General features: G+C 41.7%; 1 protein-coding gene across 2 annotated transcripts; it reads left to right on the plus strand.

Annotated features, from left to right (window-relative positions):
- The first annotated feature begins 6,332 nt into the window (after positions 1–6,332).
- On the plus strand, positions 6,333–50,965 carry MAPKAPK3 (MAPK activated protein kinase 3). 2 transcript variants are annotated; one of them, XM_054387303.1, is made up of 11 exons: positions 6,333–6,557; positions 37,710–37,849; positions 38,669–38,733; positions 40,814–40,893; positions 42,581–42,707; positions 44,198–44,273; positions 44,454–44,578; positions 46,465–46,550; positions 49,246–49,326; positions 49,816–49,930; positions 50,800–50,858. In XM_054387303.1, the coding sequence occupies exons 1-11, from the start codon at positions 6,333–6,335 to the stop codon at positions 50,841–50,843; spliced, it is 1,164 nt and encodes a 387-aa protein (XP_054243278.1). In that variant the 3' UTR covers positions 50,844–50,858. The 2 variants fall into 2 exon arrangements, with proteins under 2 accessions (XP_054243278.1, XP_054243277.1); XM_054387302.1 differs by lacking the exon at positions 49,816–49,930 and having other exon boundaries at positions 50,800–50,965.
- The last annotated feature ends 20,659 nt before the right edge of the window (positions 50,966–71,624 follow it).

The raw sequence follows: 71,624 nt of genomic DNA on the forward strand, positions 1-71,624 counted from the left end.
CGCGGCACCTGTTTTTTCTTCAACACAACAGCGCCATCTTGTGAGGGCCTAGAGAACAAGTGGTATGAGAAGCCCAATCAGGCAAAGCTGTGTCCTCTCTTCAACCTGACAGCGCAGAGGCTTTTCTTTTTGCTGACATCTATGTAATGCATCCCAGGAGGTGGATTTTTTAAAAAGCCAGGAAAAGTACACGGCTGTCACTCAGGGGATGCAGTGTTTCAGAAAAACAAGTCACTGTGTTTTTAGCTGCTGGTGATCGTTTCTTTTTTGCAGCTGGTATGGATTTCTATGAGATGCTGCTATCAAAGCAGTGACTTCCATACATAGAGTTTTTGTATATCAGAGTCATAGGGCTTGGAAGGGGCATCTAGAGCCATCCAGTCAAATCCCCCTTCCAAAAAGGATCACCTAGGGCAGGTCACATGGCAATGCATCCAGGCGCAGCTTTGCTGGACAGCCTGTTCCGTGCTCCATCGCCCTAGTAGTAAAGAAGTCTCTCCTTACGTTGAGGTGGATCTTCCTGTGTTCAAGCTTATACTCATTATTTCTTGTCCTATTACACCACCAAAAAGAGGCTGGCACCTTCATCTTGACACCCACCCCTCAGATTTTTATAGACATGAATAAGATCTCCTCTCAGCCTTCTCAAGACTAAATAGCCCCAGGTCTCTCAGTGTTTCTTCATAGCAGAGATGTTCAAGATGTTTATTTATATAAATAAACTCAGGTAGCTGTAGCATTCACTTCACCAAAATATACCATTCCTCAGAGAACAATTAATAACATCATCTTTCCAAGTTCTCCAGATGTGAGCAATCTCAAGACATTTCACTTGTTAGGGAATGAGATATTTGAAAGTCTGAAATGCCTTTGATCCCAGATATCACTGTTACTGAATTGCTAATGGTGTGGCAAAAAGGCAGTGAAAATATGCAGTAGAAAAGCCAAAATCCACCTTCTGTATTGCCCCCACCCTGGAAGCATTCTAGACCAGGCTGGATAAGGCCTTTAGCAACCTGGTCTAGTGGAAGGTGTCCCCTGCCCACAGCAGGGGGTTGGAACTGGATGATCTTTAAGGTCCCTTCCACCCCAAACCATTATATGATTCTATGAAACAGCTATGTTCTCCATGTAAACCAGGTGTCTGTGGTATCTAAGCCATGATAAAATCAGGATCCAAACTGTGTGCTGGCTAAAACAGGAATTCTCACAGAGTTAACAGCCTAGCTTAGAGAAACAGGGCTGCTGCTCCAGAGCTTATTGCAAGATTAGGGCTTTATTGTTTGATTATTTTCTCCTATAGCTGAGCTACTAAATTCTCTCTTGAAATAAGTTGGTTTGTGTTGTTTTAGTAAAAACAGCATTAATATGTAATTTACAGCTTTAGGGATTTTTGTGAAGATTAAAGAACTTTTGCCACAGTGGGCTCTTACCCTGTAAGGGTAATGTGTTGTTTTTTTTAACAAACAAACAAACCAACTAACTTCAAAAAGCAAACATCAATCACTAAATAAAAATGTTCTTTTCAATGAAAAATGTCCCACAGCTCAATAAGCTGTAGTGGGCCTGTCAGCATGTCCTCCATCTGTGTCTCCAAAGGATGCTAACATGGCTCAACCTGCTATAAGCACAAAGAGAAGCTGCAGGATCTGCAGTCTAAGTTTTTGATCATGTGAGATGTAATTCCCATGGATATCTAAAACTGGCATTTGTTGTGGGAAATGCCCCTAGCAGCAGCCAAGGTGACTACACTGGCACTTTGCTTGCTTGCTTGCCTTTAGGATGTTAGAGGTGTTTGGGTTAAATGGTTAACCCTGTTAACTCCAGGATGTGTGCCTGGATCCAGCATGCCTGTACCTCCCCCAGAGCTTGTCAGAGAAATTATAAAACCTTAAGCAGCTTAAGAGAAGGATATTGCAAAAATGAACGTTCTAGGCTCTGTGTAAACTGTGTGTGGATTGCAGAGGCTGGGATTTGCACATGTTGGAACTCCTGAGTGGGTACTCAACACAGCTCTGCAGGTACACAAGCCACAGGAGACACTCCACCAGTCACCAGGGTCATTCCACTAGGGCAGCACCCAAGCCAGACTGCTCTGGGGCTGCCCAGCATGGTCAGTATTACACTGAATAAAAACTACTGGGTAAGATAAATCAGGAGAGATGGCTGGTGGAAGAGATTTAGAAGTTTAGTACAAGAGCATGGGATACTCTTGGCTGTTGCTTACAGTATCAGATTGCCACCTCATTACTTGTGAATGTACTCTTGTACTCTGAATTACACTCTGTTGCAAAGATTTTTAGATATTGAGAAATGATGTCTTTGTTGCTGGTTTGAAAGATTTTCTACACAAGGTATTTGTGTTTTGCCTGGTATCTAAGAGAAAAAATGCACATAAAAACCAAGGGAATATATTTGCATTTTGTTCCTCAGCTGTGGTCATCCTTATACACAGTGAGGTTATTTGATACTTGAGCTGGTGGTGGAAAGACTTTATCAGCGTTTATAGTGGGTGAAATTAGAAGAGGGTTGGTGTAAGTTCTTATTAACCATGAGTCACACTGGATTTTTAAGGTCTTTGCCCTCTTTAAACCTATTACTGGTTGCTGGTAAAATGGTGAACTTTGCTAGGAGCACAGACAATATCAAGTAGTTAACACAGAGAAGCAAAGCTTTTAGCAAGATATCGCTTCAAGCAGTGACTTGAAAAACGTGGTTTCTATTCTGTCAGTTGAATTCTTCTTAGTGGGAGACTGAGACATGCAGAACCAACTAACTTCAGACAGAAGAATCCTGTCTGATTCCCTCATCTGTCCTCCTTTCTATGCAAAGCTTTTTTTGTAGAAACTCATTCTTGTGATAGTTAAGAGTCATAATTTCTTAATGAAATTCCTTGCTTCTGACACACTCTGTAAAAAATAGCAACCCCTCCAGTAGACATGTGTTTGGGATTCTTGCAATGTTTAGTATTTCCTAGAATACGGCCATAAAAGTGCCTTCTGCTAGCTTTAATGTGCTAGCTGTTGTTAACTTCTGCTTGCTGTGGTCAGCCATAGAGTTGGGTAAGAGTTACATAGAAAGATCAGAAATGGGGCTGGGAATGGGAGCTACAAATCTGCATGAGTGAGTGTATTTCTCAAATTCTAAAATACAGAAGAGAGCTGAGAGATGTAGAAATTTTCTGAAGGATCTGAGCCCCAGTGACTGTGAGCTGGGAAGAGGACCATGGTTGCCAGTTGTAAAGGGAAGAGATTACCATCCAGGACATATAGAACAGCAATTACAGGCAGAAGCCATGGGAATGAAAATAAGAGCAAGCTGCTGACTACAGAACAGTGTTATTGAAGGTTTGCATCTTGGGAGCTTACAGTCAAGTATTCTTGTCCCTTAGATTGCCACAGTGGGTGGTAGCGCAAAGCCTAAGAAGGCTGGAAGCCAAACCTGAGAAGGAAAGGTTGGAAATAGCTGTGTTCCACTGGGATTTGATTAGCCCAGAATAGGTGAACTGAATCAAGGCCCTTCAGTAGCTGAACTGCTGAAAGCCTGGGAGGGAAACCTGAGGCAAAATAGCTGCAGCGTCACATCAGATGGTGATACACTGCAGATCTGCATCATGCTAACTTAACTACTTTTTATCCCTTGGAGAAAGGACTCATTAGCCCTTTTAATTATTTTCCTACACACTAGAACTCCAGATGCTATTCTGTTATGTAAAATGACAAATCTATTTTTAACTTGTAAAGCATGTGAACTTTAAGCTCTTTCCAGTGATACAAGCTCCGTTTCAATGCATGACTCATCTTCACATGTAGGAAAAACTCAGCATTTCACATCCCTATAACCACACTGTGCACCAGCAATGAGCGACAGTTACTGTGGGAACCATCACTTTTAATATCTTGACTGTGCATAGCAAAGTTCAAAGAAATACTGACTGCTTATTTGGCAGAAAAGGTGGCTGTTAATAACAGCACCCACTATTTTGGTAGGCACAGCATCTGAAGGATCACAGTCTGCCCAGTACAGAGTCACAGAATCATAGAATTGTTAGGTTGGAAAAGATATTTAAGATCATGAAGTCCAATCATTAACCCAGCACTGCTAGGTCACCACTAAACCTTGTCCCTCAGCACCACATGTACATGGTTTTTAAATCCCTTCAGGGATGGGGACTCCACTGCTTCCCTGGTCAGCCTGTTCCAGGCCTTGACAACCCTTTTGGGGAAGAAATTTCCCCTAATACCAAACCTAAACCTTCCCTGGCACAACTTGAGGCCACTTCCTCTTGTCCTGTCAAGTCTTTTGGGCAATCTTGGGTGTCCACTTCTGTGGCTCACATCAGGCAGGGCAGGGCAGTGCAGTGTGATGGGTCAGAAAAAGCAAAGTGTCAGGTGGGGATGACTCTGATGACCTGCCACAGCCTCTTGTTAGTAAGTGGAGCTGCTCTTGGCAATTAACCAAGAAAGGAGAGATTGTAATCCAAGTATGACCCTCAGCCTACCCCCAAACTACTCTTAGGGCAATGTTGTCTCCAAAGCTTCTAAGTTTCACCATAATTTGGGATGGCTGCAGTGATTTCCAGCTCTCCAGCCTATACCAAGCAAGGATGCTGTTGCCTCTCGTGCAGTAATGCAGACTGCCACAGAAATCGCAGTCAGATTTCTGGTCTCATTGCTTGGCTCCGTAGCAATAGCCTTACTGTACAAAACAGGGCTTAGAGGGAGCCTGTCGATCCTTTTACCCTTCCTAAAACGAGCGGTCGGCGGTAAGGGGCCGAGCCGGGTCGCGCCGTGCCGTGCCTCGCCTCCCGTTCCTGCTACCGCGCGGGCGCGCTGCGGCACAAGCCCAGAACCGACGGCGCAGCTCTCCTTCCGGCGGGGCCGTTTACCCCAATAAATTAATAACGTGATCGGTGCCTTAATAACACCCGCCCTAAATAGGGGAACCCTTCCCCGGGGAACCCGCTGCCGGCTACCCTACTCCTTGAGGCAGCTCCAGCCCGGAGCCTCCCGCTCCCGCTCCTCTCCCCACCTCAACCCATGCGGCCCCCGGCCCGGCCCGGCCCGGCCCGGCCCGACCCGACCCCACCCGACGGAATCGTGAGGTTCCCCAGGGGTCCAGTCGGTCAGGGCCCCGGTCAGGGCTCCCTCTCAGCGCTGAGAGGGTGGAGGCGGCGCGCACCTGCCCAGGGCGCCGGGGCGGGCCGGGGCGGGCCCAGGCAGACCCCGCCTTCCGGGACTCCGCACCGGGAAGCCTCGGCTGGGGCCGCGCCGTCACAGGCAGGTAACCGTCTTCCGGCGGGGTTCGGCGCTAGAGCCCCTTCACTACCACCCCCGTGTTTTTCCGCTGCCGTCACTGCTGTCCGGCCTGTCTCGCCTCACTTAACCTCAGCGTTTTCCCGCCTCGAGGCTTTCCCGCCCTCCTCCGCCTCGCAGTGCCGGGGGCTGAGGGAGCCGCCTCGCCGCCGGTCCTCATGGAGCTAGCGGGCAGGCCTAAGGCCCGGCAGCTCTGCCCCGGCGCTCAGCCTTCCCGCGGCGTTTCTCCTGCTCGTGGCTCTGCCGTGTTAACGGGTCTCGGAGGCCTTGGCACCGGTATCTCCTCCGGGGCTGAGCTCTTGAGAGGCCTGAGGCGCCCTGGTCCCCAGGGGAGTCAGGCATCTCCTCGGCTTTGGGAGCCATGCTGTTGCATCTCCACGTACCTGAGCTGTTCGGTGGTTTGGTGGTCCCCAGTGCTGCACCTACCCCTTGCTCCGCGGGCCGGGGGGATTTAATAAGCGTTAGCCCAGCATCGGTCAGATCCCTGCCCAGGCAGTGCCCCTCTCGGATTTAATCCAGATATTTGTAGTTCTCTTGTGTTACCTGGAGCGTCAAGATGAGGCAGGGGACCATTGAGGACTTTTACGCATAAAAAAGGTTGAGGCAACAAGTTGTTGATGCAGGTTTATAAGCTCCTTGAAGCAGAGACTCAGTTCTGTTGTAGAGAGCTTAGTTGAGTGAGGCTTTAGTCTAAGACTCGGCACAGGCACTTGTTGCAGCAATGTGCAACTGCAGACTGATAGCTGTGTGTATTGGAACTGGGGTGACTGGTCTGTAAAGCTAAACCCAGGAGCCTCTGGCACCTGGTCATCTTAAAAAGAGAGAAGTGTGATTAGATGGGAAAATGGTTAGTTCACATCAGTTACTAATACTTGTTTACATTTTTACTTAGGACTCATGGCAAGCAGATGGATTGTTTGAAACACTGGGTTTGATCACCTAAGTGGAGGAGCTCTGCTGAGGATACCCCACAGGGCATCTGTTGGGTATCTCTGTCGTCTCCAACGCGTCCTTGATATGGAACAAAGTGAAGGTGAACAGGAATCCCAGCCAGAGAGTCACGTGGATAGCAAGAGCAGTGTGAAATCTTTGCCTGGGGGAGAGGCCCACGTCAAGCTAGAGATAAAAAAACATGCAGTTACTGATGACTACAAACTCTCCAAACGGGTGCTAGGGTTAGGAATCAATGGCAAAGTACTGGAGTGTTTCAACAAGGAGACAGGCCAGAAATGTGCTTTGAAGGTACGTAGGCTTTTAGTTTTTCTTTTCCTTATTTATGATTTGAAGGCCAGAGTTCGCTTCCAAAGCCCTGTAAAAGCTACTAGTTCTGTTGCTTACATTTCACAGAGTGCTGTGTGAAGTTTGAGTATGTGCAGAGATTTGCTATGACTTACAACATCATAGCCCAAACTTGATTCTTTTCTAGCATATTCTGTGTGAGAATATCAGAAGAGTATCAGCTGCAAAATTCTCATATTCATATTTAAGACAAAAAAGCGGGGGAGGGAACAGTGTCTTAGTGTCTTCTGTGAGAAAGTTTGATAGATTTTTTCAATGAACGTATTATGCAATACTTGGGAAGGAAACTATTTTGGATCTTGTGCAATGAAATAGGCCTACACTGGGAAGTATTGAAATGTTCATTGGTCTTCAGGCTTTCCTCCCTTTGAAGACTTTTCTTAAGGGGCATTTCTAGTTGTTTACTCACTTATTCTTCTCTTTACTTTTGTGATCTGTTTACACGGGAAGCACTGATAACACCAGTATGGCAAGTAAGCTTAGTAGATATTTATGGTGAAAAGTACCACTAAAATAAATGGAGCAATATCAATTCATTAGAGAACATAAAGCTTACTTGCCTTTTGCTCAAGAGCTTTTAAACTTGAAGATTTCCCAAATGCTTTTAAAACACATTGTTAGAATAAAGCAGCTCAAATGAGACCCGGATGGTTCTGCATTGTAAGACTGAAAACCAGCTGGAGTCATTGTCATGAGAATTGCTTTAAGAACGTTAACAAACCCTTACTGATGTTTACCTGATTAGTTGGGATATCTAGAAGGGTTTCAGGTATTCTTCCTGTTCTTAAACCTCATACTCCATGTTGCTGATGACAATAGGACAAATCTGCTACTGGTCAGCTGGAAGGTCTGCCAAGGTCTGGACATGGTCTAACCTTTACCAAGCTAGAACTGCTATCCCCAGCAAAGCCTTTGCACTGTGACAGAGCTGACCAGAAATATCTGGTAGCTTTGTGTATTGAAAAGATTTTTAATAGGGGAGCTAGAAAAGCTTGTAATACAATAATGTGATGATTAATTTACCTGTTTCTAACTCTCATTTTCTTTACCACACTGTGTTTTGTATTAGTTTGCTGTAGCTGACTTGAAGTTTATTGTGGGGAAACTGAAGTTTTGGTAAACAGACTGGAAGTACTGGGGGTTTGTGTCTGCACAGGGGAGTGTCAGGTTTTTACAGTTCTGAGGTGATCCATTAATCAGATCCTTCTGAAGTCCTAGCAACATTAATTTCCGTACTTAGCATATTGTGATGAAGGATAATAGCTAATACTAAGGCTGTTGTGCTGTTTCTGGAAAGTTACGTGGCTTTGCCTATTATAGGCCATTCATACTTCCAAGCTTTTGCAGTCATAAGGGCTAGAAGCATCTTTAAATGAAGTTTTCTATTTCAGAGTACAATGCAGTGGCAACAAGTGTGTTCCAGAGCAAATTCTGTAGGAATTCCCATGGATACTAGAATCTGTAAAATACTTGTCTTAATTCAGCATTCAGAGATGGGGAGCAGGAGATGAGAAGTAAAGTTGCCATGTTCTCTGCCTGATTGGGTTGGAGGAACCCAAAGTAGATCCTTTAATACCAGTTTCTGTTTAGCAGCTGATCTTTTTTTTTTTTTTTTTTCTTCCATAACTTTCAAAATATATGAAGGACCAAAGAACACCGCCCCCCCCTACTTCCTAAGCTGGAATTTTGTCAGAAATGGCTAATATATCACTGAAATTATATATGTTTGTCATCCTTCCCCAGCTTTGGAATGTGTGTGCTTTTCTTCTGAAAGGGACACAAATATTAAGATGTTTATGAGCTCTTTAGGGAGTTAAGTGGTAGATAATACTTCACTGCTTGCACGTATGCATTTCTCATCATTATGAGTTTAAGTGCTGAATAAAAAGTTAAATATGCAATTAAGTAAAACTGCCAGCAGCCCAGAGAGAATCCACTCTTCTCTCCAAAGGTGGTCTAATGAGAAGATTGCCCAACAAGGAAGGATAAAAACTGTGCTTGGTTAATTGGCAAGGATCTTTTCCTAGCCCTCAAGATACTTGCAAGGATGAAAATATTCACAGGAATTTTTTTTCATTGTTTCTTGTGAAACCTGAATTAGGCCACATATGTGTTCCAAACCTGCTCTGGATGGAACTTAGAGCAAACCATCCAATCAAAACGGTTATGGAAAAAGGATAAAAAACTTGGGGAAAATATTCAGAACAGCTTCAGTGCAGAATTCTCTGTGCCAGGACAATAGGGCCTTGGCGTTTTGACTTCGCCACTGCTCTTGCTTCTGAGGCATGATGGCATGGTTACACTCTTACAGGAATAGAAAGTGGAGGCTGATGAAGCTGTCACAGAAAAAAACCCAACTGGTCTGACAGATAAAGAGAAATGTAAAGACTGAGTTGCAAGCTGAACAGGAAAAGAGGGATACTGGGTGGAATGGAGGTTGCTTGGGCAGTATCTATTGAGATCTGTGTATATTTGTAGACGAATACTTAAGGCATGAGTGTGCTCACTATAACCTGCTCATGGGAAAGGAAGAACATCACTCCTGCTGCTGGAGATAAAGCCTAATAGTCTGTTCCCTTTCACACCAAACGTGCCCATTAAAACAGCTTCTGTCTTGGCAGATGGCATTGCTTTCTGCCTGCAGGTTTTCTTTTATATGGGTACAAAGCCAGCGCAGCCAGGATCTGGATAGAAGTTACTCAATGGAAGGAATTTTAACTGAGGTACTCAAGAGGAAAGGGCTCTAACAGGCAGAAACATTCATCCCCAGAGCCATGTGTCAGTCAAGTACTACGTACTGTAATTGGGAGGTCCCTGTTGTCTTCTCGTTAGTCAGTGTCTGTAATTGGAACTCGTTAGAATTTCATTAATCATTTTAGACTGGGAAAACACAAGACATTCTCTTGGATATACTGCAGGCCTTTGGTTATTTTCCTAAAGTATTATGGGGCATAGTTTGCTTGGCATTGTGATTTGCTACACACTTTCACAACATGCTGTCAGCTCTGTTAGATAGAATGCCACATGCATTGCTGTCCTGCTCCAGGAAGTCTCATCTGGTTACTCACTTAGACCCATACTGACATTTTGGCTGAACAATACTGTTTCCAAATAGTGAGAACTCAGGAATTTAGAAAAGCAAAAGCATAAACAAAACTGCTGTGCAGGACTGGGGCCTTCCAGAAGGCCACTTGTGTTTTGGTCTCTCCCTTATGAATAAAAAAAACCTTCTCACATCTCTTTCCATAGTTGATCTAGAAATAGCGGTCAAGTGAACTCCAGTCACTTTCTATTTTTATCTCTTCCATGCCAACCTGCCCCCTTCTGTTCACTTTACCTTTTGGGGCTAAAATTTAACCTCTGCTTCTTTAACACTTTTGTCCACCTGAGTTTCTCTGTTGGTTTTCATTCTCCTCCCTGGCATTAGGGAGAGGAGACCAAAACAGCTGACTACCTGTGAGGATAAATGGGAGGTCCTGGAACTTGCCTCCCATTAAGAAACCCCAGCCTATAGTTTCTTGTTCTTTCTTTTTTCTTCAATTACTTTTCTATTTTTTTTTTCCCCTCAACACAGATTCTTTCTAAGTGATGTCAAAATAATATATCAATGCATTGATGACCTACTTTATTTTTGTGAAAGATGGTAGAAAGTGCTCAGGCAGAGAGAGGTGGAGACTGTGCTCTGGGGTACTGAAACTTCTCTGAATCTGTAGCTTCAGGGTCTTGGTGGACGTTTCAGGAGGTGCAAAACCGTTGTTATGTATTATTGACATACTCTTCTCCTTCTGTAAGCAGATGTTGCTTCTTTCCAGGAGAAGAAAAGGAAGAACAGTTCAGGTGTAGCAGCAAAACGAAGACCCATGGAACTTCAGGAAAACAAAATGCATTGCTATGAGTGTATAGCAGCTGTAAAGTGTTTCTCCTCTATGCACTGTGCGTATGTGCCATATGGCTGTCCTCCAGTCATCTAAGACTTCTAGGTTAAGATGGAACGTATGTGAATAATGGGCATGCTAGTTCATAGAATCATTTAGGATGGAAAAGAGCTTTAAAATCCTGGAATTACAGAATCATAGAATTGTCAGGGTTGGAAGGGACCCCAACGATCATCTAGTTCCAACTCCCCTGCCATGGGCAGGGACACCTCACACTAGATCAGGCTGCCCAGAGCCACATCCAGCCTGGCCTTAAAAACTTCCAGGGATGAGGCTTCTACCACCTCCCTGGGCAACCTGTGCCAGTGTCTCACCACCCTTGTGGTGAAGAACTTCTTCCTAACATCCAATCTGAATCTACCCACTTCTAGTTTTGCTCCATTCCCCCTGGTCCTATCACTATCTGACATCCTAGAAAGTCCCTCCACAGCTTTCTCGTAGGCCCCCTTCAGATACTGGAAAGCCACAATAAGATCTCCTTGGAGCTTTCTCCTCTCCAGACTGAATAGCCCCAACTCTCTCAGTCTGTCTCCAGTACAAAATTAAGTCCAACTGTTAACCCAGCACTGCCAAGTCCACCACTGAACTATGTCCCTAAGTGCCAAATCTACACACAGGTCTTATCGGAATAACTAGTGAGTTAAGCCACGACTTGCCCCATGGAAAATGTCCTGTGCTGTCAAGTGCCAATAATACAGTGTATGTGACTTGCCAATTTGGTGACAAATAGGTGAAGCCTGAAAGTTAAATAAAGCCAAACCAAGCAAAAATGATCAGGCTCCTTGCCTTTTAGATGTAAGGAACTTTTGGTGAATGGTATAAATAATAATCATAGAGTAGGAGGCTCTACTGTTACCCGTAAGAACATTAGCATAACTGTGCTCTGAAGGAACAAAAGTCACTAATGGAGGAAAAAAATCTGCAAAAAAGTCATTCCCAAAATGGTTCTTGGAAACCACACATAGGACTGTATAGAGTGTTGTTCTGCTTTCCTAAGTGGAGTTGCTCTGGAGAAAGACTTTCTCTGCATCATCTTCACTTCATTTAGTCTTGAGCTATGTTTGTGCCTTTCACTGTTTCTGATTGTTACATAACACTACGTCATGTCAGCTAATTGCTGGGTAGTCTCTTTTCAGTTAGCATACTCTGAAGCTGGGCCGTGGTTGCTCACAAACAGGAGACTGTACAGTCCAAAGTATCTGAAGAGCTGGTACTTTCAAAATACCCAGATTATTGCCTGCAATAAGGTGATCAAGACAAAGAATGCAGCAATGGAGAAAGCAGTGAGTACAGTGGAAGTGAAGGTTATTTTAAGCTGGTGATTGATTGTAGACTAGGAAATGTTCACAATCTTCTTAGATGTTATAGATTGCCTTTTTAGAAGAGAAGAAAATTACACAAGATTAGGAATGAAACATTTCAACAGTTTTAGCATGAAGAAGAATAATGTTGTATTGAGCTAGAACTGTGGTGAAACTTGGGGAAGCCAAGTGTAATTGTTGGCTAGGTTTTTGCAGGATGAAGGAGCTCTTGTTTTACTGGAGTGATTGTATGTTTCAGGAGGAAAATAGCACTTTCTAGTGAAGTATTCTGTAGTTCCCTCTTACCGACCATGTTTCCTGCAGCCTATTTATACCAGTTTATCTCACACAGCCAAGCATGAGTAATAAACACCAGGAGCTATGCATTGTAGATCAAAGCCAGATACAGTGTAGAATGAATATGAGTTCAGAAAAGTTCTAGTTAAATGGCAGCCCCCAGTGTATGGAGGAGTACCTGAAATATGGATAGCTTCAGACTGGTCCTTGAATTTTATCCTTCAGTGCCAATCTTGGTGAGTATTACGTAAATATGCATTAAAAATCTAAAATAACATTCAGTCGATTAAAAAGTGGGTCGTTTCTACTGCTACAAGAATTGTTTTTAAACTGGTGAGTCATTCAAGACCTTAGTCTCTGAGCACTTTGTACGTATTTGGGCCAGAATGGCTCCTTCCATAGTGCCAGTTGGACTACTTAATTTACAAAAAGGTAGACTTTATCACTTCACTTTGAAGATCTGACAGTTTTGACTGGTCTTTTCCTAATTTGACGCACAGAAAAAAAAAAAAATCAACCCAAGAAAAAACAACCAAGCAAAAAAAGCTAGCTCAAAATGCAAACAAAAACCACCACCATCAAAAACCAAACCAGAACAACAAACCCCCCCCACAATAACAACAAAAAACCCCACAGAAAAACCTCCCCAAAAATCAACCAACCAACGAAAAAAAAAAATAATAACCAAGAGAAGATGGTCTTATCCTGAAATAATGAAACCATTTCTACTAAATTCTTACTGGGTTCATAGCAGTTACTTAGGCCCAAAAAGTGCAAACAGAAAGGCAAATGCTATCAGCCATTAAGTAATCCTGGAAAAAAACAGAACTATGTTGATGCAGCTTCGTACTTTCTGTGTTCTATTCCAGTCTGCCAGCAAGCTGGCACAAGATATATCCTGACTTGTGTTGCGGCAAAGCTTGGGAAGGACAAGGTGTGTTCCCATGCCTTCACCCAGGTCCCAAGTTGTGAGAAGGTGTTACAGAATATGTCCCATTTCAGGTGCTTGGAGGGAGAGCCCACACGTGTCAGTCAGACATGGCTAACTGCGGGGGCCCTTTGGACTAGCAGACATTGCCCTTTAGAGTTTAAATCTTCCTATTCCACTTAAGTCAAGTGAAACCTTGCTGATTCATGCTGGTTGGGAGTCTCATTATAGATAACTGGATTTTACAGATCAGCTTTAGTGCAAGGGAACAATAAACAGGAATTCTAAAGTCATTTACAAGACAAGTATGCTCCAGCCTCATTTACTTATGGTAATACCATCTAGGGAGATGCCCAGACTGGAAAAACCTGATAATATCTTTTATAATTCAGGAAGAATCAGGGCCATACCTTAATGTCACAGCTTACACAAATCGTTTTCTCCTAAGTATATTTCTCCTTGTCTGTAGTAGCACTCTGTAATAGCAGCCTGGTGTTAGAATAAGTGACTCCCAGTGATAGCTTGCTGCCAGTTAAGTCTCAAGAGCGAAGAGAGATATCTTCATGCTGTGATAAATTCATGGGAGGCATAGAGAAGGAAGATGTCACTGTTATTAGGAGCAAGAGCTAGTATGAATTTGAGGAAGTCAGTAGGTGAATCTTTTGCTTAAAATGACTGTTAGGGGTTAATCTCTTAACTGTATACAGTGATTTTTTTTTTCTTACTAAAAAAATACCTCTTTACCTAATCATATGTAGCATTTTGCATCCCTAAATAGTTGTTGGGGTTTTTTTTGTTACCTATATGCTTGCCCCTGAAAAAGTTCCCATTTCTCATATGATGTGCATGTTTTCCTGTTCTGGAATTTTTCCATCTTAAATATGCCTTTGGAATGCCAGACTTTAGGATCTTGTGCGATATTCAAATAACAGCTCTGCATAGCAGTCCTCAGTTCTTTTAGTGCAGTGGAGCTGTTGGAGCTCTTTGTGCTGTGACTCTTGCGCTGTGAGAAGAAGCGACGACACCCATGAAGAGGAAAGTGGCAGAGATGTGGCCAGTGTTGGACCTGTTTACTTAACTGGAAAACTGTGAGAATTTCTTTCCATCATCACCAGTGAAAGCTGGTGGTGCAGTCTGTCTGGAGTGTATAAACTGTGGATTGTGGTATTTTACACAGACTTCCTAAGTACTTAAGATGATTCAAAGCTCCGTAAATGAGATTAAGCTATAAGGCTCCAGCATTTTAATACCTTGGGAGTGAAGGGGAGAGAATTCTTGCTCAGCATGTAAGTCACGTGTGGCCTCCTAGTTCCTGAATCTTTTTAACTTGTGGCATTTTGCATTGAACCTTTTGTGGTCTGTTTTAAGAGAAGCAGCAATTATTGAATATGGATAAGATTAATTTTTACTCCAGAAAAGTTGGCTTGCTTAAAAAAGCTAAATCAAGCTGCCCTGAAGGTGCCACCTTTATGAGCAGTTTCAGATGTTCTGGCTAGGGAGCCAATCTTACTGAAGTTGCGCTGTTCGCAGATCTCAAGTCTTGCCAGTCCAGGCTCTGGCTCTTCTCCATGGGCTTTTTCTCAGGATTACTGTTTTTTTAGCTTGAATACTCTCTTAAGTATGCTGGTGTTCCAAGTGACAGGCCCTAAGGCACCTCCTGGGATCTGAGTCACTGAGGGCTGAGGACAGATTTATGAAGCCCTTTTTAAGGGGAGAGCACAGGAAATATTTTATTTGTTTTGGTTGGACAGTACTTGTAAAATACATAAACTGTTTGGAAACTGTTTGAGGGTGTGGAGTGACTCATGTTCTTCATCCACTGAACTTTCCTGTGTGGTGAAATTTTTGCTGCAGCAAGTAGTTTGCTAAGGTGTGAATCAGTTGTAAGCCTTATGAAAGCACCTGAGCAGTGATTTGTAACTGTGTCTAGTTTCTGCTACACCATCAGGTGGATTTAGGTTTTATTTCTGTTTTCAAAGGAGAGCGGTTTAAAACTGGTTGGGGAGCAGCCACCTTGCACTGGGATTCCTTAGCATCAAATCTGCCACATATTTCAGGGAGGAAGAGGCCTTAAAATTTCATTTTGAGTGCCACAAGGCCTGGTGTTCAGTATTGCCATAGCTGACAGTATTCTCTTTGCCTGGAGTTCTAATAGGAGAAATACTATCCTTTACTTGCTTCATTTTTAACCAAAAAGCTATTTATCTATTTGTCTTGTAAAGGATTAATTTCTCTCAGGGCCCTATTGCATTTTCCCACATGTTGCTTTTAGTCAATGTGGCTTTGTCAGAAGCAGTCTGGTTTCCACAGCGACAGAGTTGTTAACACCAAAGATGTCAGTGCTCCAAGGTAGGGAGAGGAGGGGGCTGCATTTTCTGGCTCAGCTGCCTCAACACGGTAGAGGCCCTTGCTGCAGCCACACTACAGTACAACGTCTCCATTGTCTTTGTGAAGAGTTAAAGCCTTTCATTTTGTTCTACTCTTCCCTTTCCAATCAATTTACAGTCAAAATTTGACACTCGGGAGGGTGACAGGGCTTGGTGGTTCCTCCATGCTTGGAAGCTTCCTGTTCTTTCAAGCTCTCACTTGTGAAGGGTGCTGCTCTGTTGTCTGATTTTTTTTCTGTGAACAAAGTAGTACTTGCATATATGCAAAGCCTGTGGCAGTGAGTTTGTGAAAGAATAGAGCACTATTCTTTCTGACCCATGGTCAATGTCTGCTTATGAATGATAACATGAAAAATGATCAGTCCTTTTATCTTGCCTAGTGATGTGAAACCTGCTTCAATTAAACCTGCTCAGATGGCACCCATCCTCTTAGGGAAAGAAACCTCACTCCTATTGAACTTGGAAAATGACATTGTTTAAAAGTGATTTCTAGTACATGTTAACCTGTGAAATTCATTGCCTCAGGACCTGAGTGGTTGCAATGCTGTGAAGATCTTGAGAGGAAAAAGTAGTTGTCTGAGTATTGCAAGTGTGATGGAAAACCTGAAGTGTCAATATGCTGTACAAATTTGGCTCTGGTCTTCTCAGTCCTGTTGTTACAACTTACATTCATTACAGACCTGTCAGGGTATGTAATGAAACTTTGAGCTTCAGAGGCATCTTACTGCTTGTCTTGTGTTAGATGTGTTGCTGCTGCAGGTGTAAAATACCCACCTGTCCAAGGAGAGGGAGGTGGAGCTTTGGTCTCAGCTTTGCCGATGGCTGAGCTCTGGGTAATGCTCATTACTTGCATAATAGTTTCGTGTCAGGGTGTGTCTTCCTGGGCAAGTTGTTCTTGTCTAAACCAGGGTGTAAACATAAAATGAAAGAGCTTTTTCACAATGGCTATTCATACTTAAATCTTTTTTATTTTTTCCCTCCTGTGAAGGGCAGGGCAGGAAAGCATGTTTATCAGATTAGGGCTATGGAAATGCAAACAGCATCATGTTGAAACTTCTTTTCAGGCACTTTCTGCTGCTTTTTTGCATCTTTAGTAGAAATGATGGTAAAAAGCAACTGCTGAAGATGATTGAAACCAGAAGCTGAAGTTTCAGAGAAATAGGAAGTTAATGCTTAGTTTAAATTGGCTTAAAGATATGATGAAATCATGTACCCAAATACAGATATGACTTTAATTGTATTTTTGATACCTATTAATGACTTCTAAAGACTAAGCTTTGTATCTGCAATTGGAATAGAATCACAACCACTTTCAGTAGCTAGTTGTAGTCTTACTGTTTATTCCTGTTCACTTTTTTTTCACAGGCATCTGGCTCTGCATTGGAGTTCATGGTACGCCAGTCAAAGGGCAAAATCTCTGGTTAACTGTCTTGTCTGCTGGAATTAGGTGTTTTGCCTGGTTTAGCACATTTGGTTGGGTGGTTTTTTAGTCCTTTTTTTATGTTTGGAAACCTATGAAGTAGCATCTTACAGGACTTCCAGCACCAGAGTGCAGGGAAGCAGACTGACAGAGAGAGAGTAGTGGATGAGGAAAGGTCAATTAATTTAGAAACAGCCTCAGTTCTGGTGGATTGGTATCAAGTGGAATTTTCCTCTAGTCTCTCAGCTCTGTAATAGCTTTTTCCTGTTGCTGAGGCGTTGTGATTAAAGGTCTCTTGAAGGCAGAGGGAGTGTGAGAGTGACTTTCAATTCCAGTTGCATTTCAGAAACCCTGATTGCCTGGCACGCTTCTGTTTTGGCAGGTGAGTGTGACTGCCTTGGCTTGGGCTGGGCCTATGTGCCTGTTACCATTGAAAAATGGGACATGACACTCAAGATCGACAAAAACTAACTTCTTAGTAGGGAGGAGGATAAAACAGCAATATATATTATTGATAAAAGACCTGATATAAGAACAATTATTTCTGAGTCTTTCCCACCTCTCTGCTGTCTGTATCACCATTGTGGAGGTGTGAGGGAGGGTGAATGACTGCAGTGTCATGTGTTTGTGCACAAAAGCCAAGTCTCACTGGGGAAATATGGAGAAAGTTCTCATGAGTCTTGGTTCAATAAAACATCCAACACAGAAATAATGATTTTTTTGTTAAAATAGCCTAAGCTGGTTCTTGGTGTCTGTGACAGTCTTGATTTTTTGGCAATGCGATCTAATAACTGTGTGGGACTGCTTCATTTAAAAACTAAAGCGGGAGTTTGCCTGCATCCTACTGGCAAAGGAGCATGATTCACAGGAGGGCAGTTTTGGAGAAGAATGGTCTGAGCTTGGAGCCTGCCTAGAGTCACTGTGAGAAAAGGCTGTCTGGCAGTCCTCTAAGAATAGGATGGGGAAGCACCTGTAATACTGCTGAATGTGGAGTTTCTCACATGTCACTGTGCCCAGCTATCCCAAACATCAAAGGTCACAAGGAGATTGGTGTTCTCTGGTTTTGTTTATGTAAACCTTCTAAATTGTGACATCTGAGCTGTGACTAAATTGCAACATCTGTGCTATGACTCACTATTGTGTGCTGGACAAATGTTTTCCAACACAAGTCATGCGTGTTCCAGTTATGATTTCTTTATCTCCATTTCTTGAGGATGCTCTGACTCAGCAGACCAAGTTGGTCCTTTTTGTAACTTAAAATTGTTTTCCTGACCTGCACTGAAGCAAGTTAAAATAGAGGTGACTTGGTAGGGGATGGTATTGCCAACATCATCACTGGTCACCAACTTCTCATGTGCACAACACACCAGCTACAACAATGAGGATTGTTGCACTGCTTTATATTAAAAATCTTCACTTGAGTTCCTGCTGTGTAGGGGATTACCAGTAGACAACTGCACGTCATTACTCCTTCATGTGCACCAGAGCATTAAATGCTCTCTGGTTGAGATTAGCACTGTTAATGTATTATTGAAATGCGATCATAACATGAATCAAGGTTCCTTCTTATTACCCAAAGGCTCCTCACCTTCTCTGAAGGACAATCTCTTCCAAAGCTCCTTTGAACATCATTTTTTTTATAAAAGAGCTCACCAGAGAGGAGCTCCCTTGATTTCAACTATTTAGCTTGAACTGATTCAAAGGAGGAATGGCTTTTCTGATATGGTGAACATACTGAGAAATCAGACTGCATTGAGTTGCCTTAAGCTGTCTGTTCAAGCCTTCAAATAATATTTAAACTTTAATTAGAAAATAAATTAACTTTATTAAAGATAATTTACACTTTCAAATTCACATTTAGTCTAAATCTGCAAGTTATTAATCAAAACTCTTTATACCTTTGGACTGTAGTTAGTCTTTAGATTCCAATCCACATTTTGTTGCATGATCATACAGAAATCTTGGCTACTGTCTGGCACTTCAGCTTGCATCTACATAGAGTGATTGATGACCTTACTACAAAATTCGTGGGGAATTTCTTCTTTTCCATTTTCTTTTAAAATATGGCTTAATTAAATTTATAACACATTTTCCAAAATAAACAACTAACAAAAATCCTATGCAGATTCTGAGCTGTCTGGTAGTGTGTATTGGCCACTATTTACTGCCACTGAGACATTAGGAACAATGACCTCTTTACCAGTTCAGTATGACTGATTACCATTAATAGTTTGTAGCTGCTTCTTTTGCAGGGGATATTTCTAGAGAGCCTAAAATCAGTATTCCTGGGACCTCTGACAGCCTCCTCCATGCTTGGGAGAACTTCATCTGCACATACTCATGGGTTGGTGCTTTCATTCAGTTTATTACACGCTTTTTAACTTTTTTCTTCTGCGTAATCAGGGCAGAAATTGATTCCCTTCTCTTCCACCCCCACCTTTTTCTGCTAATCATTCTCTGGAGGGAATACATTTTTACTGCTAAATGTCAGTAAATGTTATTTTTTTTCTTCTACCTCAAAACTTCCGTTTTATTATTAAAAATCATATGAGGGGAAATCACTCTTCACAATTTTCCCCTTTGCCTTCTCTCAGATCCATTTATTGTTCAATAAATAGAAACCGTCCTTCTGACATAAGATTAAATTTGCTGTTAATGTTTTCCCCAACCTCTTGTTTAGCTCAAAATAAAATGCATAGTTTTGCCCTTTTTGTATGTTTGTATAAATCTTTGTGTGAGAACACCACAGCCAAAATTTATAGTATTTAGAAAAAGGGGAACCAATAAACATTAATTACTGGGAACTGTAGCCTGCTAGAGGCTTGTTAGTAACCACAAATACATAGCAAAATCAAACTTGTAGGATGACTAACTAAACCAAAAATGTTAGATTCCTTTCTGCTTTTTTTTTTTTTTGCTTTTTAAAAGTCTGTTGGAGTTTGGCTTGAATTAGGAATTCAGTTTTGGCTTTATATTTGTTTTCTCACTGGCTGTGAAAATACAAGTTAGGAAGCATTGCTGTTTTCAGGAAGTGCTCAGACTTCCATGAATGATATAAGTCAAGGATGTAGGAAAAAGTAGTTCCAAAATACATGGCATGGTACTTCTACAGTTCAACATTTCTGCTTCTGAGGGCCCTACAGCAACCCAGGTGCCTGTGATTAACACCGGGCCCAGGAGGCCTATGTTCCAATTTCAACATTTACATTTTGCTGTATATCCAGACAGGATTATAATTTACATCTTAAAATCTGCCAAATGTGTGAGCAGGAAAATTTTATGCATGCAGAATATACCAAATTGTACCTAGTTGTTTGCTTTGATTTGAGTGCTCTTATGGGAGTCTTGGACAAGCTGTGAGGCATCTTTACCCAGTACTTCTGCTGTCTAGCCAAAGTAGCTTTGTACACTCAATTGTCCCTTTCATGTGCAACTTTCAAAGGAACTGGGGGAGTGTCTTCTGTGCCCAGTCCCCACTAGGCTGTGTTGTGAGTACAAGTGTTGGGCTGTGCGGCATGGCAGCCTACCTATAGAGCTGCTCTGGGGGAAAGGGTGCAAGAACAGCACCTGTGAAGGACAGGCTTTGGTGACACAACAAGAAGGGGAGGACTCTGGGATGTGTCTGTTCTTCCAGAGCACGTGCTTTCCACTATTCTGTGTTTTCCTTAATACATAGTCAGGTAAGTCTCATAGGACAGCATCTCCCCAACCATCTCCCAAATGGCTTCTTTGGTGAAGTGACCCAGGTGCAAGGGCAGGAGAAGGTAAGTTGATAAGATGATACGGGACGATGGTCCCACAGATGAATAAAGATATGCCCAGCTCAAGCTCTTACCATGAGAGCAGTAACCTGAAGCTGAATACAGGTACCAAACACTGTAGTCTCCTGTAACCTGAAGTTACAGCATCTCATTCTGTGCTAGGAGTAACAATTTATATAGTGTCTGTAGCTAGCTGGTGGAAAACAGAGCCAACTGTTAGTGCTGCCTTCCAGGAAGCTTGGCTGCTCCAAGAACTGCTTCTACATATTCTACCTCAGCCTGCTTCTCTGTTCTTGCTGCTGTTGTTGAATCAGGGTCTCTGCTGGAGCAAGAGACATTAAGTGTTATAAAAATCCTACTGTAGAATTGGCCAAATACTCTCAGACTTCTTCAGCTTGACTACATTTATTTAAAATACTCTTCTTAAACTGTAATTTAATTGCCCCAATAGCAGGCAAGTGTGAAATAAATAGATCTTCTAACTTCACCCATTTTATTGCTAGTTTCAAATGGGAGAATAAGGAGGTAGCAAATTACTTACCTGTAGACTCTGTATGACAAAAAAATAAGGCATGCAAATGATCTAGTGTTGCCCCAAAGAACTGAGGAAAATAAAACCAACTAATAAGTCTCATGGGATTGGAAGACACAAAGATAATGACCATTGCTGAAAGAGGAGAGCAATTGGATAAATGAGTCTAAGAATTACTGATTTTATGATTTTAATTAAAATAAACCAAAATCAGAGTAGTAGAAAATTGTGTATTTTTTCAAAGCAATGCACTGGCACAATTTTGTGTAATATAACAACAAAATAAAGATTATGCCTGGTTTTGATTATGGAATTGAGCAAGTGTTAATAAAGTTAGCAAGTCTTTTATTCAAGTCTTTGGGTTCTTTACTACAGTCAATCTGCCAAAAAAAAAAAAAAAGAGGCTAACTTTGAACAAAGCAAATAAAGAAGTTACAGCAAAAGATGCTGAGGTTTGATTTAAGTTGTTTATTTTCAAGCAGAAGTAAAAGATACAGAATACAAAGTAATCAATATGGTGTTACAAAATCAAAGTGGAAGTGAAGCTCTCCAGGATCTGGGAGAAATAGGCAGAGGTAACAGAGAATGATGCAGACTGATACTCCAGTTCAAGTTTATTTCTTCTGGGGATTAATTAAGGGCATCACAGCAGCATTAAAAAAGTTTAAGAGCTTTCTATGCAGCTTTACTTGGAGACCCTTGATAATGATTGGTGCATCAGGGACCTTCTGATTTGCTACTGTAGTGCTGGTGTTGGAGCTACTTAATGTATGGATGGAAGTACCATGTGCACCGTTCAAATCTTAGCATCAGTGACAGATACTGCCTTGAAAGAAAGATGGGGAAACATCTACCATCTCAATCGTCTGGATAATGTGTGCTTGCATAGATGGGCACTGATGAAAGCTAAACATACATGGTTTGAAGACAGCATCAGGAAAAGGCATCTCAGATAAAGTACTATTTACTTTTCTGCTGTAATTAGCTTATAGGCAGTATCAGAATTAACAAAACAAAAATAGCCACCAAAGTCATTGTCCTTGCTCAGGCATAGTATCTGTTAAGAGAGTAGTTTACCTTGGTGAAGCCATCAGAGCTGTGACTAACGTGATAAACTTCTTGTAATTTTTTTTTTTTAAAGAATAAAAGACAAAAGAAAGGTAGACAAGGAGAATTGATGGTATTGTGAGGTCAGTGTTTCAGTGCTCTTACCAGAGAACTCTACTATGCCTCTGGAATGACATGGAATTGGGCTGGACAAAACACTTGCCTCTAGGCAGGGCTCACAGCTTAGGCTCCTGGTGGGACTGCCACATGGCCTCTCATCTTAATATTCTACAGCCTTGAAGGATGATATTTCCTGTATCACACAGAAGTGGTTTTGTGAGAGTTGCTTTGGTGGAGATTTTTTAACTGTTTCCAATAATGAGACAAGGAAAAAAATGGTTTGCCTACCAAAGATACAAACTAAGTTTCTAGTGAGTTTTTTGCTGCTTGAATTTGAAGTTCATTGAGGGGTGAGTTTTGTTCTAGGAGTGTCTTGCTGTGTCACCCTTAAGACCGTTCCAAGTTCAGCCAAATTCTAAGTCTTTAATGGTCAGTGGAGATATGTACAGCTTTAATAGTTAGCTTTCCAAAAGTCCATCTGCTCTGGGCATGACACAGACTACAGTGGAGCAGGTGTTTTCCAGGGATTGACTTCTGCTGCTCTTGAAATCTGTTTTGCCTCTGGACACAGCTACTGAGAGAAGCAATCTCTAGTCCAGCCTTTGACTCTCCCACCCCAGAAGTATGGTGGAACATGGAATGGAGGTCTGCTGGGTACCAGCAGAGAGAATGGGGAGCAGAGAAATGGAGACCTGGAGGTAGAGAATGAGATACTGCTGAGGGAGCAGCCAGGACACAGAGATAAAGGCAATAAGGTGGTGGATGGGGAGCAGAGGATCAAGGCTGTATTGGATAAGAAGCCCTGACAGGCAGAAACGGGGCTGAGGACAACAGGGAGGGGGGAGAAATGTAGCTGGGATTAGGAGGCAAAGAAACAGACCACAGGAACCAAGCCTCTAGTACTGGTTTCAAGCGGTGGGAATAGAACTTGTTGGGTTATGGGCTTGGTAGGAGAAGATGTTGAGATTAAAGCAGGGGGTCAGAGGTGCAGATAGGACCAGCAGGAAGGTTGGGTTTGGGTTGTTTTTGCAGAAGATAGAACCTTGCATAGTTCTGTCCAGGCAGGAGTCCATCCCAGAATCTCCTGGTTTCCTGCTTTCTCTCCAGGCACCAAGCAGCTGTTAAACTCATTGGTATAAGATGTTTTACACCCTCTCATTTCTCCACAGTTATATTGTATTAACTACTTTTTGAGCTAACTGGCAGAAGTCGGTGCAGTAGATGCATGAGCTTTAGCTCTGCAGATAAGTCACTATGAAGATGCGTAAGGGGATTTCTTATTTTCAGGGTTGTTTTGCTGTTGCTAAGTAAAAAAACAACCCAAACCGTGAAAAATAGACATACTCTTTCCATGCACAAATCTCCAAAAACTAGACACGCTCTTTCTCACATACACAAAACTCCTTCCTAAAAGTAGCGGTTTTGGGTTGGGAAACTGAGCATTCAGATGTAGTAAATGTCAAGATCCATGCTATGTATATACTTGTCTGTCTTGCACTGTATATTTCTACCATGCTTCAGCCTTTTTCTGTGTAGAGGCAAAATTATTAGATTGTCAAATGATTGGTTTCAATAGCTGCTTTCATTGTTGTTGTTCAGCAGGTGAACAAGGTTTCTTTACTTCAGAAAGTTCTAGACTTGCTCTAAAACCAGATTATTTCCTTTCCTGCTGATTGTGCCTTGTGTTGTTTTGACTGCAGGGCCAGGATCACTGTTATTTTTATAACACTGTGTTATGTGAAATATGGCCAATGTAAGATTTTCTTATGGGAAGAGAAGCGTAGGATAGACTTCTAAGAGTAAATGTATCCACTGAATTTTGGGAGCTCCATTTGAAATATCTTGGATAAGGATGGTTTGTTTCTTGGATCCCCTTCCTCTGTACTGAGTAGCAGGTTGCACTTTAGCTCAAGCCAAGCTTTTTAGACTCAAGCTCTGTCCCAGCTGTAACAGAGCTTCTGAGTTGAGGCTTCTGAGAAATGAGGTATGGGCAATGAGTGACTACCTGTTGGGCTCAGTTCATTTCCTGAGCATTGTAGGAGGCATCAGAAAGGAACAAGAGGAGAATCCATATTTTTGAGAGTAGCACTCAGCTACCTTTCCTACATTACACTTTCTGTGTAAAATGAAGAGGAGGTGGGAGAGGCTACAGATAGCAGTTCCTGCCACTGCATCCACACTTGCATCCCAATCAGGTTCAGGTTGTACTGTGATTGTTGGAAGGATGAAGTTGAAGAGGGATGAGGAGTGTGTAATAATACTGTGTTTAATGCATACATAAAAAGGGAGAAATACTCAGATAACTCAAGCACCTTAATCCCAGAGTTCACCAAGGTTTGAAGGTCTAGAAGGGCAATTTAAATGACATTATGAAATCTGTGGGGTTTTTTGTTAATTATCAGAGGCCTGTTGATAGCAAAGAACATGATAGAATAATTATTTTATTTTTTTTCATCTGCAACATTTGTTACATATTTCTTGAGGGAATATTGAATGTTTCAGGGAAAATCTAGAAGAACAACAAAATGATGTAATAGCTGAGGTATGCTGTCTGCATAGAATTTATGCTGTCAGGATTTATTGCAGCCTCTGTCATCTCCGTATTGGAGATTCTCAAAAAGTTTGTGCCAAAAGCCTCCATCGCAGGGGGAATGTGCCCCAAAATAACTCTGTGGCCTAGAAAAGGATCTGAAATTTCCCGAGTCCAATCTCTTAATGGCAAGAGCATAGACTCTTAACCATGCCATAGCAGTTCACATGGGCAACGTGCCTGTAAATTACTGTCAGAGGAACCCAAGGTATGCTCTTGCAGGCACTTCCCAGGCAGGCCCTGCGGCAAGCGCAGACCTTGTCGCACAACAGCTTTCAATACACACTTCCCAGAAACTCAGCTGCTGCTAAGGTTATTTTTACTTTACTATCAATCACTTCCAGTGAAGTGTCACTGTTCTTCCTCTCCTTCAGCAAAGTCTTTTTTAGTGAAAACAACAGCCTGGGTCTTGCCTGCTTTACTGCTAATTTATTTTTAATTGGTCAGGAATATGCAAAGAAGAGGATTCAGCTTTCATTTCTCCACTTTGTTTTACAAAAGTTGCCCCATTTGCTTAGGCTGGATCAGAACCTCATGTTTTTGAGCTGCCATGCAGTTGCTTTTCCAGGTGCTTCTCTGTGTGTGTAGTGGTTACAGCAAACACTGCAAATGGTCCTGGTGGGAAAATAAGCTATACAGGCTGTATTTGCCCTTTAATTTTTAGTGGCATGGGTTGGATAGTTTGGCTGTGTAAAACAATTTTAAGGTATCTGAAAAATCCAAACATCACTTTGAGTTTTTAACTCCAACACCCTGCGTGTTCTGAGCAGTAAAAAGATTCCATAGCAGGGTACTGTGGGAGGCTCTCCAGGGTTAGGACAGAGGCAGGGGAGACATGGGATTGTGCATGCGATGACTGCTTTCTTTCATGTGTTACACTGGTAGGACTACCACAGTGAGCTTCTGGGCTAACTTCACCCAGGTAAAAACTTGGAGACAGGGTATCTGAGCTAAAAGTGCAATAAATAACAGACACAGTGAACACAATGCATTTTTACTGATCATAGTAAAGAAATCAATGGCAACAGTATCCACAGACTAACAGCAAAGAGAGGAAGAATGTGACTATGGAATTTGGTGTCCTGAATTTTGGGACAGGCACAACAAATGTTGTTTGGAAGGTTTGTGTATTCAAAGGAGATGATGCTATCAAATGTGGCCTAGATGAAATGTGGACTGAGGAGTACTGCAAGACTCTGCAGCACTGTATTTATAGTCTATCAATCTGTAAATTTGATAGTGTCTCTGAAGATTGGAGTCTTTAAAGTTCATCTCTGAAGTACCAGAGCACTGCTGGATCCCAGGATTTAAATATCTTTGGCTCCTGCCAGATAGTTGTTGGTTTCTGCACCTTCTGCAAGGTATGTGAGACAGCTGGGTGGCTGCCTCTAGGAGAGAACAAAGCTATTGTATGTATTGCAGAACAGCAGGGGACTCATGGCCAAAGCCTGCAGAGTTGTCCAAGGGAAGAAAGCTCAAAGGGGCACATCTTTTATAGACAAGTTTCCAAAGACATAAAGGCTGTGCTGCTTTACAAGTTGCAGTCAGACTTTTTTTGTGCAAACCAAGAGGTGGGATTATGGGCTGTAGGTAAATGTCGCAGTTCAAGTTTCCACGTGGGTCTGAAGGAGGATGATGAGCTCTGTTGCTCACTTCATTTGATGCACTTTCTTGGATTGGTTGTTGTTTAATTTAGCTTCCCTAAATATTTGCTTAATTGAAATCTGAAGCTTTATAACCTTGCCTTTTTCCCCCCTTTTTTTAGGTGCTATTGTGGTGTACCCAGAATGTGGGTCATGAAAAATATGCACTTAGTCGTTTGACTTCAATCGTGTTTTTGCAGCCAAACCTTATTCCATCTTTCTGAAAAGGCAAGAGAATTTTTCTTTCTGATACAGAGGCTGCAATACCCTTTAGTAGAAATTGCCTTCATAAGCATGTTGCAGAGCTGTGAAAAGGCTTCACTTTCATATTCCAAGTCACAAGTTCTTAAGGTCTTTTGCCTAAGACTCACAGGGATAGATGTGCAAAGCAGGCATAGGTATAGGTATTTGTGTAACGGTTCTTCCAGAAGTGAGCAATCTTTTTTTTCCCAGTAGCGCTTGCTGTGTCAGTGTATGTGCTAGAAACTAAGTGCAGCTATCACATGGCATCCGCCAGAGACCCTGTGAGAGTTGTGCTGTGCAGGTCTCCAGTTCTGACAGCATTCATGAACCTGGTTTTAGGAATGTCTTGTTTTCTCAGGCTCTTTTCTTAATCCCCTTCATGCTGCATGTGATGAGGGCATGTACCCTTGAGCTTGCTAAAGCTCACCTTTTATTTTCTTTTGTGATAATTGCTTTGAGAGATACCTTCCTTAAAACGAATCAGCAAATGGTATTTTGACCACATAAAAACTTTATCAAATACAAAAATCTATATCTCCCACAATGAGAAACACACAGAAACTTTTAAAACTCCTCATGAGAAATGAGAATAGCCATACCCATCCCAAAACAGACAGTGGTTCCCACTGAGCTGGGGTCTGAGAAATGTAGGGCTAAGTCCCTGCTTTGCTTTCAGTAGTGGAAACTGGGAGACAGCACACTGCAGATGGACAAAGAATAATCTGTAAGAGCTGTAAGGACTCAAGTAGTGAAATTGAAGAATCTGGTTTAATTCAGGCAGAGCAAGGATGTAGAAGTGGGTTTCTGCACCCAGATTTCATAGGCAAATCAGCTGTTGGGGCTCTTGGTGGTTTTGGATGGCAGTTCTGCCCAGGACCTAGGAATGCTTTTCTACCAATACGTTGTATATTCTCACATGGAAACTTTTAGTTTTCATTGAAACAGTTCTAATCTTGCAGCTGGAGATAGAGCTAGTGATGGATAATTATGAATTCTGCCAGAAGGCACACACACAGCCCCATTCAAAATATCCCAGCTTCTTAGTTTATAATTGTCAGCTGCTAAGAAGAAATTGAGCCCTCAGGAGCTTTAACATTTAATGCATTAAGGTTTGAAAAATGTCTCCATATTCTGCGATAGTTGGTATCATTATTTAGTATTAAGAAGAGTTTTGAAAGTGATTACATTTGACCTGGTTGAGCTTGTACTGCATAGTTGAAAGGTGAGAACGATATATTGATGTTCTTGATGTTCTTTCACTGGACCTTCAGGGGTTCTCCTCCTTCACCCAAAACAGACATAAGCTTGTGGTGGTGTGCTTCTCAGAGCTCTCTATCTTCCTGGTTGTGTGCAGCCCTATTAACTTCCTTTAGTAACTCATTTTGGACACTATTAGTGGCTAGTTTGGAAGAATAACCCTTTCCTCCTTCGTTTTATGACAGATGGAAACCGAGAGATGGTTTCTACAAGTTTTCAAAGTGGCCACTGCTTGGGAAAGTGTGATTTGGCCATATATAAATAAATGTGAAAATTGAAACTGCTACCAACTGACAGATCTTGGACAAACCCCTGCCTGTTAAGCAGGTATCATGCAGGTCTCTGCATAATGTTCCAAATATCCACATTTCCCTTGCCCTTCCTGTCTCCACTTGGGAATCTGTTACCCTGACTGATAAGAGCATCACGGGTGAGACCTCCTCCCCTTGCCACTGCCTGCTGTGAAATGTTGAATCAGCTCAGCTGGGAGACCAGCAGCTGCACAGCTTGGTGTGTGTTTCTGTTAACATGGCTGTGGTGTGTGGGTATTCTCCTGATTCCCTGATGTTTCACCTTCAGGAGAATGGTACCAGATGGCACATTGCTTCTGCAAAGTCATCACCTCACAAGTCATTAACACTTACATGGGGTAACTGTTTCCATGGTACTAACATTAGTTGGAATCTGGCAGGTGACTTTAGACCAGAGAGTCTCTTTTCTCCATTGCCCCAGCATTCTCACTCCTTCCTCCCCCTTCCTCAAGCCCAGACTGTCAGGCGTGCTGACTTGTGGAAATGAGCCAACACTGCAGTGTACCACAAGCAGATACTGCTGTAGGGATTGGTGGGGAGAAGGACAGTGTCTTAAGAGAGGGAAATGGATGTTTCACCCTGGCAAGATGAAAAGGATTGAAATTCCTGGGATGATTTTTGTTCAACAGTGCTTTTGCTATGTCTCATTTTTTGTGACCCCTGTGCAGTCCTCGGCATAGTGCTGCTTTTAGGCAAGATATCAAAACATTACACTTCCAAATATTCCTTGGATCATCCTTCTCTTCCTTTTGCATGTGCAGTCATGAGGCAGCCAACACAAAGAAGGAGGAGAGAGGAAATCTATTCAGGAATGTAAAGGAAATACTCTGGCTGCTCTGTTCTACCTCTGTGGTGTCTGACTGCTTTCTGTCATCTGGCTGCAAGAAATGTGAAGCAATTCTCTAACATCTGTCAAAGAAAGGGGACGTGGATACTGGGGAAGGAGCCTTCTGCTCCTTCCTCTCACTACACAGCATATCCCAGTATAGGGAAAATCTTTAGAATTATAGAATCATTTCAGTTGGAAATGACCTTTAAGATCATGCAGTCCAACCATTAACCAATAATCCAACCATTTAGAGGTACACTAAGTGGGCAACAAAGTGGGGGGATGTTCCCAGCCCTCTGGAGCTTGGGGGGAAAAAAGAGTCTGCTTGCCCAGAGTAGCTGGAAGCAGTGATCTGGGTTCCAGCAGAAGTTCTCAACTGTTGAAGGAGAGCCTTCAGGGGTTTGGTGCTTGACAAGGCAGGGTGGGAGTCTGGATGGGCTAGGCAAATAATAGATTTGTATGAATAAGGGGAGCCACGGCTCAGGAGGGGTTTAGGTTGGAAGGATGAGGCATTTATATGGTGAAGGACCTTCCTCAAAGGCAGCTTGCATGGTGTTTCTTGAAGATTTCTAAAAGGAACTGGGAAGGACTGATAGGCCATGTTTGAACTGGCAGCTCCCAGTTATGTTCCAGGAAGTGTGTGTTTTCCAGCATCTTGGATATTAAAGAGCATTTAATCAAGTGGTGAGTGCTGTAAGGCATTAGCTGCTCCAGGTATGTTCTCAGGAGAAAAGTATTGGTTTTGACTGCTGGATTCTGAAGCTGTTCTGGTGAAGCAGAGCTGTAACCCTGGGTAGCTAAGCCAGGGCTCTGAGCAAAATGAATCAATGAAAACTGCAACATAAACAGTCTTACTGCGCTGTCCCTTGCTTACCTTGACTCCATCTGTTGAAATCCCCCTTCCCCTACTTTATTTCTTTCCTCTCCTATGTATTACTTTGCTTGACTTCAAAATACATATTCAAACAAAATAAGCACCAGGAGTCTTGGGAGACCAATTTGCTTACCCCCTTAATGGCTTCCTTTGCATCTCTAGCCTCTGCTGAATGCTGTGTGGTTTTATATCCATTCAGTCACACTATTTTCTGTCATATTTTTGCTGTGCACAGTAAATTATTCCAAGGGTCTTCATGCCTGATGGACCTTTAAATGACCAACTACTGAGCTATCTACTGAATTGTGACTTAGAGATATTTGCTTGAATATGCCAAGGGCAGAGCTTGCACAAACCTAAGTTTGAAAACATACATACCAGTGATTTGAAGTACCAGAGAAGTCTTACAGGTGCCCTTGCTGAAGGTTGTAGGGCTTTGTTTTGATTTGAAGACAAGGTAATTCTCCACAGGTAACTGCTTTCAGCAGTGATGTGATACCTTTTTAGAGGCAAGCCTCCTATCAGGCACCAGAATGAAGCTATCATAGTTTTCAACTGGGATTTTAGATTTCCTCAATGCAGAAATTTAGGAAGTTATAGATTACAGATTACTGTAATCATCATCCCAATTTATTGTAGACATTTATACCATACAAGGTTTTGGAAAATCTGGCATCATGCTGGTAACCTGAATATGCTGTAGACAGCATGGTGTTTGCTCTGAACATCCTGCACTTTAGATGCCACAGCTGCTGGGTGTCCTGTGCTGTGTATGTGCAATCAAAATCCTGCTCCAAGGAAACAATGGGTTTGGTGGTGAAGAACATCTCAGCATGGAGCAAAGCCATATCAAGGTCCTACAAAACAAAGACCAGACATGGAAATAGTGTGAATGCAAATGCTGTTCATCCTGCATTTCTACCTATCCCTAGAGAAAGAGGAGATTTTAAAATGAAGGTGGAAAGACCTCTAGAGCGCTTCCCAATTTTGTTTCATCTCAGATGGTGGTAATATGCATATTAGAGAACCAAGAAAAGAAAGGCTGTTTTGTAGCAAGCCTGGGTTTGAGAAAGTGCGTTGCAGCAGGTCCCCAGATGCTAAATACTGACTGCAGGCATTGAATGCTGTGCTGGCTAATCAGCAGTGGAAGTTGTCATAAGGAGAAGTCGGAGAGAGGAACTGATCTCTAGACTTTCTTGTATAAACAAGCTTTTGAGGATGTTCTTGTCTGGTAACAGCATGTTGGTGATCTGTTTTTCTTTTAAAAAAATATAGTTGCACTATTTTGAACAAAAGGGAAGCCACATGTAGCTGATTTTGCAGCCTGTCACAACTGAGTACAGGTGGAATCTTAAGGTGGCAATAAGAATTACTGTTCCATTTGCATTCCATTTGCAGCAGAGCAAACACAGTGTTAAAATGCAAAGTAATCTCATGGTTGTAGCAAAGTACACAACATAGTTGTTATTTAAATCTGTGTATACCCCATAGGACTGCATGTACAGTCACATACTTTCAGCACTGCAGTTCAAAACAGATTCATAGACAGAGTATTTATCAGGACAGTATTTTTTGTGGGCGTTTTTTGCTTGTTTCTGTGCCAACCTTTTACGCTAAGCTCACACGTACAGGGGGAATACCTTTGAAATGCATACTGGCCTACTGCTTTGCCAGTGCAGTTGCATTTGCTATATCTCCACTAACATTTATGAACAAAGACAGTTGATCTTTGCAGAGTGAATGGCTAGATGCATGTGTGATTAGAGAATTAATAGTGGTATGTCTCATTTATTTACCTCAGGTTGTAGAGTTATATTGAGTGCCCAGTGGTGATTTGAATACTGCTACAATAAATAAAATCCAGAACCAAAGTTATTTTAGAGAAACCAACCTGATTCACCTTAGGAGAGAGGCTTGGAGCAAAATAGTACTTACGTGGTGTGTGCTCTGTGGGGCTGGAGAAGCAGGAGTGCTCAGAGAGCTAAATACATTGTTCAGCAGATTTGCTGTATGTCTGGTCTGCAAACTCTTAACAAAACATGCATCTCCCTCTTAGCCTGTTTTCTCTTTGTCCATCCCTGTTAGCCTGTTTTCTCTTTGTCCATCCCTGTTAGCCTGTTTTCTCTCTGTCCATCCTGCTCTTTCTCCTATTTCTCCTTTACAATGTATGCTTAAGAAATTTGAAGCCTTGTGTGTCAGCAGGAGATTGATTTCAAAGTGTGACTCTGACACCACATGCATTCAGTCCCGAGTCCTCTTCATTCTTTCTTATACAGGTAAGATACCAAAGATCTGTTGTAGCTTTTGCTGTTTCAAAGGATAAGCTGAGTACATTATAGGCAGACATATTGGAAGTACATATTGGAAGAGCAGAGGTGGCTAGAGAAGGGTCCTTCAGGGCAGACAGTAGACCTTAATGCTCAGTAGGCTAAGTGAAAGGATTAGAATCCACAGGCAGGAGTGCTGCAAAATCCTGCTACTTGACTGTTATTACTGACTATTATTAACTTGGAGAAACTCACCTCTGGGGCTGTCTGGCTACCTGGGCACTGGTAGAGATGCCAGTTAATGCCAATTGTGGTAGCAGCTTGGACAGCTCTGCAGGATGACAGTTTGTGTCATTGAAGCCTCCAAGCAGGTTTAATTTCCAGTAGGCTAAGGCGGACTTGAAATAAAAGCAGAAAGGTGCCTCACCACACATGCCGGCCTTGGTTTTATAGACTGATGTTTCAGCACTAAATAGTTCAAGCAGAAATGTGTGGTATTTTTTATTTTAAGAGAAAAGTCAGTGCTTTCTTTGAGATTTGCATGTGTGGATTTCCCTGCTTGCTGGGCTGCCATTGCAAAAGACACATGCTTCTGATTGCAGCTTGACTGACTGGCAGTGCTGATGCATGAAGAAGAAAACCTTCATAATTTCCATTCCTTTAGTGTTCTGACACAGAGGATGGCTTTATCCTTTATGAGGGGATCTGGAAATAGATAAAGATTGTTAACATTGAATTAATAGATATAGTGCAAATGATCAGGATGTAACAAAGGCCAAAATGTCCAAAGCCATAGTGATAGCTTCTTTTTTTTTTTCTCCTCTTTTTTTTTTTTTTTAGCATAGGGAAAGGAGGAGATGAAAGAAACATTATCCAAGCCTCCTTCTGCCGTGAACTCCTCCTGAATAGGGAATGACTGGAAGAGCTGCTCTGCAGCAAATGGTGTTAGTTTCTGTGCATCAGTGTGAATTCAGATTCCAAGGCTTATTTGTAGGATTCAGCATTTTTATAACAGCTACATACAAAGAGGAAAGAAAGCAAAAGGAGTTAGATATTTACCCACTTACGCTTGAGCAGAGACTTTTTTCTTCCCCAGCTAGAAAAATAACCAGAGCTGTATTCAAGTGCCTATATTACAGTATTACATGCTGAGGGCTTCTAGGACTGAAAGTTTCCACAGGTCCCATTTCTGTTTTAGTAATGGGAAGCCTTCTTGTCAGGAAAATAGTGTAGAGATGATAAAACTGATTGTCTACTGAAAGGCAGTTCAGATCCTGAGAGCAGTGCAAGTAAAAGATGTGGTCAGGGATCAGATGCTGTTGTGATGTGGCAGGTGGCAGTAGGTGAGAACTGAGCCTGTAACAGTTCTAAGCCAAGCACCACAACTATTTGCAACTAGGAGAAATTGCTGAAGTGGAAAATAAATAAAAACTTATGTGGGGGTTTTAATCTCCCATACAGGGAACAGATGGCAGGAGAATAGTAGTTCTGTGTAATATGCACTAAAGAGAAAGTCACAGAGAAGTCATTGCCTCCTGTCCTCAGCCTGTCCCATACCTGTGCCCATGGATCTCTCTCTGTCTCGGTTACAATTTTGCAGCCCAGAAAATCACTTGCTGCTCCCTGGAGCCCTTAAGAGCATTTGCTCTATAGATCAGACAATTAAGGCATGAGGGTTCCTGCTATTCTTCCTTGCTTACAACAACACTGAATCAATGGAAAATCAATTAGAAGATACTGTGTCACTTTTTAGTCTCCCTTTGTTTTTCTACTAAGAAATTCAGCACAGGGAGAATTTGACAGAGCTGGCTTTCCAAGCTGCAGCTTAGAATGTGTTTTGCACTAACATGAGATAGGGCATTACCCCAGAACTCAAAAGAGTTCAGGCCTCTGCCCAGGGTGTCCTGGAGTATCTGCTGGTATCTGCCTCATTCCTTGGAAACAGGCTGAGGACACCCTGTGGCACAGCTCTCTTCCCTCTCCAGCTTTTGCAGACACTTTCTTGCCCTCCATTGCCTCTGTTTTTGGTGGTCTCCCTCTGAATAACTGTTAATACTTGCTTCATCTGCTTCTTTTAGTGGCTCAGTAATGCAGAGCTCCAGCAAAGATGTGGTTTTCCACTGTGCAGCATCTCTTCCACATACATGGGCCTAACCACACACATGAGTATCCCCTTCACTGCTATGCAAAGGCTGCTGTGCACCATGCATTGAATCATGACAAACTGGGAGGTGGTTCTGCCTTGTTTTGAAGTTAGGTTGGTTCGTGCTCCTGCCCACAGCCCATTGTGGCAAGTTGTGACTCAGCTGAACAGTGTGGGAATTCTAGGGGGATGACTGGAGGTTCCTGGAGCTTGAGAAAGTTTGACATAGCTGCTCTCTTTTCAAACCAGCATGAACCAGCATTACTGGAAAAATTGCCTGAAACTCTGTGTCCATTCACAACTACCTTTGCATGTTTGTAGAATGTCAAGGGACTCTGGTTACAGTCTTGTCAAAGCTACTGCACCTCTAGAAGCAGAGTCTCTCTTCTGGCTCAGGTAGATTGCAGAATGTCCATTTATGGTTTTTGCAAGTTTGTTAAATGTCACCATAGGACTTGAATTTATGTGTTTTAAAATCATCACCTAAATTTTGTAGAAATTTGTGCTTTCAGCCCTGCCTGGCTTTCATTTTACAGGTGTCTGTGTCTCTAAGATGTCTTAAAAGATAGAGTTTTAGACATAAGGAAAAGATTTATTTTTAAGGCTCCGAGAAATCCAAAGGTTAACAGTTGGTTGATGTATCACATGTTGCTTGGTACATGTCTCTGCTCTTTATTTTTGCATTTACTTTTCTCTGCTTCTCCAGGTGTCATCTTGACATGAGTACATTCAGGTTTGGCACCGAGTGTGTACCAAGGAGTGTAAGAAATTTGCTTGTAGGGGTAGAGAAAGAAACTGTATGTATCAAAATGCCTTGTAAAAGCTCTTCAGAGAGTGGGAATTCAGTTCTGTGAAACAGTTTTCATAAGCACTTGCTACAAACATGAAAAACAACATCTCTGCAAGCACAAGATACACAGATGATAGTGCAGTTAACATTAGTAACACATGTGGCACAGTATAGGTGAGAAGGTTTTTGAAGCATCCTGCTCAGAAGTGGCATTAATCCACTTGTATCCAAGCACTCTTCTAAGTGGCCTGGTTAGTCCTAAGGGTTCTTTGGGCTTTATTGTGGCACATGTAATTTAATGAACTTTTAAAGAGACCTCCAGGCAGCAGCCCAAACTCAGAAGGGCAGAGGGGAAAATGCTGATAGACAGTTCTACTGAGCTAGGACACAGTGGCTGTGAAGGAAAAGCTGCTGAATGGGCTGATGGCTGAAAGGAGTAAAGTGACTGCACTTGGACTCACTAATGGGCTTTTTGTCCAAATTGGAGCCATCTCTTTCTTTAGGAAGTTATTTGTGTTGGAAATCAGGCCACAGCCAGGCTGGAGCAGGAAGGAAGAGGCGGATAGTTGGTGATCTCAAAAGGGTGTGCTTTGGGTGCAGAACGACAGCCGTGCAAGAAGTAGGTTGGCTCTGAGGGCATTGAACCCAGCAAGAAAGCTTCTTCAGCTTCTTGTGCTGCTGAAAATCTGGTGTCATGCTGAAGCCTTTGGAGTGGAGCTGAGGGATCCTGGAGGGTGATTGCAGTGATGAGGCTCTGTAATCATTCAGCTAAGGAGCTAGCAGCCCTCCTGAGGTCACTTGTCCCCTCCTGCAACCTCTCTGTGCTTCAGAGAAATACAAAAATGTGCACTCAGCAGAGGAGTCCTCATCACTCTTTTCCTGTTTCCAGCCTGGAAAAGTAGTGAAGCCTCTTTACCTTCTCTGCAGTGGTTCCCAAGTGCTTCTCCAGCATTTTAGAAAGCCTTTCCTACCATGTTAGTGTGTCTGCTTTGCTGAAAGGAATGTCAAAGCAAAGAAATGTATGCTTATTTTTCTTGTCCCAGTGATGCAAATTGTCTGTATTGAGGTCAATAAAGAAACCAGGATTTGCACCTAACTTGCTGTGCCCTTTAAATCATGTGTTTCCCTGTACTGAAAGGTTCCTGTTACATCACTGTGCCTTAGCCTGGCAATTGGATGGAAAAGTGATCTGATTTTCCTGGGCTGACTCATAGGTCCCTAATGACAGGTTATATGTTAATAATTGTTTGCAGCAATTGTCAATGCAGTTGTGTTTTGACTGGGACCTGAGAGCAAACATGACTGAGGAGAGCTTCAGACTAAGGTCCAGTAGGGCAGCAATGATACTTTTCGCCTGTTTGAAAACAGTTCCCCCACAGTTGTTGTAGTCCTTTTCCAAGGCAAATAAAATCAGAGGTGATTGTTCTTTGCTATTTTTTTTCTAATTCTGTTTCACTGCATTTAAGAGTGCTTTATATAGCATCAGTTTTGTTGCTATTCCATCATTACAACAATTACTATAGGGCATAAAGTATCAAAGGCAGATCACAGCCATATTGTGTGGGAACTGTATAAATATGCAGTAAAGAGAGTCTCTGCCACAAAGTGTTAGTGGTGTCTGGAGAGACGAGGCAGAGAAAGAAAGGCATGATTCAGCAATGTGTCCTTGCTGCACAAAGGCTCAGTTGCAGAGTCATATACAGAGCAGTTCTTCAAACAGGCAGGGACACATTTCTTGTGTAGGAGGTTGCAGGATCAGGAAAGATGAGCTCTTACCTACCTTCTAGAGATTAGCACCTTTAAAATAAACTGGTCTTCCATGTGACAGAGAACGAAGTTCAAGCATCTAGATAGCCAGAGATCCATTTAAGCATCTAGATAGTCAGAGGTCCCTTTCTGACCTTGATAGGATCAGAAATTTATGTAGTATTTATGAAGTACATTCAGGGGCAGTGTGAAAATCGTCACTGGTTTAAATCTCAGTGAATTTTAAAGATTTGCACTGCACCTAGAAGTCCCTTAGTCTCTTCTCCCACCAGTTGGGAGGCAGGTGAGAGAGTTATTGTCCTTATCAGAGGGAGTCTTCTCTCTTTGCAAGTACTGCAAACAAGCAGGAAAAAATTGCTGTTTCCTGTCCAGAGGCAAATGAGAGATCTGTCTCCATCTCAGTTTTCAAATCTTCTCACTGCCACTCAAGGTTCTTCCAGTTCCAAGGGACCAGTTGTCTCTGTATTCCACAATCAGGAAGTTGGACAGCCCAGAGATGGTGAAAGTCTTGTGATGGATTGGCATCCTTTGGCTGGAGAAAGTGCTGAGAGTGGTTTTTTGCTGCCATCTTTTAAGCTCAGATGTGTGTAGGTGCCAGTTTAAAGCAGAGTGATGCTGGCTCACTGACACTGCTCTCTCCTGTTTCTTTGCAGCTCCTGTATGACAACCCAAAAGCCCGTCAGGAAGTAGAGTATCATTGGCGAGCATCAGGTTGTCCCCACATTGTCCACATCCTGGATGTTTATGAGAATATACATCATGGAAAGAGATGCCTCCTCATTGTCATGGAATGGTACGGACCAACAGCAGCCCCCCACCAAGCATTGCTCTTTGGGGGGGTGGAGGGAGTGGGAGAATGTGTTGGCTTAAATGAGAGTTAGATGAGCTTTCTCAGCAGCACCATTTTGGTTTGCACAGCAAACCTTTTGTTGCCCTTATAGAACGGGCAGGGAAATGTACAGCTGCTCCAGGTGTCTTGTATGATGAAAGAATGAGGAACCTTAACCAGAAAATAATTTTTTTCTTTATATTCCATTACAGTCCTCTTCATTAAAGCATTGTCAGTCTCTACAAATATGATGTGTTTTGATTGTGAATGGCTTCCAACTTCAGATGTGAATCCAGTCATCTGACGTGATCTTTTTTGCTATTATTTTGACTGTAACATTTCCTGTTCTCTCCTTGATCTGTAATACCACAGTTGTTGTCTTTACCAAAGACAAATTAATAATCCTTTTCAGTATCTTTGCTTCCTTCTCTTTTCTCCTTCATCTCCAACCCTTACATAAACCAAGATTAGTCAGCCTCCCAGTGCCAGCATATGACTTCCCAGCTACGTGGGTCATGTTCCTTGTGACAGGGTACATTAAACTGAGAGCATCAAAACCCCTTGGTCCTATTTTGTTTTGGATTTATTCCATACCAGAATGGCTTTGTGCATCGATTCAAATGTGTGTGATGGTTAGGAAGCATTGCCACAGGAGGCAGCCTGTAATCTCTTCTAATCTGTTCCTGCTGTGGTTCTGTATGATTATATGGATACACAGTCAGGTGTTAATCTGACCTTTTCTGCTCATACAATGTATGGGGTTTTTTGTGTTCTTTGTTTCAGCATGGAGGGAGGAGAGCTGTTTAGCAGGATCCAGGAGAGAGGAGATCAAGCTTTCACTGAGAGAGGTGAAAAATCACAAGTTTCATTTTAAAGTTTGTGAAAGATTGCTTATTTCTTTCTCTGCCCTTTTCCATTACAGGAATTCTTATTTGATTTGGGTTTTGTTCGTAATTTAATATTTTATTTTACTTTATATTCTAACTCTCTCTTAAACAGCTATTTCTAAAAGTAACTGAAAATCAGGAGGTGGCCAAGTTCAGGCACAGCATAGAAGGCTTAGAGGAAAATTCTTCCTACAAATCTGCTCAGATTCTTCACTTCTGAACCATCACAGCCTCTCTCAGTCTAATCCCTGGTCTCCTGCCAGACCACCTCTAACATGATCAATGCAGCTCCTGCTCTGATTTCTCTTCTGGCTGTCCCTCAGGCAGAGTCACTGTGCACTGTGATGCTGTTAGGTGGTGAATATAACAAGCAAATCACATTTGATGAAACATCCCCTATTCAAGGGTTTCAGAGTGCTACTTGAAAGGAGGTGTTATTAACTACACTGTAAACAAGCCTGCTCATCTATAATGGGGACTGTGTGCAAGTTCAGAAGACTTGCCATGAGTCAGTGACAGAGATGGCAATAGAGTAGTCTTGCCTTTTTTTTGGTGTGTTTTCTAGTTATTATTTGCAGAGCACCACAGGTATGCTTGACTCTGGTTCTCCTTGCTCATTCACAGCAGACGAGCTTGTTTCTGCTTGGGCATAAAAATGGCAGTGTGTGTGACAAAATGATTAGGAGATCAAAAATGCACACCTGAGCTTGTAAAATCTGGAGGCCAAGCTTTTTTTGATCCTCTGTTTTTAGTCCTCTAAGAGGTATAACAGATCTGTGTAGGAGGCATTTTCAGGAGTATTTGCTGGTCTTCAAAGTACAAGATTCCAGAGGAAAAACAGGTTCCATGGTCATTAGTGACTCCACTCTCCAAAAAAACATGAGTTTTCTACATGGAATATTATTGTATAATAGTCTAAATATTCAGAAATCATCTGGAAATCTTAAATAAAAAACACCTTAATTCTTTCCAGATATAAATAAGCCCTCTTCCACTGGGTTCTTCAAGTTCACTGGCTGTTTAGCTGTCAGCCACAAATTCCCATTAGGAGAAAAGTTTTTACCCTGGGCTAGGAAAGAAGAAGTGTGCAAGGTTTTCCCCAAAGATGAGCGATTCTACCTTCTGATTGTCCTTGCCGGAGATTGTGTAATTTCAGTCTAAAGCCACATTAAAAAGACTTCCAGGTTACAATACAGGATTTTCTGCCTTCTCTTTCAGTGTTGCAGCTGAAGTTTCTACATATACAGAAAATGCAGGATCAGGTTGGAGTTGCTAGTTGTTTCCCTGTCAATGGAGATATAACATAATGTTCATTTAGTACAATGGGAATGTCACTTCTTCCTAATCTGAAATCTCTCCCTGTGTCACCAAACCCTTCTAGACTTTAAGAGTATTGCTATTGCAAGGCAGCTTACCAACCTTCCCACGGGGGTTGTATTAGTTTGAGAAACACATTACTTCAGAGGTGACAGTTTGGGCTTTGCAGAACAGAACTGCTGATTTTGTTTCTCGTGAGGAAAAACTTCTAAAGTCAGTGAGGAATGAAGATGTGACCTATCCTAAAATTACTGCATTGTTATGTTCCTCTCTCTTTAGAAAATCTGTTAGATCCTCCAGTTGCCCCTGAACTAGAAGCTGAAGGTTATACTTCTGTCTTGGACAGCCAAGGATGTGTTCTGGACAATCAGGCATATGTCCTGCTTGGGCTCCTTTCTCCACTGTCTTGCATGTTGTTTGTGTACCAGCTCTGCACTTTCTGCTTTTCTGGGGAGTGAATTAAAGCACAGAATTCCAAGCTCATCACAAGCAGGAGTCTCAGCCCTTCAGTTGCGGTACCTGCTCAGGAAGGGGCCTGAGCAGCCAGGGAACTGGGGGCTATGGTTGCCTGCAAAACCAAAACACAGCTGTTAGGGCTAATTTTAGGTTTTCTAGTCTTGACGCTAGCCCTGTATTCCAGCACAAGCTGTTTATAAGTCATAAGCATGTCCCTGAGTTGCAGTGGGAATGTTAATGTGACCTTTCTCTAAAATTGTCTTTATAGAGGCCTCTGAAATAATGAGAGACATTGGAACAGCCATCCAGTATCTGCATTCAATGAACATTGCCCATAGAGATGTCAAGGTGAGGCCTGAAGGCGTGTGGGCAGTGAGAAAAGAACATAAGGCAGAAAAATATATGGGCAGTGGTGGTTTAAATAGAACTAAGAGTACAGTCAGATGGTCAGAGTGTTCCTACTCCTCTGGCAGTGTGAGAAGGGATCTGCTCAAAGCTAGTTTGCAACTAGCCAAATGTCACAATATTCATATATGCTAATGCCTTCCAGTTGTGTGCTGAATGCATAAGAATCTGCTGATAGTTGGTTAATTAAAGAGGTACTAGCAACTTGTGATCTGCAGTCCAGTTAATTAACAAGAAAATAATACTGCCTGAAGTAATCTTGCACTGGATTCTATAGCTCTGTGTACAGGCTTTGCCAGCTCTTAGTTGTTTTCAGAATCATACTTGCCTAAAAAGCAAACCAGAAAAAGAACATAAAAACCAAACAAGCACCAAAACTCCCTTCAGAAACAGAAGAAACTGCGCTTATGGGAGGAATAGTTGCAATTGCATGCATCCAGCCCGCTGTAATGTAGTAAATGTTGGAGAAAATGGGAAGATTTCAGTTAGTACTATGTGGAACAACCCTAAAATTTGTACCCAGATCTTACTGTAAGGATTTGGCAGGATTTGTAGTACTGTGTTTTATTTTCACTCTGCAGAGCACACAGCCTAAGCAAAGATAGGATAGCTACACAGAGGCATTTCCAGCATAGTGATACAGCTGTGTGAAGGAATGTGCTGGAGAGCAGGTCACATAATGACAGACTGAGGCATCTGATTGTTTCCACAGCACTGAGTTTGTGAAGTTTCTACAGATGCTTCTGTGTGTTTAGCTGGGGGGAGAACTGCTGTTGCTTAGTGTCACTGAAGAGTACGTTTGAGGTTCAGAGACTAAAAATCTGTTCACTTTTGTGGAGCTATGTGCCATTGCCTATCACGAGCACAGAAACTGAAACATTTAGTCCCCATCACCCCCTACACACACTCAGTGAAACATGTAAATGGTTCAAATTGCTTAATCATCCTAAATCCTGTTTTCTTCCAAGCCACTCCCCCTTCTCTGTGTCCCTGAACACTAGCATGAGAGGACAGAGCTTCCTTATGACTGAGAAACTGAAAAACGAGTTCAAGCAGTTGCAGATTCTGGAGGTGTGCTGTTGTCCCTGCTCTTGTGCACAAAAGCTTGTACTTCCCTCTGTGCCACTGCTCATTTTGGAGAACCTTTATGGAGTGTGGAGCAAGAGTGGAACTAACTCAGGTTTCAGGAGACAGAACTGGGGGAAAGCAGGAAGTGGACTGTCTGTCTCAGTTAATTCTAGTGGAGTTATGTCAGTTGCTTATAGAGTGTGTGGTTGATGACTTCTCTTGTCTTCCACCTCAGCTACGTGAGTGTGGTACAGAGTGCTGTCAGATCAACTGGTATTGATCCAAAGTAAGTGCAGTCAACCAGAGAGAGGTTCAACAAGCCAGACTTGTCGCCTCTTGGAGCTTATGAGAGTCTTGTGAGTTGCTCTCCTAAATACCATGTCGAGAAGTATGTTGATCCTTAGTGTGAGCACAAATGTTACAGGCTGTATGGTGGGGAAGTGGGAGAAATAAGACCTATCTGCTGATGGTGATCCAAGCAAGCAAGAATGATTTCACCTTTCAGCTCCTGAGAGACATCTCTTCATTGTCCAACTGTTTTTTTCTCTTGGTGGTCTTTCAGCCTGAAAACTTGCTGTACACATCTAAGGAGAAGGATACTGTGCTAAAGCTCACAGACTTCGGCTTTGCCAAAGAAACCACTGTACAAAATGCACTGCAGACCCCCTGTTACACCCCTTATTATGTGGGTAAGGTATCCAAGATGCATTTCTTTTGGTTCTGTCTGTCATCCCTGCCCCTACAGTGGGCATGTGGACCATGGGAATGGATGGAGAATCTCTGCTGCAGATGTAATGTAAAGAGGCAGCCTGCAGAATTTAAATTGGGATCCAACCCAAACCTGGTCTGGTTCCAGTACAGTTCAGTGCTGCTGCTATCTTCCTTGGCTGCAGAGGAAACAACCTTAACAGGGGATGCAAATGAGGATCAAGGAAAGAAAATGTGTTGCTTCTGATTGCATGTGAGGTCATCCTGATGTTTCCTCTGAATAATGCAATAAAAAGCCATAATCTGAACTCAGCTTCAAGATTATTTGGGAATCCCCTTCCAAAACTGCCCTTAGCTTGCCTAACACAATAGAACAGGGAGAGTATTGCCCCAGGTATAAAGCTTTAAGCTGGCAAGTAGAGCAATTAGTAATAAAAGACCAATGTGACTTAATCACAGCTAAATTTCTGCCTTCATTTTGTGGAAAGACAGAACACTTGTGTAATGAATGCCACAGCAGAGTGTCCTTGATGCACTCGTTTTAGAGTACATCCCTTAATAGTTAATAGTCATTCACCATATGATATAACTGAGGTAATCCAAGTTTGGAATTTCTTTGGAGGAAACAGGGCTTAATTTTGTGGAAGAAATAGTTCTCTTCAATGATGTAAGTTTTTATAGTTTTTTTGTGTTGACAGGTATTGTTCTTCACTGTTAGCAGATAATTACAACAGCAATATTCTTTCTGATGCTTTCTTCTATATTTATGTAAGATGGGATTAGTGATAAAATGTTAAGGACTTTATGCATATATGTTTTTATGCCTTTATATTTGTATATAAACAAGCTGACATTTCCCTTCTCAGCACCTTTTTATAAACCAGCATGATTGCTCATATGTTCAGAGAATCATTTTCCTTACAAAATGAGGCTCCCTGGCAGTTCACCCACCCCGGGGGCAAAAAACAAATCCCCTCTAAATGTATTTCTCTATAATTTTGTTACTTAGTGAAAAAATAAAATGCTCTGGAGGCCAAAGAAAAGTAGAGTGTTGTGTAGTTGCTGGAGCTAAACACACTCCACCTAGGCATTGCTCAAAATTTTAGCGCAGCTCAAATAGATCCTTTCTGCTTTGCTTTCTGGAACATATGCTCCTGCCTCTTTCAGTGCAGTGTCTCCCTGTACACATTTAGCTGTAGCTCCTTCTGCTTTTCTGTAATCTTAGTACTTTATTGAGCAGAGAGACGCTAAGGTGAAGAGTAGGGCGTTTTGCCAACTTCCTTCCTCCTTTTTAAAGCTACATTAAATATGTTTAGGAACTTTCAATAGAAAATGCTACTCAGTTCTGCAGTGAGCTGCATTTGTTTAATGCCTCTGACTACTTGTTGTTGAAGTGCTGCTAATCATAAAGTGTTGGAGATGAAAGAAAATACCTGGTGCTCTGTTAATTTCTGGTTTTAACCTTCTTTAGCCCCAGAAGTCCTTGGTCCTGAGAAGTATGACAAGTCATGTGACATGTGGTCATTGGGTGTCATCACATATATTCTGTAAGTATTTGGGAAGAAGGTTGATGAACAGGAAGAAGGACACATCTTGTAAAATCTACCCTTACAAGTAATTACTCACTAGGATCATGAAACCTCCATAAGAGTATACCTTTGTAAGGGACTTTTTAAGAGATGAAAGTGCTTTGCTAGTTACAAGAGTTCTTTTGTCCATTCTTACAGCCTGTGTGGGTTCCCTCCATTCTACTCCAACACTGGTCAAGCCATTTCTCCAGGGATGAAGAGAAGAATTCGGATGGGGCAATACGGGTTTCCCAATCCAGAGTGGGCTGAAGTATCAGAAGAAGGTAACAATGCTCACTGCTGCTGCTGGGTATGTGCATGGTGTTATGCAGTGGTGGAGTGCTTACAAGAGACTGCTTCTAAAAACCCCTCTTAGTTTTTGTTTCCCTTTCTTTCAGCATCTAAATTTTTGGTAAGGTGATGACAGAGAGCGACTGGGAACTCCGGTATTAGCCAGCAATGTAAGGACTACAGAAAGTAAAGGACTACTGAAAATTTTCCTTCAAATTCCAGCTAGTGCTACTGAATGCTGAGATTAAACCTTCTAGAAACAAAAGTCTTTAATCCTGAGTCTCCTTTGGCTGCCAGGACAGCTGCAATGCAAGCAGAGTTGGAAGAAAGGCAAACTGTCTTTAACTCATTCAGTCTTTGCCCTCCTTGTTGATAACAGCCAGCAAGGATGGCCAGTTCTCATGCTGGCTTTTTGTGATGTGGGAACTAGTGAACTAGCCAGCCATTACTTAAATCAAGGTCAACAGTTTGTTTGTATAAGTCAGTAACCAGAAGCTGCTGCTCTTCAGCCATGACCTGGATGGGCTCAAAACAGTGTCCTGAAAGTGGATGGTTTTGATTACCTCCTACTCTCACAGTCTCATAAGCCGGAAAGTCTCACCTGCCCATTGTATTAGAGAGAAAGGTTACCAACCTCTTTGTTGTTTTTTTCTAACAAACCATTCACATTGCTGTTGGGTTGCTGGTTTAATATTTGTCTGCCTTGTGTATTAAAATGCAAGGGGAGCTTGGTGGGGGAATGTGCACTTGGAAAATGTGCTTGCCTGAAGAGAGGTGCCCTCTACCTCTGAACCTGTTAAGATCAGCTAGTTCATGTGTATTCTCCTAGGCTGATCAGGCACCTTCTGCAGACTGCTTCTTTTACCCTCCTTTGTCATGCTTCTTGTCATGGTTTTCTTTATCTGAGCTTTCTGTCGCTGCATCACCTATGGAAGCTTCCTCTAAATTCCCCACCAGCTTCCTGTAATTATCTTAACCAGCTCTGTTTATGGTCCCCTTGCTTTGGTTCCTTGTACATTTCATACTGCAGGTAATATCTACTGTAAAATGCCTTTGCAATCTCACCAAACTAAAGTCTCAACTTGTACCTCTGGCAGCTTTTTACAAGCATTTAGTCATCTCACATTCTATGTTTCTAAAAGAGAAACTGTTATTCAGAAGTTTTTCTAGGTTACCCCAAGGAAGTTACGTGTAAGTCTTCCCAAATAACATCCCTTGGTTGCAGTGTTTCCAGCCTGTCTGCCCACATTCTTGAAACTCTTGTCTAGACTCTCATCTCATATCTGTGTTACTTGCACTTTTGCTTTGGCATATGCCATGTTCGCAGAAAGCTACTGTAAAGCCTGTTTTTGCAATCCATTTCTTTGACTTTTTTTGTCCTTTTAGTGGCCTCTAAGTTGTCAGAGCAAAGTTTGCTGTCTTTTTTTTTTCCACTTCCACAGCCTGTTCTAGTTTTTGTCTTCTATCATTTCTCAAAACATCAGTTTATGCATTCATTTAGCCTGTAACACCAAGCTTGTCACCATCTTTCAGACATGCAGCCTGGCAGCTTTCTGTTCCTATGCTTCTCTTTTCTCAAGTTCTTGCTCTCAAAACAGTTGGTTTGGTGATGTAGATAGCATAGCTGGCACCCCCAGTCTGTTATCTATCTTTCTTACCTCTTGTTTTGGATGTTTTTGTGTTCTACCTTTTTAAACACAGTAATCAGCCCCACTGTACATGGCATGTTAACAAGGTAACAGCAATCGATAGGTGGTTTTGAGTTCTGCAAAATCAAATTTCTTCATTCAGCAGGTCTTTGTGTTCTTAAAGGAGAACACAGTCATGTTTAGGAGCACAGTCATAGGCTGCAGCATGCCATGTTGGTCCTCTTTTTCAGCCAAACAGCTGATTCGTCACTTGCTGAAGACTGACCCGACAGAGAGGATGACAGTTTCTCAGTTCATGAATCACCCTTGGATCAATGTGAGTTTTAGATCTTTTTTTACAAGATGAATTCTTAAATGCAGACCTTACATGTAGCTCTACGTAGCACAGCAAGGGAAGGATGATGATTACTGTTCATAACTTAATTAACCTACTGTGCCCTCCACAGATGGTCATCTGCCTGCAGAACCACATTTTTTCTTGGTGTTACCAGAGGACACACAAAGAGAGACACCCACAATAGTGTTCTCAGAAGCGAAAGACAAGTGTATCTATATCTTCTCAGAGCAGGCAGGCAGTGTTGACTCTGCAGCATATGCATGTGTTACTCTCTTTAAAAATACAAAAATAAACTGCATGTTCTTACTTCATCACTGCAGGATTTAACAAGAGCTATTATTAGTGGCCTCAGGCACCGTTGTGCATAGCTGTGTTAGTGTGAACACAGCCCTATGCTTAGTGGGAGCTCTCATCCTTGGCAGAGTTTGGAAATGCATGGAGGAGGAGCAAGGGTCTCAGCTTAGTGCACTGTAAGAGATTGCCAAATAGGGTGGTACACAGGGCTATTAGTGGTCCCAGTTTAGGCTTCATTGTATGACTTGATTAAATTGACTTTTCCTTAAAAATACTTTTTCTAGGAAAAAAGAAATAAAGGTTCTGACAAAATGATACTAATTATTTGAAACAAGAGACAAGCATTCCAGGGGTTACCACGCTGAGTTCCAGAATCTCATTTCTACTCTGTAGGTGTCACTCAAAATAATAGATTATACTTCTCACATTTGTTTTTGCTTCCCAAAACATTATCGTTCAGAAACAGAATCACTTGTACTGGAGAATGCCCTTTTTCCCAGTAGTGTTTTCTCTGTCTATGCTGACCCTCAGAGGTAGGTGGCAGAAGCAGAGGCATAACTAATGGTCAGCATTTCTGCAATGCCTGTTTGGAGATCTGAAAGCCCTTAGAATCATATAGGAATGTAGCTGTGTAACATCCTGATGACGGAGGTAAATGTCTTCATTTAGAGTCATGAAAGCTGAGAAATGAAGGTTACAAAGACTCTGCAGAACTAGAGCAGAACCTAGACAGTATTTTTAAGTCTTCTTCAACCAAATAAAACCATAATCACTGTTGAGAATACCTCTAGCTTTAAGTGTTTGAAGCCCCAAGAAGGAGGTGTATCAGAAGTCAGCAGGCAATGAATTTCACAGAATGAGTGCCTAATAGCTGAGGAAGCTACCACCTACAGTGACACCTGTTACTTGAAATATGCATATAACCAATTAAGGAGGAGGAGACTGGAGACAAGGTCTATAGACTCTGCTGCACCAAAGAGCTGTGCTAGAATACTGTTCCTGGTAGAATGCTCTAGGAGCTGTAGATTGGCATTTTTTTCTGCTGAAACTATTGTTCCATGAGGTGGAGGGAGGGAGAGGGAAAGACCAACACAGTGGATGTTTGTGTTCTTCCTTTTCCTAAATCCCTAAGTGGGAACATGCTTGGGAAAATTCCTTGCACAGCAGAGGAGGGTGCTTGTCTCTCCTCTTTCTTTTTTATATTTACTTATGAAATGAATGCCAGAAGCATTATTGTGAACTATGCAAAAATGGTCAGTTTAGGTGGAGCACATAACCCCTAGTTAGTTTGTAGATAAAATGTTTTTCACAAGTAGCAACTGACATCAGATATGAGGGCATATCTGCTGCAACACCTGCTCAGGGGCACCACTAAAGCCAGTCTGCTGTTTCTCTACTTCTCTCAATCCTGCTGTACTTGATAGAACTGTACCCTGGCAAGTTAGGATCCTTCTCCAGAGGGTACAGGAGTCATGATTTCTGCTTCCATTTCTGTAACTACTGCAGCACTGCTGTTAGCTCGGATGGCTCCCAGTGTAATGCTTGTTTTACGGCGACGTGGACAGAGATCTCCTTAGGCTTTGCTGACATGCAGCTGCATCTGGGGTAGGACACCACAGCAGTAGACAGGAAGTTTGGGTAGAAAGCATAAGGAAGATAGAATATCCAAATGAAATTGTAGTTTGGGTTATGGACTGATGAGAAATACCATGATTCTTGTTGAAGTTAGTTAGAAAACTGTGGTTTGTGCTTTAGAAATTGTTCCTTGTTCTAATTAACAGTATCTACTGATCTTTCATGGCAGGTGAACACAGATCTCAATTTTATGTGAAAGAACATCTCAGGTGATGTGCTGTCTTCTGAACTGTGCCTTACTCTAATGTTAATATACTCTGTAATATTTCTAAATAATGGTATCAATTCCTCTTTTGGGCTCACTCAGGATCTGATGAAGTGGTAGTCTCAGTTAATGTAGGCACATAAGAAAATGTCTCCTATCACAAATCCTAAAAGAGAAAGGTCAAATTAACCACTTAAAAACAGTGATGAATGAATAGTGAAATGACAGTTAGAACCTGAAATGTGGAACCACATTTATCCAGCACAGGGTTATGGCCCGTGCTTGGAAGGGAGCAGAATGCAAGACACGCAGCACTGATTTGTCCTTCACTTTGTTCTTTCAAGATAATACCATGTGTGGACCAGAGTCCTTTCCTAACTCACACATGAATTCACTTGTGGAGTGATGGGACACATGAATAGTGAGGGCCACCAAAGGACATTATCTGAAGTTTTATGTCCTCCGTGGACATAGAGGAACAAGCAGTCATTTCCCAAATGTGATTTTTGCAGAACACTTGATATTTTTCCCTCTTCTTAGAGATCAATGGCAGTGCCACCAACTCCTCTTCATACTGCACGGGTCCTGCAAGAGGATAAAGACCACTGGGATGAAGTTAAAGTGAGTCAATCTTAGTTCAGATTTCTTGAAGATATTAGATGGGCTGACTTCTGTGTATGCTTATTTCCTTGGAGATTATGATTGCTTGGAATACAACCATGTTAAACAAGGGAAGCATAAACAGTCTTGGTTAGAACAGTTGTGTGTATGTTAACTGTATAAAAAAATGCTATCTGGGCATCCTCTGACAGCCTTACTGCTGTGCCAAGTATCAACAAAGAAGCTGTTTGTGATCAAAGGTATTAATAATGCTACCTGCTGAGCCACTGTGTAACCACAGAGGAGAAGGGAGTTTGAAATTCATTACAGTGAGGTGAAGAGTATGATGAAAATATAGGGGGACAGGGTGGGAGGGTTGAGCTGTGTTCTGTTTTTCTGCTCTGTTTTTGTATTGTAAAACAACTTTCAATAACCTTAGCCTTGTCTTGTCGTGACATTTGGCAGGGGGGGAGAAAAAAAATATATCTGTCTTTCCCTTGATCTAACCAGGTGCCTCACCTACTGCTTGTGCTGATGACACTTGAATGCTTCCTGCAAAGTGAAACTGTAGGGCAGACTAAAAGTTGTTTGCAAGCCTTAACTCTTTCCTGCTGGCCTTTATCAGGTTGGCATGCTTTTACAATTAATTCTGAATTTTCTGCACTTAACAATGCTTGGCATCTTGATAACTGCAACACTCCTGTAGAGTGTTTTGCTGATTTTGTTTAAATTACTGATGTATATTCCCAGCTGTTGAGCTATGTAATGATAAAGTTTCATAGGATCTAGGCAACATTTGTCTCCTGAGTCAAAGAGATCAAGCAGATATTTTCACTTAGTCACCTTCATTTCTGTTTGTGAGAACTTCTTATGCTTGTGCTTTGTAAAGGTGCCAGAGGTATTCCTTTGGGCCACCAATATACCTGTAATGGTTAATTGTTTTCCCTTTCCTGAACTAAATGCCCAGACATTCATTTACTTAAACAGATTCTTGTTCACAACCCTATTAAAAAAGGTTAGAATTTGCCTGCACTTACACATTAATTCAAACTAAGAAAGTATGTGAATTTGAAACACATACTTTCAAACAACTTTCTGTGGACTCTTTATTCTAGTTGCTTCTAGCTTAGTTTGGTAATGGAGCAAGGAAAGCAGTGTTCTGCATCTAATGTGATTAGTCCAGCTGCAGTAGCTGGTGAAGGCCCAGAGCCACGCAGTAAGAAATGCTGGGCACAGGGACATGGTGGAATTCAGGCTAGCAGAGTGTGGCCCTGCGTGCTCACCTGTGGAACACCATGTGAATAGTTCCTCCTGAATGAGTCCATGAGCAGAATGAAGCCTTTAGACATAGTGCAGTGCAGCAGAAAGGGCTCAGCTGTTTCTGGCCGTAGCATACCAGGGGGCTCCTTCTTGTACATTCATCTCCTGGCACTCATTTGGGGTGGCTGTGAACTCTTCCTCAGAGATTTCAGTAAAGTGCTTTCTTGGTTTCAGGAGGAGATGACCAGTGCTTTGGCTACCATGAGAGTGGACTATGACCAGGTGAAAATCAAAGACTTGAAAACATCCAACAACCGCCTCCTGAACAAACGCCGTAAGAAGCAGAAGCAGGCAGGCACCTCTTCTGCAGCTCCTGGGTGCAATAACCAGTGAGAAAAGAAGCCAAGGACCTGTGGGTGGAGGGTAGAAGTTTAAAGGAACAATTTAAAGTCATTATGATCAACTTAGTCCATACCACAAAGACAAAGAGACCGTGAAGAAGCTGTCCTGCCAAGAGAGAGCAGTGTGAAAGATTCCATTTTTGTAACTTGAATCAGGGCTTTGCTTTTGAAGACTGATGTATAGGACATGATTCTGTTGCCATTAGCTAGGGAAGGTCCAGTAATAACCAGGAATGTTACGGGTTTTGTTTTGGCTTAACTGTGTTGGACAAAAGAAGAGAAAGAGAAGGCATCTAAGCATACTAATGCACTGAGGCTTTAACAGCCATCTACAAGAGTAACTCTTGCCACCATTTTAATCTTGGGAATAGAAAAAAAATGCTGGGTTGTCTGCCAGGAGTGTTTTAGTAGTTCAAACATGGGTACTGAGAAAAGAGGAAGATGGCACTGCTCTTTATACAAGTAGCACAGGTGCAGTTCTCTTACAGATGCATCTGGACAGCATTTCATGTTAAAATTAGTAATAGTATCTCCAAACTTACCTCCTATAGTTGCAGAACATCCCCTAACAGGAAACAGTTATTCCTGTTGTAGGAAAAAGCATCCATACGTTTCCATTTTCATAAAGTCTGTATATCCTGAGTTTGTCATGGATTCTCATTTCACAACATGTAGGTTTTCTAAACTGTAACCTCTGAGTTGTCTCTGTGCCACTCTCAGATCCCTCTCTTGTTATGTTTTTAATTTAAATGATACTTTATGCAAAGCGTTAATAAGGATTTTAATTAGTTGACAGTATCCTGCAGAGAATATTGCTGTTCCTCTTGGATCCACAACCCCTAGGGCATGCAACTGGACATGCAAATGCTCTAGAAGATAGACTTCTGAAATTCAGGAAGAAGTGGCAAATGCATGTTCTCTGAATGAACCATTGGCTCTGCCAGCAGCCCTTTTAGTAATTGTCTCCAGATCCTGCGCCTAAGATGTGCAAGTTTTGGGGTGCTGGGGTTAGTTTGTTTCCTAGAGTCAGGGAGGTGGAGATGCTACTTTATTTGCAGTGTTTTGTCAGTGTTTCTGGATCCATTTTTTTATTATCTAAGGGATTAACCTGTAAGTAAATCCACCCATTGTTTTTTTGGTATTCTAGTTCTTGTTTTATGGGATCCTGGCCTTGGTTTGCTAATTTGTTTTACTTTATGATCAAAATATTTCCTTTCACTGTATTTTGTTATTTGTTTTTTTGTGGGTTTTTTTCAGTTGAGGTGAAGCAAATATTTGTGAAAGTATTATTGGAATCTAGGATGAAAATTATGTACTCCCAGTGCTGCAGACAAAAACTACTTCATGGTAGGCACAGGGTATTGGTGAGTTAATAGGCTCAGAAGAATGTTAAAAGACAAAAAGGAAAACAAAGCTCCAGAGAAGATCTGAACTATTAGATCTGACTGCCACATAGACCTTGTTACCTCCAACAGACATCAGTTCAAGGCTTTGTACCTTGTCTGGGGAACCCTGTTCCCATCTTCAGTGTCAAATGTGACCTCCATTCCTCTTTGTGAACTGGTCCTAGGGTTTTATAAACTGATTTTAATAAATTGTGTTACAACATTCCTTCCTCCTGTCATCCCTGGTCTTACTGAACTGCTGCAGTTTGTTGCTTTGCGAGGTACATTTGTGCTGAAGGTGATGGGAAAAGGGAGAAGGAAAGTGTCCAGTGATGTCCATGCTCAAAGGCTATCCAACTTTGAGTATTTTTTAAGATTACAGGAGTTTAGTGTGAAATATCAGTCTCTGCAAAGATGTATTTTTTAATTATTTCATGTTTATTTAGTAGCTCTAGGATTATAGCCTGTCCTCCTTATATTTATTTTTATCATGACTCCTATGAATGATGCAGATGTTATTCCCTACCTGTGACATGTTCAGGGTCTAACAGTTGAGATTAGAGCCAGATCCAAGTTTCTGTCCTTTTCTCCAAATTTAGTGAGGGTTCTATGTATGTCACTCCTACCTTCCCCACCTCTGTACCCCATCAGGGTGATAATGCTCCCACTATCCCAGCTAATAGGGCAGCCTGTGTATAATGTGATGTCCTGGCTGCCTTGCCTCAAGTGGTAGTGAAACTGGCAACCTATATTTTTGCTTTTGCTTTCCCCAAAGTTTGAGCAGGAGCAGTCAGTTTCCAGCTGGTGTCTTCCTTCTTGTCAGTTTGGTCTGGAGCTTGAAGGCATGTATCCGTTCCTGAGCAGTTTTCCATGCGGAACTGTAAAGCACATCTGGGCCTGATTCCTTCCTGTGGGGTTCCAGTCTTTGCTGCACTGCAGGTCAGAAGCAGGAGTGGTGGACTGTTGGACTTGGGCACAGCACCTTCAGTTTTCAGTCCCCGCATAGTAGGACAACATCCTAACAGTTCTTGCATTCTACCTTGCAGTGACAACATCCAGGAATACTGTAAAGCCTGGTGGCAGCCTGAGGAGGGCCTCAAACTAGCAGACATGGAAGTGTATGCAAGTATTGTACAGCACTGTTTATGCTTATTTTACAGGAATCATAGAATCCCAGATTGGAAGGGATCTCAAGGATTGCCTGGTCCAACCTTTCCTGGTAAAAGCTGCTCTCCAGCCAGGCAGATCCCAGCCTGTGCTGCACTCCTAGATTATGTGCCAGCCCTTACACTTGCCCTTGCTGAATCTCATCAGGTTCTTGTTAGCCCACTTTAAGAAGAAAGGAGGCAGCTCCTGGGGAGCTGGGAAGCAGCTGACTGAAATGTGTGAACCCTCAAGCTGCTGTCCTGCCTGTAGCCCAGCTGCCTTCTGATGTAGAGTGGGAGCAGGGTGAGAGGTCTGCTCTTGGTGTCCGAGTCAACCGGGCTGAGAGAACCTGCCAGGGAGGAGGTTTGTGAGCTGTGCTTGCTGTCCCCCCCACCGCGGGGTGCAGACGTTCTCCCAGCAGTGTCAGTGTCCATCCCGTCACCCCTCTGGGCACACGCGCGGAGGATTGGGCGCTCGGAGGCCCCCGCCCCGGCTCCGTGCCGCCACCTGCTGCCCGCGGGGCCACTCTGCAGCCGCGGGTCCAGTCCCCGAGCACGCCCCGCATCGAGCTCCTCGGGCTTCCCCGGCAGCGCCCACGGTGAAACCCAAACCCAGGGGACCCCGCGGCCCATTTTACGATAGCGTTCATGCCAGTGCCGGCGGGGGCACGGCCTGCTGCTGCCAGGTGCTTGTGCCCTGCAGGAGTCTGCGGTGAGACTGGTGTACGTGGTGCAGAAGATGTTTCCTTTCTGGCTGCTGGCTATGCCGTATGAAGCCTGCTGGCTGCATTCACACACATTATAAAGAGCTCTGGTGTGCCAGTGGTGGTATTTGGGTCTTGTCTCTTCCCCCAGCCATATAGTATAATAGTCTTTTTAAAAGCTGCTGCTTAGGATCCAAATTTATAGCCTGTTTTTAGAAAGGGTAGGCTATTACAGAACCGATTATGCATTTGCATATTCATCAGCCATATAGAGGAGGTAAAGAGCTGGAAAGGGAAAGAAGAAATGAATGGTCAATAGAGAAGGCTTCACGGAGAACACAGATTAAAAGGTCTATTTATTTTTTACAGCAGAAGCTAAAAAAGGACTGTGCACAATTCCCCACCCCCATTCCCTTTCATAGCAATTGCTCATGGGCTGCTGCCTCCCCTTGTACCTCTCTGCACTGTACTCCTCATGCACCCTCACTCACAAGTGCACTTTCTCTGGTTAACATAAAAGTGAGTACACAAGCACAGATTAAATTCCCTCCCTCACTTTCCCATTTCTTGCACTATACACTTTCTTACCCCTTTGGCCACATGTGCTATACGATCAACCTTTTCAGTTTTTTGACATAGTACAATTAAAAACTAGCATTAATGGTAAGCTCTTGGCCTAATTCTGTGTTTTTCTATTTGTCAAAACTCAGCATGCAGTCCTGGGATTGCTTTTCTCTCTTAACACTTCACTGCCTATAGTCTAGAGGCCCAATTACGTAACTGCTTCTGACTTGTCTGACATGAGGGATAATGAGAAAGCTACATACTCAGTTTGATCTAATTTCCTGTCCTCTTTTCAATTCAGACTTTATTTGGCCCATGCTTAGACAAAGGTTCTTTTGAGAAAAGGAAGATTTGGTGAAGATGAGAGAACCAAATCTTCTAGTTACTTGAACGTACTCATAAATACATGTAAGGGACAGGTGTTCATCTGTGTCCAGCTGCTTTGGTGGGTTTGCATGCTTGGCCTTAGATGAAGCCAGCCATGGGAGCCAGCTCTGCTTTACTTGAAAGGATGAAAACTTGTCCTTAAGGACTCACCCCAGCTCATTCATCAGTGCCCTTTCACCCACACTAACAAACCACAGGCACAAAAGGAGTGAAGGCAAGCAGGGAATGAATTTACATGTGTGAGAACTCCTTTCTCCCATGTACATGTTTTGGGGAGTGTTTTCTGGAAATAGCAGAATTCCCTTTTTCCTAGGTTCTAGTATTTCCCCTCTTTACCTGGCTGTTCTCAGTAGTGGAGCTGGCATAGCTGAGAATGAACAGCATTAATTCTCTTTTAGAGAGCCTAAACAGGATGAAGACAAAGAAGCAAACTTGGAAGGCAGTGAACGCATACTTGAAACCTCAAAGAGAAAAAAATAAATTGTTAGAAGTTCCTGCAAACTGACAAGTAAGTTTACTTCAGGTACATACTGAAACACATCTCACATCTGGAAAATTGAGATTAGAGCAATCTTAGGTAATAACATTTGCTGAAGAAACATTTCTGAAATCGTTGCACTAGATAAGAAAATGCCTGTAAAGTATTAAGCACAGCTTTAAAATAGGGTCATTTTTTTTTTTTTAGTCTCTGTGGTTAGAAGAATTTAATAGGGCAAAGGGAGTAGAAATGGGGGATGATGTGTCATGTTGAAGAATAACTTGAGACATGTCTACTGTTGTATTCTACTCCAACTCATTTTTTTTACTGCAAGTGCTACCTCTGTACAGGCATAGCAAGAGAGACGCAATTTTTTTTATTAGTCTTTTTTACCATTGGAAAAGGAGGATGTTCCTGCACTCTAGGGAAATGTGGAAGATAACCCTGTGACTGTAGATGAACATCTATATTGGTAAATCTGTAAATGATGCCTAGCACTAAGTTTATTTCAAAATTTCCTGCCTCATGAATCTACCAGGTGCCAAGATGATCTAGGTCTGCTCTAACTCCACAAAGGCACAGAGGCATCATTGTCAGTGGGTTTTATTATAGTGCTTGAGACTGTAAAAATATGCAATTGCTGAAATGTCCTACAGCATTTTCAGCTTCCAGGAGCCAAAAGAGGAAAAAAAAAATATGCAGCTTTCAAATAGCTGCAGGTGACATGAAGGGCCAAGCTATCTTTTACCTGAGGAGAGGTGATACTTGAAAATAGTATACAGATATCTAGACCTGCTGCAGTTCAGCTTCCAGATCTGATAATAAACATGTTTTAGGTGCGTGGGGCTGTGAGCCCAGGTTGCTAGCAAGTCTCTGCCCTTTGGCAGCATGCTGGGATTTTCTACTGTCAGCCATTGAAATGAACCCATTTGATTTGTAGTTGCAAACCATTTGGCATTCTTGGTCCTGGGTCTGCAGTGAAGTTGAAGAATTCAAAAAAGGAGGAGTTGCATCATTTTCTTCCATGCTAAGCTTCTAATTTTATTTCTGTTGAATTTTACTGCATTCAAGTTAATTACTGGTGCTGCCAGTGTAACAACTGTTTCTAATTGCACCTTCCTTATTTGTTAACAAGGAGCATAAGTGCTTGCTTTGAGGAGTGTGGCTTTTTTCCCCCCTCTTTTTTCTTTAGGTGTTTTATTCCAGTTTACAAATTAAATGGTGTGGTAATTTTCCCTAATATAGTTCTCCCCAAACTTCCAGGCTATTCCATTTGGGAAACATGGAAGATGTTCTCAAGAGATTTCTTATTGCTTAGCTACTGAAACACCTGCTAAAGCTGAGCTCTTTAAAAAACTGAAAATTATTTAAATGTGAAAAAGAGTGGGTTGATCTGGAAAAGAAACTTCTCAAAAGACTAAAATTAGAATGCAATGTGTTAGAAGAGAAATACTGGCGGTGGAGGAGGACTAAGGGTTGTTAAAACAAAATGCTACTTCTTGAGTAATGATCAAGGAAATTCTGATTAGGATATTATCTGCTGCTCCAACCCAGAGCAGTTCCTGAATTCAGAAATAATTTTGTTTCCCTAAAGATAGATATACAGTACAGACTCCATTTTTTTTCTGAAGTAGTCTAAAGCAAAGCTCAGCTGGTGCTTATAAATGACACTTTGCATAAACGCTGTTAGTATACCCAATAAATGTCTCCTTTTATAGAGCAACTAGTAACTGAACAAATACAATTTCCAGATGTAAGTTCAGCCCTTCCAAAGTTGCTTGCATGAACTTCCCTTCTGCTTGCAGAAATCTTATCAAGGTGAAATTAACTTTCAGACATTTTGCATTTCTGTCTTGCACTTCATCACTATGTGTTTGTCTTGAATAAAAATCTAATTAGGTGTCTGAAGGCTAGCATTTCATGATGCAGTGTTTTGACTTTTTTGGCTCAATTACAGTTTTACCACCTCTTCGTTTATTTCTGAACTTCTTCTGATGTAAAGTATTGGAAGATTTTCAAGGAATCCCACTCTCTGGCAGGAAATGAGAAATGACATTGTATTTAAAATGGTAAGGAGGAAAGTTTCAAGCAATGGGTAATAGTAGGAAAAATGTCCCTCTGAGGGTAATAGAAGACCTCTGCAAAGAAATGGACCCTACTAGGACTTTATTCTTTTTCTGACAGTTTGCAAATGGGTATACTTGACAGTATTTATGGGTGCCTCCTTCAGAGGTTATCCAAATGGATGCTGGTCTTCCTTCAGTGCCGTAGAAGTCCCCTGCTTGATGGTGTGTTGAGGAGCTCTGCCAGGCTTCCCTCACTGACACTCCTCCCAGAAAGTTGATGCACTTTGTCCATCATCCCCAAGGTGCTGCAGTGAGTGGAGAGGGTGTAAGTAGACTCGTCAGCCCTTTCAGCTCCTGCACAAGATGCTTTAACTTTGGCTTTCTCTCAGCTTTGTAGAGAATAAACATCTCTACATTTTGGAAATTCTGTTGCCTTAAGATCCTAGTTACCATGGGATATAAGCTTCTTTTCAATCTGCGGGTAAAGCAGCATGCTAGCGTCCTGGGTCACAGGACTGTTACTCCAAAATCTCTTGGTGTTGATTGTACTCACTGAGTTGGTTGTTCTCACTGAGAGGTAGCCACTTAGAGGAGAGTAAAATGAGCTGGTCACTTACCTTCCTTTTAAATCCTTTGATTTTCTTTCTCCTTAAGTTTGTTACTTTGATGTATTTTACATTGCTTGGAAGTCATGCTTGCTTCCTTCAGAGAAACTTGACTGCAGTATTTCAGTTTCTTCTCTAAACACAGGAGAAAATCCTGTAGAAGCTTTTTGCTATAGGATGTTTTAAATCTGAGGAGTAGGAAGGAATTGAATTTCCTGATTCAAAGTGACTCAGCTGGGTCTGCCTTCTTGTTTTGTAATAGCTCAAACCTGGGCTGAGATTTGGTAGTTACCTACCATTTTATTGATGAACTTGTTCCTGGGCAAAGTTAGTTTTAAAGCTGTTTCTTAAGGATCCTGGAGCAGGAACTCAGTAATCACTGATCAGTTTGTTAATATTGTTTGCTTTCATAGCATATTGTCATTTGTGCATACACACACACGTGCAGCAAACCTTCTTCTTGTAACTTCAGTCTAATGAAAAGAGTTATTTTGTTTCTATGTGAAACCTAAATGGTGCTGGTGTTCTCTACCAACCAAATTAACTGGAAAGTATTTCTTTGAAGCTTGAAACTTTTCTTTGTATTATTCCTGAGATTGTGTATTTCCCTTTAAAGCAGATCTTGTTCCCAAAGTTGTGTTCCAGAAAATTATTTCCAGTGAGAATTTCAAAAGAAAGTTAATATTTTGTTAAAAAGAAAGTTCATACTTGTTGGAAAGAAAGTTGAGACTTGTGTGCTATATCTGACTGCATATGTTGAACGGATAATTTGGAGGTATTTAATTGGTACTAGCCTGGCAACTAAAAACCTTGAGCTTGCTTGATTAGCATGCATGAAAGGAGAAACTTAATTCAGATTTCTGTTAATCAGAAATACCATTCTGCTAACAGTACTCATTTTTAAGGAGAAAACAAAAAAGCCATGCTAGGCTTCTGTTTGTATGAGAATGATTTCCATGTCAAGAGTGTTTTTGTCTGCTTACATCTTTGGAGTTATAGATCCTAAAGTTAAGTGTACATTTTGAGTGTTGTGGCCCTGATGGTTTCAATTCAGAAGTACAAATCAAATACATATTTATAGATGTAGAGAGAGAATCTTTGGTGCAAAGCCTCAAAAAAATCAGGCTAAACTTTTGTTGTCAGGTTCACTTGTTTTTTTTTTTTCTTTTTGCAGCATCGTTAAAGAAGGTTCTTACTGCCAGTAAGCATTGTGTGGTTTCATGACTCTGTCCTCTCTTTCCCATCTGCCAGCAGACATTGATTCTTCCAAAGAAGAGGAGGAAAGAAGCAGTGGGGAAGAGCTCTGGCTGGAATTGCCTGTGTTCTGCATACGCAGATGAGGTGTGGCAGGTCAGCTAAAAGGACGTGGAGTTAGTTATCTTTCTGTCTGCATTGCTCAGTGTCTGTACCTCAGCTCTGTAGGAAACCTTGGTTCTGTGGGAAGCTTCCTGGCAGCCAGGGTCCATGACAGTCTTTCCCACTTATGGTCCACTGCTCTGTGTGACAGATGAGGGGGAAAGTAGATTGTCTGTGATGGAGTGGTGGTTAGCACTTGGCTGGCCATTTAAACTCCATTTTTCTGTTTTTCTGAAGCCATTGGAATATAAGAAGAAAACTGTCCCATTGAAACAGCTTTACAGTGAGTTAGGGAAGGCCTATTTTATTTGGCTGATGTGAATGTCACAAGCTATCAAGGAGCCTGGTAAAATATTAACTTGATCTGAAATGCTGCCAGCCACAAAGGTGTCACCATGTGTATTGTCAGGGCTCAGACGAGGTTTGGAGGCAGTCTCCCCATGTTAGTCCTGAGAAGTCCGGGTGACACGAGTCAGTGTGTTGTGCTGATATCATAGACCAGTCATGTCCAGTCTGTCTGTCCAGCCCAGACAGCATGGACAACATACTGTCTTTGAGAAGGACACAAGGAGGTAGACAGCAGTTTCTACAAGGGTTTAACACTTTTTAGACAGGACAAAACCTCACATGCAACCAATTGTCACACAAGTGGAAAACCACCACTTGCATGATGGAGACATGTACAAGCTGCTGTCCCATTATGCAGTGGGAGTGGGAAAAGAAATCATCAGGGAATGGCCAAATCTTGAATTTCTTGTTCTGTTGGAGTGTGTTTAGCTCAGGGTTTGAACATCAGCCCTCCTTGATATAGAAATTAATGGATTCTCTTTGAAAGCAGATCAGAGAAGAGTGGTGTTCAACTGTGTACCCAAGTACAGAAATACAAATGTTAGACTAAATTCTAAAACCTGAGCACATGTAACAACAAGGGGAAAGAGCATAAAAAAGCACACAAACAGGCTGAGCATCATGCCTTATTTTGGAAATAATTGATTGTAATCTGAATGTTGCTTAGAATGCTATCTGTAGGCATTAAGTACTCAGTTTATTAAAAAACTGCAGTATTCCTATCCTTGGAAGTTGAAAGGGACTTGTTAAATACCTTCCAGTGTCCTAAAGTTTAACTCTATATATGCTTTGGAGGGAGGCAAGAACAAGTTGATTGTGTGCATCTGAAAGGAGCTAGGGTGGCTTGTGGGCTGTGCTGAGCATCAGTTCATCTGTGTCTGTCTCTCCAGCTGTAGAACTGCAAGGGAGAAGGAAACAGACTTTCTTTATGGCAGAAGTTAGACCTTGAATTCCTGTAATTCCTGCATTGGAGGGCAAAACTGAGGCTGCAGTAATTTGTTTCTCATTTAGTCTTTCATCTTCTATCTTTATTCATGTCACTAGAGGTAGGATCACTCTGACAGCTGTAACGGAGGGAGTAGGACATGTCAGACAGTTGCCTGCCATATCTGTGATAAATGAAGAGCCCTTTCCATGCACACAGGATGAACTGCAGAACTTGGAGCATGTGCTGAGTTCCAGCAGTGTGTATGAGAGATCTGACCTTGTTCTTGCTGCAGACAGGGTCCTGTGTCTGGCATCGCAGTTGTTGCTTGTTTCTCGTGCATTGTGTTAATATTTTTTTATTTTAATAATTTTTAAGAGGAACAGTTTGGGCTTGTAAAAGTCTCCTGTGCTCTTTTTGTCTTGCATGTATGTCCTCTTCCACTGTTTTCCTGGACCTTCCATCATATTTACACTATCATTGGCATTGAATGTTCAGAGGGCATCCTCTGATCCTGTAGCACAATCACAGGAAGACCCAGGCAGCAGCTATAGACAAAGAGGAGATAATGTCCCTTTGAATGTCCCCAATTCTGTTTTTTAGCTGTTCATTCATTAGCAGAGAAATAAAACAGTGCAGACAGAAGGTTGTAAAGCAGGGTGTTTATTCACTTGTTCTAGCCTTCTTTCTGGATTAATGAAGTGACTCATAGACAGTAATAATACGCTTGAATGGGGAAAAAAGAAAAAGAAACAACTGGAGGTGGGACATGTGAGGCCAAAGCTTTCTGCCTGGACACCCACATCTCACCATACATATATAAATGGTAATTAAAAAAAAAAATCAATGTGTTGAATATAAAGAATGGATCAGTTAAGTCAGTCAAAACCCCCAGGGCAAAAGAATCAAACGGGCATCTAATCACTGTGAGCTGGTTTAGATCCATGTGAAAGAGAAGGGCTGCTGGTGACAGTGTAAGGGTGTGCAGCTGCTTGTGAATGCTTCTCTGCAAAATTAATTTAAGTATTTTCCAACCATCTCTACCTCTGACAAAGAGGATGAACAGTGTGCCTCCCACAGGTGTGTAATGCTTGTTACACCTCTGTTGTCTGTGCTGCCAAACATACTGTCTGGGCTTTTTCTAAAATGCTCATCCCATAACTATGCTGAAACCTTTAGCAGTGTTATGAATTGGTGAAAGCAGAGCAGTGAGAATTCTAATTTCAGAGATACTCAAAGGACTTAGTGGCCTTTGAGAATCCTGAACTGAAAGACGTGAAAAGGTTGCATGAATTTTGTGTAGAGAAAGAAACTGAACACAAACCCAATCTGTGCCATGGATGTGCTTGCAGCACTTGACTGTCTTGGTCCCCTTTATTATAACCTTTCAAGGAACACTCAGACTTATCTTTGTGGGGATTCGACATCTCCTTTGGAGTTCTTTTGTAATAAAAATCTACAATGTTTCCATATTAAAAGCTATGTGAGGGATGAAGCATAGGTATGTTTTAGCTTAACAGTAGGGTTTTTCAGCAAGGTTCAACAAACTGAGAACAGGACAAGAGAGGAATAATGATTGTGGAAATCATGAGAAGAATTCATTATCCTACCAGGCAAGTCTGATGTTGAAAAAAAATAAACTGAGGTGCACCTGTGTGATACTTTCACAATCAGAAAATACTGTTCAGCATTTCTATTGGCTTCTAAATTGATAGTAGTTTCTATTTCTGCTATCTAAGGGAAATCATATGTATCATGCTGGCATAAAGACCTCTTTGAATATGGTTTTTTGTCCCTGTATGTGTTATATGAAAACCTAAACCCCTCAGCCAGCTCCTACTCTGAAAACTGCTTAATTTATAAATTCTCCAGAAATTTCCAGATGGCCAAGATGTTCTGCTGTTTGTTGTTATTTTAAACTGTTTATTGGTAGTTTCTGTGTTGTTTGATTTTGAGAAGATCCAGTATATCTAGGGTGGAGACTTAAGCCACACAAGGCAAAAAATAGGGATGAAGCTGGAGAAGGAAGAGGAACTTGTCAAAGCCTGTAGAGAAGAAGTGAGGATAATTAATCAGACAAATGGAGATGGAGAGCAGGTGTGCAGAGGGAATAGTCAGATGGAACAAAAGGCAGTGGAATGAAAATGAATGTCAGAAGAGGTGAGTTTTACTCTATTTTATAAATTATTAAATGTAGCAACATTTTTCTTGCTGAATGTTTATTTTTTAACAAATTGCCTTACAAACATTAGTCAAAGCAGTAGCATTTTAAATGTGGGGATTTTGTTAATAGCAGATTGTATATTTAAAATGAATAAATAGATTCAATGCTGACCATTTGAACAGTGGGATATGAAGCCTATGAATTCCAGCTAATTCCTGAAGTGTTTCATGTGAAAAAGTAGTTTCTCTAGTATGGATAAAGGAAATACATTAGAGATGCTGAACTGGGAAGAGAAAAGGAAATGTAGGGCAAGGGCAAAACCAATTTTCCCTCGACATGTTTGTAAACCAAACATTGCAGTATCTGGGTCAGCACAGGAGGCAGAAATCATAGTTTATAAACTAAAGTTAAACTGAGTAGTGAAGGTTCATCTCCAAGTCTAAGGTCAGTCCTTTCATTTCAATGTGCAGCAGAGTAGTGTCACTTCTCCAGGGAGCAAGAGTGTGGCTGCCAACCCCAAAGACCATCAGAAATGGAAATTCATTCACTGCTTTTGCAAAGACAAGCAGCTGGTATCACTTAACTGTTTTGAGAGAGAAGTGCTCTCTGACTCCATGTTTATTGTGCAGTTCCTGCACAGAGCTGCTAAGGAGCCTGTTGCTGCATTAAGGCTTTTCAGGTCTTATCTGCACTTTTTCTCTCCTCAGGGCAGAACTGAAGTATTTTCCTCACCACACCATTTTGTTGTTCCCTGGAGGGTAGGCAACTGGAAAGGATGAGCACATACAGAAGGCTTGGAGAGCAGATCAAAAGGGTTGGCTTTCTTAGATGATTGAAAGGGAAAAAAAATTGCAGGTAATTTAGAGTGAATAAAAAGAAACAAGAAGGAAAGAAAGTTGTGGAATCCAGAGATCGTGATCCAACAGATTTGCAAATGAGATCATCTCCAATGACAGCACACCTGAGCTGATCTTCCCTGGTTAGGCTGCCAATACTAGTGTGAATGGCCACTTCTTTTCTTGCAGCTGGTCCTTCTGACCAAACTGACTAGGAAATGCTAACTGCAATGAAGTAGCAACTGCACAGTTGAAGAAATAAGCTGTCAACAAGGGAGTAAGGTTCTTTAGTCATAACTGTCTGAAATATCATGTGTCTACCTAGAGCATTAAAGTAGAAACAGAGATGCATGGATTGACCCCTCTTGTGACAGTGGGGTACAGCTAAGTGAATTCAGAGTACTGATTCTTGTCATTTCTCCCTTTCATTTGACTGAAGTTATACTTTCACTATAAAGTTTAAGCTGACAATTGCAGAAAAAATCTGGTTTGAGCCAAATGAATGTCAGTGTCTAGTAATTGCAGTTTAATAGTGTGATTTAGTGTTGTCACACAGATGATGACAGGGGGTTGAGATTGGCCTCTAGCTGTCTGCCTTCTTGCATAGAATTTTCATTTGTAAAAATATTTGACTTAATAGCTCATCAGAGCGTTCCAGTAATCATAAGCTACTTTTTGCATGAGAAATTAAAGACTGTGTTCTAGATATGTAGGAAAGACAGTTAAAAGAACTTCTCTGGTTTAGCTGCAGAGGAAGCAATCTACCTTTTTTTTTAATTTTTTTTTTCTCTTTTTGTAAGTTAGAGGAAATATTAGCAAAGACTGTTGCCTGAAAACTGAAAAAATTGTTCTGTATGCAAATTTAGCAAGGCAGACTCTCTTCATTCTTCCCTCTGTCCCTGTGGATTTAACCAGGATGTTTAGGTGCAGGTTCCAAAAAAACTAAAAGAAAAAAAGAGGAAAGAGGTGCAGTGGGATCACACCTGTGATATTTGCAGCAGTTTGTGGTTGCTAGGAAGTTCAGTGAGAGTTCTGCATGGAGATGGAAAAAGGTAAAAATCATCATTTCTTAGCATTGAAATAGACTGTCCAACACAATCTTTCCAAGGTTATCACTGTTCTCAAGCTCTTTGTACTGCAGCTTCTCTGCAGATAGTTGAATTTTGTAGTCTTTATTAGCTAGTAACTATGTACAATATATTAAAAACAAACAAACCTTCTTCCAGGCTTTGCATTCCTTTCATGGTAAATGGTTAACCTCTACCATGTTTAGCCATGAATTTAAAACTGCACTGAGGAACTCATTGATATTAGGGAACTTTTCTTATGGTGTTTATTTCTGGCATTTTAAAAATAATTGACCTGTGCATGCTGTGCTAACAGAACACATCCCTCTGAAGGGTTTCATCAGCACCCTGTAAGGTCAAAGTCTGGGAACATTTTTCCTGTATTAAAAATAAATAAATTAATAATTGAATCCATGTGAATTTAGTACTTGTGACAGACTTGACAACTTCAGTGGGAAGTTTTCCTTGGCTATAAAACAGAACTTTTGTAAACAGCTTCTGTCTTCATCAGCCCTACATGAGATTTTCATAATACCCTTGAAAACTCATTCCTGATGTAAAATGTCTCTGAACTCCACATCCAACTTGGGTATCTGTAGTCATGGCATCAATGATACAAGACATGTATCATGAGCTCTCTACATTGGCATTTCAAACTACCTTGGAGTGTGGGGGCAGATGTAGGATTAGTAGGCTTGTGTCACTGCAGGGAATGCAATTCTAGTCTAAATAGCTTTTTCTCTTACTCACAGGCAAGCCTACACATGAAGTTTGCAGTCCAGTTCCATTTAAATTGTAAGTAGTATTAAGATCTTTTAGATTAGCACTTTAGTGTTCGCTTTGTTATCATTACTGAGATATTTAGTATGTTATTTAACTTCATCTGAATAATTGTTTATGCTTTACCTGTATGACATGCCCCAAAAAACCAAAAAAAATATAAATCCCAGAAAGCCTTCATGTAGATGATGGTGGGTGAACTTCTTTCTGTGTTCCCAAAAGGATGTTACAAATTCCTTACGGATCCAGTAAGTTAACAGTGCAAACGTCTAAAGCAGTCATGAGTCATTAATTTGAGTTAACAGGAACCCGAAGGAAAATCAGAGTAAATTCATGAGAAAAAAATACTCCCATAGAGAAATCTGTGATCTTTTCATAGGTGGTATTTACCCCAATCCAAGGTGAATTTCTTTTCATCCTTTAGAGATTTCAAAATTAAGAGTTATCTTTTATCTGCTTGCTGAGGATAAAAATGTGCCTAGAATACTTGAGGGCTGCTGTGTTCCATAGGGTCCTTATTGTGCTTTGTGTGATGTACTCATAGCTCACCTTGGGTGTTCTGACAGGGCTTTATTAATTTGTTTGTTTGTTTGTTTGTTTGTTTGTTTATTGAAGCCTTCAGATTTTTAGAATGAGCTTATGCCTTGCTGCAGGGTTCCAAATTTTCCTGGACATGCAGATGGAAGTAAATTACTATCCTAAATCAATCTTAAAAGAAAGAGATTGCAAAAATAGGACAAGGTACCATCTTCAGATATTAGAAGGAAAAAATAAAAAGAGGGAGGGATTTGAGTTAATCTTAAAGAGACTGGCTAGCTGTTTTTTTGGATAAAGCACCACAGCAACTTGAGTTCAGGGAACAATATTTCTGTGTAATGCATTTCCATGGTGTGCCTCAGGAGAAAAAAAGAAACCCTCAGCATTCAGTTCTGAGCATTGACTTTGGGAACATGATAGCACAGTAAACATTTCAGGGATCATCTGTGGAAAGTTGTGCAGAACAGTTTGTGGCAGGGAGGCAGGCACCACTGGCTTGTGTATGGCAAGTGCAGCAGCAGACTGTCATAACCAGTAAAAGAGCATATAGAAGTGTTCCTCAGCTAATGGATTGGAAACAGGCTTGTGAGAGGTGGAGGGGGGTGGGGAGATGATGACACTGGCAGTAAGCATTGAGGGGAAGCACCAGGCACGTTGTCAGTTGTGGTGACTGTGAGAGGAATTCATTGTTATTTGCAAGGACAAACTCCTGTGTCAGTCACTTGCTTTTCATTCATACATAATGCATTGACGGTTTTAGACTGCAGTTGTGCTCAAACTCAAAATTACTTTTTGTGATTTTATTTATTGTGTTTGTCATTTTATTTTGGTCTTAGATTTCATTTGATTTGGAAGTAAAATACCTGATGGAAGTAATATTTTAAAGCTAGTTCTTATGCCACACTTAAAAATGTGTGAGTCTGTCATGCCTCTGTCATTATGTGTGATTAGAATGGCTTTTCTTCCCTGGCCTGGTAATGACCTGGAGTTCTGTGTTACAGGCAGTGTGGTGACAACCAGCTGAGTATAAAATATTCTAGAACAGGCAGTCTTGTAAATAATATCAAATAAATCTGAGGGAGCAAACAAAATTTGCTAGTTTGTCTTGTAAACGTGTGAAGTTGGGAGGCTCCTGACTGCTTGGTTCACTCTTTTCCCTCTATGTCAGAGAGAGATTTATCTACATACCTAGGAAGAGCAAGCAGTGATCCTAAAGCATTACCTAGAAACAGAAGAGATTGTCAGTTCCTGCTTCTCGAGCTTATCTAACCAGGGAATCAGAGAGTTGTGTTCCACTCTGGAAGATGATGTTCCTGCTCAGAGGAAGGAAAGCACACCGATTCTTTGGCAAGTACGAATGACCTGTCAGCAAGAGAAAGATGACATCCCAGGTCTTGCACATTTTCTAGTACTAGGACTAGTCTTAAAAAAAAACCAAGACCAAACAAAACAAAACAACCCCCAAACAAACACAAACAACAACAAAAACCCCCAACAACCACAACAACTCAGGAGCCCTTATAAAAAACCCCAACAAACAAAAACCCAACCAAACACGCAAAAAACCCAAACCAACCCACCCACAAAGCCAGCCCAACAAACCAACCAACCCCCTGAGGGGCAGCTAATGAAACTCGTGCAGATATGATGCAGGGGAACTCCCAGGGAGGTCATAGAGGTGTCTTCCCTGCAGACATTCAAGATCAGGCTTGTTGAGGCTCTGAGCAACCTGATCTAGTTGGGGATGTCTCTGCTTACTGCAGGGGGGTTGGACTAGATGACCTGTAGAGATCCCTTCAACCCAGTGCATTCTATGATTCTGTGTTGGACTGAGGGACAAGATGTCAATTGCTACCAGGTGCCTAGATCTGGGTGATGGCCAGGATATTTTTGTGTTCTTTTTTTATGGATTTCAGGTGTGTGTTTGTGTAACACAGGCATGTTACTGGGAATTCAGGAAGCCTTGTTCTTTTAGCTGAAATAAGTGTGTAGGAACAGTTCTGCTTAAAATTCATACAGTATTTTAATCCGATTTAATTTGCTAGATAGACAACCAATAATTTTCCCCTTATCTTGAATGATTTTATACATGGATAACACTGTTGGGTGAAATAAATAAGATTCCTTTTTTATTTGACTGGTTTATTTTGGGATAGAACTCCCAATTGTTATGAAAATACAGCATTCTAGCACCTTTCTGTGTTAGCTTTCTGCATATTCCCCATCAGCAGCATTAAAAGGAAAAGATTGCAGTTCCTTTTCTGCTCCTCTTTCAGTGATTATTTAGAGCTAGGAGATGATTATCTGGACGATTCATCTTGATAATGATCCCTTCTTGTTAATCTGCTGTTCTTGAAAATTAATTAGGATTAGGAAAGTAACCCTCTATCGTGAATAATAAAGACCAAAAGGTCACAAGTAGGTTACCTGCAAACCTCTCTGTGGTCATTTCTTGTGGACGGTTTTGGCTGGAAGGAATTTGCTGTTCTGAATTTGGCTTTTCTCTTACTGCTGTCCTATCACTCAAATAATCTGAAAATCTGTTCCACATTATTCTAATTATTCTTCCAAGTTTCTCTTCTGTTGCTTTTTTCTGTTCATCTTCAGTATACCTCTGTCTCATCTTTATTGGTAAGCATTTTGTTGCTTCAGAGTGCTTTCTGGAACAGAGTTCCTATTCGGCAAGTTGTACAGCAATGAGGAAAATGAAATTAGAAGAATTAAGTGATTTGCCTTGGGGGAGATTAGTGACCAGGGTTAGAAATCTGTTCCTAACCTTCCATTTTGTGATTCAGGTGGCACTTGCATCTTCCTTTCCTGCTTGCTTTACTTTTCTGACCTGTGTTCTTTTTCTCTTTTCTTCCTGCATGAATTCCTTTTGCATTCATTGAAAAAGCAGCACCTCTGACCAGGACCTTTGCCAGATGGCTTTGTATCCCAAACACTGTTCTGGGAGTGCTGATTCAGCACAGAGAGATGGCTTTGTGGCAGTGACAATGTTCAGTGAAAACTGTTGGAAAATATGCTGGAGCTGGACACAGCCGCAATTCTTAACTAGCTGATGAGCCTTTCCAGAAGCTTTGCTTAATGAGGACATTACCCTGAGACGGGGACACTTCCTGCAGCTGCTCTTGCGTGGTGATGATGAACTCAGATCCTGCAGAACTGCCAGTTTTCCTGTCCCTGCTGTGAAGGGCTCTCAGAAACAGGATCCTAAGGACTAAAAGCCTGGTTAGACTGCACTTCAACTTTAGAGTTCAGCCATGTGTCCAGTGACCAATCTTCAGCCCTTACTCTGCCCACTGTGCACTGCGTAGAGATTTTGCAACTAGATTTTGGGTTTGGGTTTTGGGTTTTTTTTTAACTTTGGCTGGTAACAGTTTTACTTAAAATGTAATGATTCTACTGCCTATTGCAATCAACTGGGGATGTTAGTATCTGCTCATCTTTTCTTTCCCATAAGAAATTAAGATTATGGCTAAAGAGGTCCCCTCTGGTGTAATTTTCTCTTGAAACCTTAAGGATTTTTTTTTTTTTTGGACTTATGCTGGGGAAACTAAATGCTTGGGCTATCCAGAATTCCCTTATTCATGTTGGTTTCGTTGCTATTTCACAAATCTAAAAGTGAATGCAGTTTCTCCCAAGTAATTCCTGGAAAATAGTAGAAGCTCTCTTCCAGTTAAGTACCATAAAAAGAGGAGGGGGGGAGGGTGTGGAAATCAAGTATGGCTGAACTTCATTTTTCTGTGTTTCTTCTACATAGAGGCAGACAGTTCCATTCCTGTAAACCACAGAGGGAAAGGAAAACTTTTTAATACCTTTTATGGTCCAAATTCTGTGTTACTGTCTAAAGTCCACATGGCAAGAAAAAACTTATTAAGTACCACATGTCCTGTCTCTTATCATATAAGGCACAAAGTATGAAAAATGGTGTGTGAATGTACAGCTAACTGCACAGCTCTACAGCTGGAACTGGTAGGTCTCAGCTCTTAGTTAACTGAGAGGGAGCAGTGGGATGATTTTTAAAAGGAAATGCACTTGAAACAAGAAGAGTGGGAACTGGAACTCTGGAGTCCCCTAGCTTGAAGCAGCACGAGAACCAAATCCAGTCCTTTTTAAAAGGAAGCCTGACATAGGGTGTCCTTCAGTGAAAAGCACTGGAAGAACTTCATAAGAACAGATATGAGAAATAGTGGCTGTGTGGAACAAGAACCCATCTTGTTTGTGCTCATTCTGGTGTTTACAGAAGTTTGAAGTGTAGGTTTGTAACTGGGTGTGTTAGAACAGGGATAGATGGGATTTGAGGAAAAACTCTCAGTCTTCACTGTTGATTAGCTTAAGAATTATACCACTTGACATCTGTTGTGAAACCTGCTCTAAGTGCATGACTTTTTTGCCTGAATTATGCAGGCAGCTGTGAGCTATGGGTTCAAAGTGGGAGGCAAGTGTGATGACCCTCCAGATCCCCACAGACTGCTCTTCTCAACTGGCTACATTTATTAGCAACTCTGCTGTTGGTAGAGTAAAATCAGTAAATTGTTTCTTCAGGATTTAAAGTGTGGCTGCACTCTATATTACTCAGTGGGGTCTGGTGTTTTGCAATTGCCTAAGAATATATGTGTGTGTATGTGTATATATATATGTGTGTATGTATGTACGTATATATATATATATAAAAGCACTTTACTGAAAACCTAATTTATACTGAGATATCCAGGAAGTAGTTCTGTGAGCACTGGTATTAATGAATTGTTATCTTCCTATGCATTCACATCTGACTTGAGTGACCCCAGTATCTAATATGGTGCAGGTTCAAAGCATTGTCTTTCCCATGTACTGTTTATCTGCTCACTCTGCTGTTGCTAAGAAGGTGTGTACATCAGTGTTTTCCCCTCTAACTGCCTGTTCTGTCAATTTACAGGATCTAGGCTACTTCTCATGTCAACCAAGAGGTAAGAGGTGGAACAAAGGCAAAAGACAAGAGGTAGAAGTACTGTTTTGAGCAAAACCTGGTTTCACGGTTCATTGTTTTGACAGGAAAAACTGACTAAAAATGCCTCTTCACTATGTTTCCCTAACTTGAGAGTAGAATGGAGCTTGTGTTTGGGGTTGTGTGTGTGTGTGTTTGTTGCTCTGTTTCAATAAAAATACAGAAAGGCAGTTTTATTGTTTTAATGCTTAGGAGGCTCTGAACTTAGGACAAGTAAACTATGCCTAGTAGGAGACTGCATACTTTTTCTTTCCAAACCTCAGTTTGCAATTATGTTTTTTTCAAGCTCAGAAATGTGAGTTTATCTTTGTAATGACATTG

The sequence above is a fragment of the Indicator indicator genome, chromosome 15 (genome assembly GCF_027791375.1).
Source record: "Indicator indicator isolate 239-I01 chromosome 15, UM_Iind_1.1, whole genome shotgun sequence".
Taxonomy (NCBI): Eukaryota; Metazoa; Chordata; class Aves; order Piciformes; family Indicatoridae; genus Indicator; species Indicator indicator.

Excerpts from the sequence above, each read along its gene's own strand:
- MAPKAPK3 (XM_054387302.1), top strand. The coding sequence starts at position 6,333 with ATGGAACAAAGTGAAGGTGAACAGGAATCCCAGCCAGAGAGTCACGTG. Across the intron at positions 38,734-40,813 it reads TCAAGCTTTCACTGAGAGAG|AGGCCTCTGAAATAATGAGA; the intron begins GTGAAAAATCAC and ends TTGTCTTTATAG. Across the intron at positions 40,894-42,580 it reads TTGCCCATAGAGATGTCAAG|CCTGAAAACTTGCTGTACAC; the intron begins GTGAGGCCTGAA and ends GTGGTCTTTCAG.